Source organism: Cherax quadricarinatus, chromosome 72, assembly GCF_038502225.1.
Source record: "Cherax quadricarinatus isolate ZL_2023a chromosome 72, ASM3850222v1, whole genome shotgun sequence".
Lineage (NCBI taxonomy): Eukaryota > Metazoa > Arthropoda > Malacostraca > Decapoda > Parastacidae > Cherax > Cherax quadricarinatus.
This window is the reverse complement of record NC_091363.1, coordinates 11525544-11597632: the sequence shown is the minus strand read 5'-3', so window position 1 is coordinate 11597632 and position 72089 is coordinate 11525544. Positions and strand designations below refer to the sequence as shown.

Below are 72089 nucleotides of genomic sequence, written 5' to 3'. Positions count from 1 at the left end.
AATAACACCTGATCAAGTCTAAATAACACTTGACCAAGTCACAATAACACCTGATCGTCTAAATAACAATTAAGTCTAAATAACACTTGACCAAGTCACAATAACACCTGATTAAGTCTAAATAAGACCTGACTTAAGTCTAAAACTTCATAAACCCATTTTATCGCAATGTAAAAAAAAAGCCGCTTTGGGAGGTCACAGCACCTGGGAATAGGTAATCAGGTTTGATCCGAGGAACGGAGCGGAAGAGTAGCTCCATTTCCTCGGATCAAGAGCAGTTTGAGAGCTAGACTCTCCACAAGTGTCAACATCAGTCGCTCCTACTACGCACAAACCAATAAACATATTGACAGCTATTTAAATCATATTGCAGAGCTTTCTAGGCACGTACACATGTCTAGGAACCTCTGACGTACCTGCTGGAGGCATTGTTGCAGGTCAGGTGTGGAGGTCTAGTTTCTAGGGTGATTTAGGGAGGTAAATTAGCTAGAAGCATACATGGAGGTAGAGGAGCGGCTGATGCGCACCCTCCCTCACACACGTTCACAACAGCACTGGCCTTGTTGCTCTTGTCTCTGCACTCCACCACCTGATGCACTGCAAGGGACTCTGCACTCGGGGAATTTTGAGCTTTTGATTCAAGGAATTTGAGCTGTCCTTTTCTTCCCTCGGATCGACCTTTATTATCTCTCGCTTCCTGGCGCTGCATGACACCTATGAGAAATAAGACTGACTCTTCGCCTGATTTTGGGGGGATTTGGGTAATTTACACGTATGTTAAACTATGTATGATAAATGTACTTATGTGTATTTGTACCTAAATAAACTTACTATGCTTCCCAATACTAGTTAGTAATAACTAGACGTACTTCAGTCACTGCGCGATCCCAGAAGCCAAAAAAGTATCCAAAACGGTTGGGGGTTGGGATCCTCTCCAAGATACGATACTACGTGCCCCAAAATGCCCTTCTCACACTATACCACTCATTTATCCATACCTCACCTATGCTATTTGTGCTTGGGGATCAACTGCAGCAACACACCTAAAGCCAATAATAACCCAACAAAAAGCTGCAGTAAGAATAATCACTAAATCCCATCCTTGGCAACACCCTCCCCCCCACTCTTCATAGATCTAAACTTACTCCCAGTTCAGTACATCCACACTTACTACTGTGCAATCTACATCTACAGGGCCTTAAACTCTAATATCAACCTTGACCTAAAACGCTTTCTTGATAGTTGTGACAGAACCCACAGGCATAACACCAGACACAAACATCTCTACGACATTCCCCGTGTCCGACTAAACCTTTACAAAAATTCAATGTATGTCAAAGGCCCTAAAATCTGGAATACCCTACCTGAGAACTCTAGAACTGCAGACACATTCATCACCTTCAAAACTACCATTAGAAAACATCTTATCTCCCTGATACACCCCGTCAACTAACTACACGAATACCACCTGGTGGTTCACACTTACACTCACTCACTCATTTGACCATAAACAGAAATATTAATCTCAGTCTTAAAATAATGAATCCTGTGATACTCCAATACTGAAACTATGTACTGTGCCAAAACAAAAGCATTCATATTGCTAAACTCACAAACTAGTATTTAGTCACTTAGCCATAATACCAACTTACCTCATAATTTGTAATATTTTACAATTAAGAATAAAACTAAGTATGCCCGAAATGCCTAGCCATGCTAAGCGTTCTAGTGGTACACTCTGTAATCACAATTTTACTACATGTAAACCAAACAATAACCAAATTTCTGTAAACTCAGCATTGTAATCCTTATAGAGAATAAACTTTGAATTTGAATTTGAATTTGAATCCTAAGTCCCCTTTTCTTCAATGATCCGAGGAAGGACGTGGGAGATAATGTCAGGGAATCTCACTTTCCAAGACCACAACAATGTTTCTATCACGTCTAGTAATATGATAGGATGGATAATGAGAGCCTTCAAAACTAGGCATGCCAACCCAGTGATGATACTCTTCATATCCTTTGTTCTCTCTAGGCGGCTGGAGTACTACTGTACACTTACTGTCCCCTTCAACACAAGCGAAATTGCTGACCTGGAGAGTGTACAAAGAAATTTCACGGCACACATAAGTACGATAAAGCATATAAACTACTGGGAACGGTTGAAGTCCCTTGATTTGTATTCCCTGGAACGCAGGCGAGAGAGATACAAGATAATATTCTATAGGAAAATCCTAGAGGGATTAATACCATACTTGCACACGAAAATCACTCCCTATAAAAGCAAAAGACTCTGCAGGAGATGCAACATTCCCCCATTGAAAAGTAGGGGCTCCACGAGTACACTGAGATAACACATTAAGTGTCAGGGGCCCAAGACTGTTCAACTCCCTCCTAGCATACATAAGGAGGGTTACCAATAGATCCCTGGCTGTCTTCAAGAGGGAGCTGGACAGCCACCTAAAGTCAGTATCTGATCAGCAGGACTGTGGTTCTTACGCTGGTATGCAAACCCTGATCCACCGGGAGGCCTGGTCACAGACTGTGCCGCGGGGGCGTTGACCTCCGCAACACCCTCCAGGTATATATACTCCAGGATCCCAGTGCCCTGTTCTTCAGTAATCCGAGGAAGGTGCAGCACAACGTTACTTATCTGATTTAACTTTTTTGGTTTAAATATATTATTATAGTAAAAAGGAAGCGCTAAACCTGAATATTACAACATATTTCAAGGACCTCAACGGAAATAAGTCACTTTGTCTGACTTTCTTGGGTTATCCTGGGTAATCTACACATATACTGCTATGTATGATAATTTATGTAACTGTATTTATGTGTACCTGTACGGTGTGCCGTGGCCTGGTAGGCAAAGTTCTCGCTTCACACGCTGGGTGTCCATGGATCGATTCCCAGCAAGGGTGAAAACAGTTGACGTATTTCCATACACATGTTGTCCCTTTCACCTAGCAAGCAAGTAGGCACCTCGGTGTTAGTCGACTGGTGTGGGTGGCATCCTGGGGGACAAGATTGAGGACCCCAGTGGAAATCAGACAGACAGTCCTCGATGACGAGGACTGTGGCTAACTCTCCGGGGTTAAAAATCCTAACGAAATTTTATTATTCCACGATCTCGGTCCTCTGCTCCTCAATGCGTGTGACTGGAATGATTCAGGGTTCTGCATAAGTTGATAGTGCATGAGAAAATTACCATCGAAGATTTGAAGGGACTCAGAAGAGGCATTCACAAATCATTATACAGAAACTAATCTCCAATTTTCATCAAATTCACTCATCTGATCAGCTTCAATTTTTCACCACTGGTGTAGTTTCTTGAATACAAGGCTCACAATGTTACTGAATACCACAGTTCTAATCTGACAATGTTATTGAAGAATTATTAATTTCTAGCAAGTGCTACTTCTGATTGGCTTCAAAATATTGTACACGATGCATTCTATAATAAGAATGATAACCCATAAGTTTAGTCTGAATAGGTACATAATTTATTTTTATTGAGAGTTAAAGAACTTAGAGTCTTTGGATTCAGATATTATTATTATTATTATTATTATTATTATTATTATTATTATTATTATTATTATTATAATCAAAAAGAAGCGCTAAGCCACAAGGGCTATACAGCTGGATTCTGATAAATTGCTGCAGAATGCCTTCCCTGATTGGCTTCAACCTTTCATCAATGGTGGGTTCCATTTAATTACAGTTTTAATTGCACTTTGAGATGCATAAATTTCACTTTTAAAATTTTATTAGCTAATTGTTTCCCATGTAATAACTAGTGAGTGCCTCTTCTGATCATCCTCAAACCCTGGATGTTAGTGTCTTAAGTAGTTTTGTACTAAACCCAAAAGGGTCATACAGCACTGAATTTTCAGCAGTGGGGTTCCTTCCTTAATTTGTCAGTTTTATAAAATTATTTTCATAAAAAAAATACAAATATTTGTTCTTAAAAGATCGTAGAGAATTTTGAAATTAATGCAACAGCAAATAAAAAAAATGAAAGATATGGTTTGGTAAGGTTTGTCAGGAAACAGGACAGGATGGATAATGAGAACCTTCAAAACTAGGGAGGCCAAGCCCATGATGACACTCTTCAGGTCACTTGTTCTATCTAGGCTGGAATATTGCTGCACTCTAACAGCACCTTTCAAGGCAGGTGAAATTGCCGACCTAGAAAATGTACAGAGAACTTTCACGGCGCGCATAACGGAGATAAAACACCTCAATTATTGGGAGCGCTTGAGGTTCCTAAACCTGTATTCCCTGGAACGCAGGAGGGAGAGATATATGATTATATACACCTGGAAAATCCTAGAGGGACTAGTACCGAACTTGCACACGAAAATCACTCACTACGAAAGCAAAAGACTTGGCAGACGATGCACCATCCCCCCAATGAAAAGCAGGGGTGTCACTAGCACGTTAAGAGACCATACAATAAGTGTCAGGGGCCCGAGACTGTTCAACTGCCTCCCAGCACACATAAGGGGGATTACCAACAGACCCCTGGCAGTCTTCAAGCTGGCACTGGACAAGCACCTAAAGTCAGTTCCTGATCAGCCGGGCTGTGGCTCGTACGTTGGTTTGCGTGCAGCCAGCAGCAACAGCCTGGTTGATCAGGCGCTGATCCACCAGGAGGCCTGGTCACAGACCGGGCCGCGGGGGCGTTGACCCCCGAAACTCTCTCCAGGTAAACTCCAGGTAAACAGATCTTAGTCATATGATGACCCGCAGCTGGAGCTTTTGGTCACCTTACACCGGCTTACCCCTCCATCCTTTAAAAAATTGGGGTTATTATTATAACCATGAAGTTCTCATTAGTTCCTAAACATTGCTCAACTTTTTCTTTTCCTTAAAGAGCATAAATTTGAATTTTAAATTACAGAAGAATCACGTTCACCATAGAATTTGAAATAGTATACTATTATGGAAAATATATTCAAAAAGGTGTGGGAATCTGCGAGCAAGCTTAACCTGAGTTGCGACAAACCGAGAAGTCTGCAGTAGTTAGCAGTAGCAGAGGCTGCTACTGCTAAGTACAAAGCATGGCGAAAGTATAAGAGACATCCTACCACCTATAACAGGAACTTGCACAGGCAAGCCTGTAGGCATATGGGTGACGTTCAAAAGTGGGCCATTGCTAAATGGGAGGTGGACACAAAAAGAAAGCTAGCATCAGGTAAGGTAGGCTCCAAAACCTGGTGGTCCCTGGTCAAGGGCAGACAAGGTTATCTGCCTGATGAACTCATTCCACCTCTAAATCGACAGGATAGGACCACCTCTACTAGTAGTCAAGAGAAGGCAGACCTCTTTGCTGAACACTTTGCTACCAAAATGCAGGTTCTTGATCCAGCAAGGGACCCTCCTTGGCTAGCTGCAAGAACTGTGTCAAAACTGTCAGTGGTGACAATAAGGCAGGAGGAGGTGCATTTCCTTCTTAAATCGCTTGACCAAGAAAAGGCTGTGGGCCCAGACAAGTTGAGCCCAAGATTGCTGAGATGTGCAGACCAGCTAGCAGCACCTCTAGCTCGCATCTTTCAGCACTGCCTAGTACAGTGTAAATGGCCCTCTCTGTGGAAAGAGGCAAATGTAGTCCCTGTTCACAAAAAGAAGAGCAGAGCAGAAATCAGCAACTACAGACCAGTGTCACTCCTGTCAATCACTGGTAAGATCCTTGAGACAATAATCTCAAGACAAATGACAGAGTTTTTTGACTACCACTCACTACTTTGTGATCGTCAATATGGCTTCAGGAAAGGCTACTCTGCTGCTGATCTGTTGTTAAACCTCTCCACTAAGTGGCACCAGTCACTGGATGAATCCAAAGTCAGCTGTGTGGTAGCACTGGACATTGCTGGTGCTTTCGACCGGGTGTGGCACCAGGGCCTCTTAGCAAAACTTCAAGCACTGGGAATTGCAGGCTCAATGCTATGTCTCCTCAGTGATTACCTTCATGGTGGATCTCTAAGTGTAGTTCTCAATGGAACGGAATCAGCAAGACATCCTATTGGGGCAAGTGTTCCACTAGGAAGTGTGCTGGGACCATTGTTATGGAATGTCTACTTCAACGACCTTCTTCATCTCATCCCAGAATCACATGCGTATGCAGATGACTGTACACTGACATTCACTTATCCAAGAGAAGAAATGCCAGCTGCTCTAAGCTATATCAATCACCAGCTAAGAGCTGTATCAGCTTGGGGAAATAGATGGCAAGTAACATTTGCACCTGAGAAAACGCAAATGATGATCGTCTCTAGGCACCATGATGGTAATGCTGGTGTAGTAGTAAGGATGAATGGGGGGGTGTTGGCACCTGGAGAAGAAGTTGATATCCTTGGGGGTGAAATTTGACTCCAAACTAACCATGAAGAACCATGTAAATCTTGCAAACAAGGCAGCCAGGAAGCTTACAGCACTTCGCCGTATCTCACATCTGCTTGGCAGTAGGGGTTGCAAGATTCTGTACGAGGCACAAGTATGCTCACACCTCGAGTATGCTCCACTTTCTTGGTTTGCCTGCCCCCCTCCTCTCATCTGCGACTGCTTGACAGAGTGGAGAACAGAACAAGACGTCTCATCTCTCGCCTGGACCCATCCTGGATAGATCTGTCATTTCAGCAGAGCCTTCAACACAGGAGGGATGTGGGTGGCCTTACTGTTATGTTCTCAAACTAACCAGAACCAGGCTCGTTCTTCCAATTCGGGGGAATCCGAGCGCCCCAGTCTACTCGTCCAGTCGTGACAGTAGGTGATAACGAGTACACCATCCCAGTTCAAAGTTCCTATGAAGCCTTAGCCAGCCTTGAGAATGACAACCTCGCTGTTGATGCTGCTTCACACGTCTCTGACGTAGAGGAATTTGGGGATGAAGTAGAAAATGCCTTCTCCGATGACAACCCACCCTTCTGTTTGCACATAACTCCTAATGAAACAATAGGTCCTTTAGTACAAGCTTCTGTCCACAATGCGCCCGTTCATGTGTTCATGGACTCTGGTGCGCAAGTTAATATCATCAGGTCTAGCTTGTTTAAAGAGAAGCAGTTATGCCGTGTCCTCCTCGTTGAACCAACTACTGTAACCTCCCTTAGTGGAGTAGCTGGTTCCCTCCTGCGTGTCCGAGGTCAGACTTCGATCACCTTTACTATCCAAGGTAGAGACTTTACTGCTGCTTTTCTTGTTGTCGACCAGATTACTTTCCCTGGTGACCTTCTACTGGGATTTGCTTCCATGCGAGACTTACGCATTGTGCTCGACCCTTACCGATGGCATGCCCAAATTGACGACTTGATCGTTCCATTTTGGGGGTTACCAGCTTGGATCAGAAATCTGCCATACTGCCGCAGAGTATGATGTACGGATTAAGTCCTTACAAGCCAATGGATTCTCCAGTAGCGTACCCAAGCGGTCAGGCACTAGTAACTCTGTCACTCCCATCTGTGTTCCACCTACACCTTCAGATATGCAAGATAGTGTATTGCCTCAAGTGTCCGAGGACACTCAGACTGCCTTGAGTGCTCAGCCTATCTCTGTAATGCCTGCTAGTCCAAGTAGTAGTTTCTCCACAGGGAATGCCTTGTCGGAAAACGATTACTTGAAACTAGTAATGCCATCTCTTGTTGATATCACATGCCGTATGCAGAAAGACGTCTCTGTTGCGGCTAGTGCTCTCACTAGAGTGTCTGTTGTTGTTCCTTGTGTTCCAGATGGTGATCCCATCCTAGTTGACAGTAATTCGTGCAATGTAAGAAGTTATTTCTCGAGTACTTTCACATGTTGTTAACGTTTGTAAGTGAAGTTTCTTTGTAGCTGATACCTCGTGTCACTGTGTGCGACTCAGTTGAATATCAGCATTGTTCACCGTGTTCATTTCTTTCCCCTGTGCTTGTAGTGAGAGATAGCAGATTCGTTCTCCCTTGCTCATATTGCGTGTCATAGCGTTAATTTTTTCAACCGGGGAGAGTCATCCACTCCATCGAGTTTGTTTATTCCTCCAGTAAGAAAGAACCGATCCCTTGTGTTCTGGTGATTCGATTCCTGCTCCAGGAAGATCTTATTCTGACTGTGAAGCCACCAGCACCCATTAGTGACTTTGTAATGAGCCAAGAATCACTGTATCGAACAGCCGAGTTGGGTACTCCAAGTAGAAGAGTATACCAGTTAGTAATTCCACAGTCACTAGTGAATGTAGCTCTACAGCTAGTTCATGATGCACCAAGTGTTGCACACCCTGGTATGGATCGTTCTGTGAAACAAGCCAGAATGAAGTACTTTTGGCCACGTATGGCAACTGACATTTCAGAGTATGTTAAGAAATGTAGTGTTTGTATGCAACATAAAGGAAATGTCAATGGTCCTAATCCAATCCAGGTGTACCCAACCACTAGCGAACCGTGGGAAAGAGTTGTCCTTGATTTGTTAACCAATTTTAAATGTTCCCTCCAAGGCAACAAACATCTGTGTGTTATGGTAGACCATTTCACCAGATATTGTTAGTTCCTATTGCAGATAAGACTGCTGAGACAGTAGCTAAAGCATTTAAAGAACGCATTATCTGCAGGCATACCACCCCTAAGTCTTTAGTAACAGATAATGGAGGTGAATTCTGTAATGAGATTCTTGAAAATTTGTGTACTTTGTACAAAATCTCTAAATCCACCATTGTTCCTCATCATCCTGCCAGCAATGGGTTAGCTGAACGAACCAATAAGAAAGTACTTGATGTCTTGAGAGCCACTATCAACCCCAATAGTGAAACTTGGGATGAAGTTATACCAGATGTTCGATGTGGCATAAATTCTGCTTACAATGCTTCCATAGGTGATACTCCACATTATGCATTGTACGGTGTAGACAAGCGTTTACCCTATGAGTTGTTATATTCCACTCCGAAACCCAATTACAACCCTGATGATTTCATAGCGACTCGTACCAGCATAGCTCAGAGTGTTTTTAGAAGAATCCATGAAACACTTCATAAATCAACAGCAGAATTTACTAGAGTTACTAATAGCCGTGCTAAACCATCAAAAGTTAAAGTAGGTTCAAGAGTAATGGTGACAAATTTCAATAAAACGTCAGCAATGCCTAAGCTCGATCAAAAGTTTGTCGGCCCTTATCGAGTTGTAGAACATATCTCTGGCAATAAGTATAAGGTTAGAGAAATTAGTACTGGTAAGTACAAAGAATCGCATTTAGATCATATGAAGTTAGTATGCGATGTTGATGATATTGCTACCCAGACTGATGTGACAGATGCTGAAAATCCTCTTGACTCTGTACCCTCTACCTCAAATACTCAGTCAGATATTCAACCTGAATGTCGTTACTCCTTGCGTACTCGACAAGTAATGAGAAACCCACAAGTATCTTTTGTAGATACTCGTTCAGATCTCCCTCAGTCAAGGCATGTGTTAGCCATTGCAGAGGAATTCGACCCTCCCAGAGATAACCATTCTGCATATGTAAACCTCACCCTCGCAGAATTGGGTTTAAATGTACATAGTCTGTATAACTAGATGTCCGAGATGAAGGAAATTGTCAACTGTTTGTTGTTAACTGATCAGTTTTTAAAAAAAAAAAATTTTTTCGTGTTCACGCTCCCTCCGTATTCTGAGAATTTGACAGTAATGATATGAGTGCGCACCAAATGCCTTTGCTGTTAATTTCACCTTGTATATATATATTTATTCTTCCTCAGAATCCGTACAGTGCATGAATACAGATCGATCGATCAATTCCATCCATAATGTACAATGATTTGTTCTTGTAAGTCGTAATGCATTACGTTAAAACTTATTACGTTAACACCCATTACAATGAAACTCATTACGTTAAAAGTGATTATGTTAACACCCATTACGTAAAACTCATAATGTTAACATCCAGTATGATACCATCCATTAGTTCTAAGTTATATATGAATTTGTTATTGTATAGAATCAGCCCAGAACCACCTGCCTGTTCAGCCTATAGCATAGTAGTGTATGTCGAGACGACATACGTAACATGACCAAGCTGTCAGCATAGTTGCTGATTCCCTTATATGTGTTGTATAGCGTATTATAGTACCATCCATGTGCTTTATATAGAAGATCCCTAGGCCAAGTGACTGTATGACGTCACGGGATACAGCATGAGTCAGTGAGACGAGCTGCCTCCTTCTCACTCGATGGATAGACATAGACAGGTGAGCAGGCAGGCCTGGGCTCCCATCTCCCATTACCACAGTCTGACAATATAGCATTACCATCAGGGCCGGATTACCGCATAGGCAAACTAGGCATTTGCCTAGGGCCCCGCACATTTGGGGGCCCCGCAGTCCAAGGGGTTCAGGGGCTCATCCAAGACTGTGCACATGGTGCAAGTGCAAAGGGGTCCCTACCTAAAAAGTTCAAGTGTTTGGAGAGTAAAATTGATTTTTAAAAATTTATCAAAACAAAAATAAATAATGAAATAAAATAAAATAAAAATAAATAAACCTAACCATAGATGGCAACACTCAACACGCCTTTGTTTACATCAGAACAGCTGTGTTTTCCCGCTAATGGGTGAGTATGGGAGATTCCTCTCCAATTTTCTGTAGTAATTACACGTTATCTAGACTTGTACAGTGACAAATTAACTGAAGTGTTGTTGATAGACATTGATGTGTATGGATAAATGTTTGTTTTCGCCTCTAAATGTTAAGGGAGGTACCTGATAGGGTTACTTGACCAGTAAAGACGCATGGACCAGTAAAGACGCATTTTTGGTGAAAATACTATAAAGAAAAACCTAAAAGCGCAAACTGACTTCCGTTTGTAGGTTTTAAAAGCACTTTGTCCTGTCTTTAAGTCTTTATCATTTCAATAACAGATCTCAATTGATTGATGTTCTACATCACTTCCGTCGCAAATGCTTAGTTTTCAAGTTGCGATGGAAGTGATGTAGAACATCAATTAATTTACTACATATTTCCCCAGAAACACATAAGCCACATCAGAAAATCGTTGGTTGGGTGAAACTGAAAATTGTCCCTGCATTCTTTAATTCTCATGTCCTTATCTATGGTGGTAGGCCATATATCATGCAAAACATAAAGATTAGTTTAGTTATGAAAATGGTAGTATAAATACCGTTGTGCATTGTTCTTGGACTCAGTATGATTTCTGTTTAAGTAAATTGGAGATCAAGGAGGATGAATTAGTAAAATATTCGTAGCCCAAATCACTAACCTAATCTATGGTAAAAGTTCTGTATATGACTCCTTTCTGGTAACGTTTTGAATTTTTAGATGCGCAGCCAGAGGAAAGGGGGCTACAAGGGCCATATCCCCCAAATTGACAGAAAAAAAAATTTAATAATTAAAAAATTAATAATAATTGATAATGAAAAATTTGTATTTGCATGATTACAGACAGTGATACATCCTCATTATGGCATCTCGTGAATGTGATGCTGGACGTTCTTATGCAAGTGGGTCACAGAAAAGAAAGAAGAAAATTCAAGAAGAACAGAAAAAGAAAGATGTAGGAAGCTGCAGAAAGATCACAGACATGCTCACGAAAACAGTTTCTGATGTTACCAGTACAGTTGAATCTGCAGATATGTCAGATCATACAGGAAGCCCTCCCTCCATTATTTCTCAGCCAGCATCTACTTCTTTTGTGTCTCCTCTCAATGTCTCAACGGACATTTCATCCACAGGATTTGTCTTAAAAGATCCTGCCTCATGGCCAAACGTAATCCCAGATTCTCTAGGTAATGCTTTCATTGCAGAAAACTTCAAACTCTGAACATTGACTTTAGGAAATCAGCAAGGATTTCTGATGATGGAAGTCGTCGTTGTTTAAAGTCATCTATGTTTTATAGGAAGCTTGCAAATTCAGAAACTGTGAAAAGATCATGGATGGTATACTCTGAAAGCTCAGGAAAAGTGTACTGTTCAGTATGCAAGCTATTTTCTACCAAAGAAAATACCTTCACACAGGGGTTCAATGACTGGAAAAATTCCAAGCGTTTCGAGGAACATGAAAACAGCACCACTCACAGGAGCTGCATTTTAGCCAGTGTATTTCGTGCACAGAAAAAAGGCTTATTGGATTCTCATTTGGAAAATCAAACTGAAAAAGAGCGCACTTATTGGAGAAAAGCTCTAGAAAGAGTTGTTGCTGTTGTAAAATTCTTAGCTCTAAGAGGACTTGCTTTCCATGGAGAAAATGAGGTTTTTGGTTCGGAAAACAATGGCAATTTCCTAGGGATCATACAACTGTTAGCACAATTCGATCCATTCTTAGCAAATCATGTGTCACGCCTTGGGAATGCAGGAAGAGGCACTGTATCTTACATGTCATCTACTATATGCAATGAATTTATTGAACTGATGACTAAGAAGGTCCTCAATAACATCATAGCAGCTGTGAAAACTGCAAAATACTTTGCAATAAGTGTAGATTCAACACCAGATATTTCACATACAGATCAATTGACATTCATTGTTCGCTTTGTCGACTCCAGTGGTAAGCCTGTAGAGCGCTTTATAAAATTCATTCCTCTTTCAGGCCATGATGGAGAAACAATGATGAATGAAGTACTGGATACTCTGCTTGAACATGATCTCTCTATTATGGATTGCCGTGGCCAGAGCTACGACAATGCAAGTAACATGTTGGGTAAATATAATGGATTGCAAGCCCGTATCAAGCAAATCAACCCACTTGCTGAATATGTGCCCTGCTCAGCACATTCTCTTAATCTTGTTGGGTCATGTGCTGCAGAGTGTTGTGTCACTGCAGTTTCATTTTTTGGACTTTTACAAGCACTCTTTAATTTTTTCTCTGCTTCAACGCATCGGTGGAGTATACTCAAGTCAACCATTCATGGAGATGTCATCAAATCATTATCAACAACAAGGTGGTCAGCGCAGCATGATGCAACACATGCTTGGAAAGACAGCTTTGCTGAAATACGTTCTGCTTTGATTCAAATAGCAGAGGATGAAGACCAGACAGCAACTACAAGAAGCGAAGCAGCCAGCTTAGCATCAAAATTGGAAGATTTTGAATTGGCCTTACTCTGTGTGCTTTGGGACTGCATACTGGAACGGTTAAATGCCACGAACAAGACACTTCAGAAAATTGAAATTGAAATGGCTACTTGTGCTAACCTCTATGCAGGCTTAGTGGAATTTGTAAGCTCACTTCGCAATGATGAAGCTTTTGAAATGTTTGAAGAGAAAGCTAAACTGCTGGTGAAAGACTACAGTTACCGGGCTGATCATCAGCGGTCAAGGAAGAGGAAACCAATTTTGAAGAGCCAGACAATGAAATTGTGTTGCTACCAAGGCAGAAATGTAAGACAGCTACATACTTCGTCATTCTGGATTCACTGATTACAGAATTGGTGAAAAGAAAAGAAATCTACCAGAATCTCAATGACAAGTTTGGATTTCTGTTCAAAATTACTACTATGCCAGATGCAGAATTGAGAGAAGCTGCATTAAAGTTGCAACAACACCTTTCAGCAGATGCTCAGGACACATTTGTTGAAGAAATAGTTCATTTTTCTGGGTATATGAATCAGATTTAAAGCTCCACCTGAAAAATGTGCACCCTCAGCTGCTTTGAAACATTTAAGAAATGCAGGTATCTCAGAAACCTTCCCTAATGTTGACATAGTGTATCGCCTTTACCTAACACTACCAGCTACTAACTGTGAAGGAGAATGTTCATTTTCTGTTTTGAAAAGAGTGAAAAACCAGCTCCGTTCAACAATGAGCCAAGACAAATTGTGTAACCTAGCCTTGTTGACCATTGAGTCTGATCTAACAAGAAATATTGATTTTCAGAATATAATTGATGATTTTGCCAATATGAAATCCAGAAAAAAGTTTATTTAAGAAGTGCCTGTGAATATAAACAATTCTTTACTTTCTTGAGTTTATATGATTTGATAGTCTTATGCATGATGCAATGATAACAATAGTGGTCAGTGATTTATAAAGGGAATAATAGTGCTGTAGTGGTTATGCTGAATATAATAGGTACATGATGTCACTACTTTAATAGCCTAATCTAGTAATATTATGCTGTCTTTAGTTTATTCTCTTTAAAATGCATGATTTAACAAGATAGTTATAATGGCTGTTGGTAAATGGTTTTGGTTGTCTTGATGTACTTTCCCTATTAAATTTAATCTAAATAGCCAGAATGTATTTAATTAGACCTTAAACAGGCTCACACCGACCCCCCCCCACCCCCAAGCTGGAAGGGGTCGCTTCGGTTACCCGTAACTCAAAGGGGCCCCGCCAATCTGAATAGCCTAGGGCCCGGAGACTTCTTAATCCGGCCCTGGTTACCATCTAACAAGTGTGTCTACATTCAACCCTAAAATCTCCTACCGAACCCCACACAACAGATGTGGGTGGCCTTACTGTTGTGTGTAAGGCCAATATTGTCAAAGTACCACACTTGGATCCACTTCGAGGACAGCGTGAAACAAGCTTTTATGCCACAAGATGGGCAGAAAGCAGCAACTTCACTCTGGCTGTACCCTTCTCCCCCCTCAAGGAAGGTTCCTTGATGTTGGTGAGGGGCTCTTGATTTAGGGAATTGGATCTGTGCTCCAGTTCCCCAAATTAAGCCTGAATGCCTTCCACATACCCCCCAGGCGCTGTATAATCCTCCGGGTTTAGCGCTTCCCCCTTGATTGTAATAATAATAATGTACCCTTCTCCGAACATCACTCCATCTGAGATCATATACACCCAGGATGACTCGAGTATGGAACACATTCGTACAGCATAATGATGTCAACGAGTTAACGTCAGTTGATCAAATGAAAATGCTGGCCCACAGATGGCTTCAACTTCATCCTGTTCCCTACTTGTATGTCTCATAACAATAAAAATGCTTTCAAATGAGCTGATGTAGGTAACAGCTCTTAGCTTGTCAATAAAGTTAGGAATCCTTAACCTGTAAATAGTTTGTCAATAAAACTAGGGATCCTTAACCTTGTCAAACCCTGTGTATAAAAAAAAAAGTCTAACAGCTGATGGTCAAGAAACATGGTTGCAAGTAAAACTGGTCAGATTATAAGAATGACTCAAAATTGCAACAACACAATTGTAAACAAACCACAGAACAGGTGGGGGGTTTGAATCCATGGCAAATGAATCTTAATTAAAACTCCTCGCCATGGGTTCCAGCCCCACCTGTTCCATGGTTAAGAATTAAGAAAAATGTATCAAAATTAAACGGTAATTTCACTGAATTATTCACCAAGAGTTCATCACAGTTTGAAAATATTAAGCATGAATTTTATCAGGCATCATCAAGGGTTTCAGCACTAAGTGGTGATAATATCAGGCATAATGACCTAAAACCCACAATTTGAAAACATTTTGTCTGAGATAGATGTAGACTATGGGGTGTGTTTTACCATGCTTAAGTCAGTTAAGCAGAGTTAAGGTCCTCAACCATTGTTTTGCTTTCTGTTATGTAACTGACCTCTTTCTTACTGACAAAGATAAAGGTCATGAAGTTCTTTCTTACCTCCAATAGATTTAATATTTGACTTTCTGGAGTGATGTAAAAGAACTGAGTAATTCGATTCTGCAGTTGCAGGGTGAAGGGAAACTGGTGTCTTACATGCATACTGAGGTGAAGCAGGTCAATAAGGGGCAATTTTTCACACTATTATAAAGACCTCTCATCTAACACAGGAAGAAGTCACAGATCCCTATGGAAAGATAGTGAAATACTGAAGCCTCTGCAGTGTGACTTTAAGAAGAGAGTGGCCCAAAAAGAAAAAACAAGTTTCTCTTTTTAACATTACTAATGTATACAGAAGGGGTTACTAGCCCCTTGCTCCCGGCATTTTAGTCGCCTTTCACGACACGCATGGCTTACGGAGGAAGAATTCTGTTCCACTTCCCCATGGAGATAAGAGGAAATAAAGAAGAACACAAACTAGTAAGAAAATAGAAGAAAACACAGAGGGGTGTGTATATACATGTTTGTGCCTGCGTGTGTAGTGTGACCTAAGTGTAAGTAGAAGTAGCAGAATATACTTGAAATCTTGCATGTACTATATGAGACAGAAAATAAACACCAGCAGTCATACCATCATGTAAAACAATTACAGGTTTTCGTTTTACACTCACTTGGCAAGACGGTAGTACCTCCCTGGGCGGTAGCTGTCTACCAACCTACTACCTAGGTAATCAACAATTATATTTCATAATCCATTCGAAAGTTCATCAGATCATCACTGAATTCTTTCTCAAATATTTCAGAAGGAACTCAATGATGTGCAAGCCAACATGAGACAAAATATACAAGGAAAACAATCTGCTGAAATTATACGTAGGCATACCCAACACATTTGCAAATACACACCAAGAAACACTTCACAGTTGTAGAGGACATTGACAAATAACGTTTATAATCATTTGATATTTATTTTGTGCTCATAAAAACGAACAGCTATGTACATTTAACAATATGAAACTGCTCTGTAAAGTCCTAATACTGACTTGTTTCCTTAATTAAAAAATTTAATTGTAAAAAAAATCCACACTTATATGCTGTTTCAGCATCAATTTACCAGTGCTGTACCTTAAATAAGGTTTCACTCCTATCAATGCACAACAGTGTAGCTCCTTGCCATGGGTTTCATATAAAATCATGCAGTGGTAATTGCTTATTCAATAAATGAAAATATTAATGATGATGAGCCATGTATAACTCATTTTATCACTGAATATCATCGTGAAATCAGTAATATAATTTATGACTAAGAGGATCTGATACAAGATGACTGCCAAGTAAAGGGCCCCTTTTAGATTAGTTGATATTCTGTTACACGTGCTATAAATTAGTAATGAACGAGTGCAACCATTCAGTGGAGTAAATGAAATTTGAAACTGTGGTTTGGGACTGCCAGCCTGTTGCCTAGGTCAACTATGGTGCAGTGTACTATGGCAACAAGTTGATAATCCCATATCATATGGCAAAATCTCAGTCATTCCACTGACTGTTACACATGCTTAATATCCACCAAGTATGCTCCCTACTACAGAAAAGAATTTTGCTTTTTTATTACAAGGCAGAAAACTTTTGTAAAAATTCCAATTTACAAGGAAGTAATGCTATAATGCACCTATTATAAAAACATATTGTTTTAAATAATACAATAAGAAAGACATTTACTCTATAGAACTTTCACAAATTCAGATCAACAAAAACTGTGTTTGGCCAAAAAAGATTCTCTTCCTGTAAGTGCCATAGTAGTAAATGGCACACATCTATTTTACAATACTGTATATAGACAGCACAGATCGCATTATATATACATTTGCTATAATCCACAATTAATTTATTCTGTGAACAAATCTGTTGAAAGGCACTAATTCTGACATGAATGGTAAATTCAATCATGAAAGATAATTGTTTACTGAAGGTGACTCAAAATGCATCCCTTGAAACTTTATGAGCAGTCTTTCCAATAATATCTCTATGTAATAAATACCCTATGGCTCTTTTCTAATACCTGGTTCTTACCTTGCACAATTTTAACGAGTCTCTTTGATATCCTCTAAATTTATCTGTTAAATGTCTAGCACAAACTTAAATCCACAATTTGATGACATATGCCATCATAATTCAAGTATCTGGTATTTTTTCTAAAATACAAAAATACTGTACATAAGATGTGAAAAATGATTTCAATCTTACAGAGCAAGAAAAAATTACATTAGCAGACATACTGCAAAAAAATTCCACTGACCAGTATGACATACTGTGGATTCAATATTTTACTTGTATACAAAAACATATTTATCAGATTCAATTATTATATAAAAATTAAAGGTTGCAAATAAGTTAGTGTAATCCATGTAATGGATTCTTGAAATTATGAATTGGAAAGTTAAAAAATTCAGAAAGAAAAAGCTATTTTCTATTTTTAGTGCATTTTAGCCCTTCATTTACCTTCAGAAATATCATACCTGCAAAATAAGAAAGTAGCTACTCTTAGTTTGTTATAGTTTTTATACAAGTTTAAGAGCAAAACAAACTTCACAAAGTCAGGTTAAACAGGTCAGTAAATTTAGCCTACATAAACACAGCAACAGTCACTGGTCTGTCCTACATAATTTTTTGATCTTTTAACCTTTTCACTGTCTCCCACGTAAATTTACACCGATATCCGCGACCTCAATTATGCAGTGGTCAGTAAATTTTGGCTCGGTCATGAGAGAATGAGTCTGTGGAGCAAGTGTGCACAGCATAAAAAGCAATCTGGCCCCATGCAGTGCATGATGCGACCAGCTTCTGTTTAAGATAGCAACTGAGACGTGTACAATGGTTTTAATAGAATGGAAGACATATTAGTGAAATGGAAACGATTTTGGTTGGTTTCACACAAGCAGTGGCTGGAATAGTCCTCAAAGTGGCAGAAGTATTCAATTTTTGGCAATTTCCCTGGGGAAGGGGAGGGGCCCCTGCTACCTCTCCTTCCCTCAGTCTGTTTTATGGGTTTTTACTAGGTCTGCTTCAATTATTGAAGATGACCTAAACCATGGATTCAAAATGGAGGCCTGGGGACATGACTAATGAAGAGAGGAAAGGTTACTTTAGTAGCTGGAATGCCTACAGTATTGATTTTGGAATCTGCTTTTAAAAATGAAATTTGCTGAATTTAAATGAGTAAATTACCGAGTTTTATGCACTTTATAAGGTAATTCTAATAGTTGAATGGGCAGCTTCTTGCACTCAATAAAATGGAAGGCATACTAGTGAAATAGCTAAAAATTAAATTGGTTTGAGCCATGTAATTGACCTAAAATAGGCCCCAAAGTGGGCTTAAATTACACTTAGACCATTAACTTTACACCTTCATAATTCCACAAGTTTCAATCAAATTTCACATTTTTGGTCAAAAAAAAAAAAAAAAATTTTAAACCATGACAGTGAAAAGGTTAATGTGACTAGTAATGTAATGTAATAGAACCAATTTGAAAAGCTAGCAATTTACACTATGGTGAGCTACAATAATAAACAAATTAAGTTAACAGTATTATGTATAGTATGTACTTGTAAAGCTTAAATAAATCCATTGTGTAAAAAAAAAATGAAATCATTATGGAATTTCATAAACCTACAACAAAAAAATCAAGATAATAATATAGAAAAGCCACAATGACATCAGCTGCACTAAACACGCTGTTAATTAGTTTTCAAGAAAGTATAGTACTTTTATATTTGTTGAAACAATGGCAACTTTAGTGACATTCCATACTGTTGCTTATTAAATATATAGCACTTACAATTTCCTGCAATGCTGTAAGTGGGATCACTAGATCAGGAGCTAAGATAGTCTCTAAAAGTATCATAAGTTCTCAGAGCAAAGACAATGTATTACTAACTCCAAAGTTGTAGATATACAGACACATGCACTTGTCTGCATGAGAGCAAGGGGCAAGAGATTAAATGTAACACTATATTAATGGTATACAGTACTGAAAAGTTGATGAATTAGACTCAAATGCAACATCTGGGTATCTAATTTGATGGGTCCCACCTACTAGTGATAAAGCCTTCAACTGCTGCACCTCATCTGACTAGTATAAAAGCATCCATCTTCCTGCCTGTGCTTCAGATTTGTTAAGACTACTGTGTTCAACACTTGCTCCTAGGCTGAGGGACTGTTTACCTCTTCTCTACAGTCTTCCTTTTGTCACTTACGGTACTGATAAAGCCACTGGCTGGTGAAACACCCACAAAATAAAGGTACTCATATTATGCACATGTCTAATTCACCAAAAGATGAGACTAAAAGAATGAGGGTAAAGAGACAGAGTAGATGCAGATGAGAGAGAGATAACACATGAAACAATTACCTATCAGAGTTTGTGGAATGGACTTCAGGAAGAGAAATCTTGAAACTGCATGTATTGTCAAGAAGTTTGTGGAGGGTGAGCACCAGCACTTGAGTATGCAGCTGTAAGTATACATGCATGTGCACTTGCTGTGCTGTGCCTGCAGAAAGCAAGCTCCAGCTCCCAATCCTGACTGGTGCAGATTGTTTCTGGTCTTTTTGCTGTTAAATCCATGTAAAGTCTGCCTTTACTATTTCTAAACCTGACTTATTCTGCTTGTCCACCAATTTTACAATGATGGCCAGTAGTATAAAACCTTAGTGTAATGGATCCCTATGCAACAGGATTCAGACAAAAAAAAATAATTTCACTGGACAGTGCCTACAAGTCCATTGTATATGAGTACATATACAATAGTCATCGATGTGGCAGGCTCGTCTTGCTGTATCAAGCATTTTTCTGTATTGAGGTCTGAAAGTGTCACCGATGCAGTGGACTGTTACTGTCTATGCTCGCTCACACATGCTATCATCAGTAGGTCTTCAATTTTCCCAAGGTTTGCAACTTTGTGTTGCCACCTTATTAACATTTTGCCTAGTGTTATTAACAATAGCCTCAAGAAGAAATGTGAGAATCTGAGTGTTCAGCAGAAACTTGAACTAATAAGGGAGGTGGAGCCTAGCATGTGGGCGATTGTGTGAGGAGTACAGTGTAGGTCTCCAACTACAACTCCACCCATCTACTGCTACTGAACATCTACTACTAAATCATCTACATCTACTAAACCACCTATGTCTACTCTACTATCTACATCTCCCATACCATCAGTAATGTTGCTTCTAAAGCTTTGCAATTTCTCCAACTCAGAATAAGTCATTTTGAGTTGCCACTAGACACGAAATTATTGTTGTTCAAGCTCATTTATCCACCAAAAGAGGCAAGAAAAATTACTGTACTATACTGTACTTTTAACTCTTATTTCCATGTATATATTGTACTGTATTATGGTTCATTCTACGTATGTCCAGTAATGCCAATGATGCAGGGGATCTAGTCTGCTGAACTGGGCACTTTAGTGCAACAGATCTTTTATTAAGTAGACATCCCCTTCTCCCTAGTAGTCCATTACACTGAGGTATCACTGATTTTAAACTTTCATATGAGCAGTGCAAGAGTGGCAAACAAGAGGAATGAGTTGACCAATGACACAGTGAAAGCAATCTTTAAATGTCAAAGCAATCTTTAAACAAAGTTTGAAAAATGTATATAAATAGGGCTCAATCATGCTAATTTGGTAGAAGGTGGCAGGACCAAGAGATGGAGTATGTAAGGGAGCAAACTCAAATAGGTAAATACATAGGTAATTATATATGTGAAATTACGGAGTTTGGCAGGGAAGTGGTGAGTGCATCTGCACATGCACATGCTTTTGTTAATCACTAAATAAAAAAAAAATGATTGAAGTATCAATAAAAGTTTACTACAGTCTAATCTCATTAACCCAAACTTCTTTGGGCTGAGGGCAGTCTGCCATTGCCAAATATTTGGCTTAAACGCTAAGCAAAACTCACCCCAATACACAAATTACTTTCATTAGTTTTTCTCAGCTATTTTTTATTAAATGCATTCATATATTCTGCATGTGTGGAGAGTTTATGTTAGTTTGACAAATAGTGGGAGAGTACTGTAACTTATAGTAATAACAATTGTGCTAAAGCCATAATGTATAATTATTGTAATATGCAGTGCAAGGAGTGATTCAGTACACACTAAAACCTAGGTTAAGTTATCAACTGCTCAGATACAGATCATGTATTTAATTTAAATATGATACATTACATGGACTAGATCATAAAAATCAGCCTTAAAGCATGGGGAGATATTTTTTGAGGCATCCACTGCAGTTATTGGGAGTAGTCATCTACAGTTGGCTAACAATACATAATACTATTTCCTTTTCCAGCTATTTTGATACAGGTCATTTTTTAATTTATATATGGTAAGGGATACAAAAAGTAATGAAAACAAATTTATTATAAAATTAAACTTTAAAGCAGGTGGAATTTGTATTTATAATTTATCTGATGTGATCATCAGCAAGCATTGTCTGAAGTTTATTAAAACAAGTTTTGCACCAGAAATCAGTATAGCTCAGCAAGTGTATGCAGTTTAAATAATGTGCGATGATGTAAAGAAAAGCAATGACTGGGTATCTGCGAGTTCCTGGATATTTTATCCAAATAAAATAAGGTGTCCTGGATTCAGTTTGCAGAAAAAATCATTTTTACTTTTGTTTTGTATGGGTTTGGCTAAAAGGGAAAATTACGGCTTACCCATTCTGAAGCATTTAGCGCAAGTTATCAAATATTTGGCTTAACTGTGTTTGGGTTAAGAGGATTAGACTGTATAACACCTTTGATGAGTATACTACATGAATTCAAGAGGTGACACACCTACAATCATAAGCAACTTTCCAACAACATTTTCATGACAAGTAGGCAAGGAACACATTGAATACTCTAGTGGGGAAAAATATCACCTGAAGCATCTTCAGGCTAAAATGTCAAAAGTTGCACCATAAAAGTCACACCATATACAAAACACACTTTGGGGATAAGAACAACTTCTTAACCAAATATAACATAAATGTATACAAAATATAATTAAACATTCACTCGGTAGTAAAATTTAAATACAGTACAACAGCTATAATAAATAAACTAATAAATTCCTAATAATGCCACCTCTGACGGTAAAGACTTACACAGCACAAGTGGAATGTGTAAAAAAAAAAAAAAAACATACTGTAGATACAAAATTAAAGCTGCTGTGTATTGATTCAATCAAATAAGAGAGAAAAAAAAAATAACATCTTGTAGATCAATTCAACACACTGCAGGCAAACACACTAGTATATCTGTATCCTGGTAAATATTCCCGATATTAGGAATCATAAGAAAGAAACTGATAGCACTTTAAAAAAAAGAAAATAGTGATTAAAGTAGAAAAAGCAAATGAAGTAGCCATTAGTAAAAAGTGGGCAGACACCTTGGTGCAGGAGAGAGGAACTAAATACGGTCAACCCTCAGTTTTTGTATGCCCTAGTCTGTATGTAAAACTATAGTTGTTCTTCTTTCAACACACCGGCAGTAAATCCAATTAATCTGTTCCAGACACCTAAAAATATTAAAAAATATATTTTATAGAGAAGAACTATAGTTTTACATACAAACTATGGAATACGAAAACTGAGGTTTGACTGTATCTGACATTCACACACTCTGAAAAACAAAGATATATATAAATATCAAAATATGTTGAATATAATGCTACTGAACATATTAATATGTTTACTCACCAGAAAAAATAATCTTCATAAAAGGGCCAATCTACAAATATATTACAACTGGAAAAACATTCTCATATATAGATTAAAATATATTCACACACACAAAAAAACTATTTAGGAATTATTGAAAAACTTAAATTACATATTTACTGTCAATTGTTTGCCAATTAAAGTTGTATTGGAATTGCAAGTATATAAAGAGATGCAACATAGGATTCTGTTTTTACATTAACCATCCCTTTCCATCACTATCAATTCTTTTATGTATTAAAATGCTTTTAATTTTCTCCCAATCCAAATTAGCTGCAAAATACTGATCCTGCACGAGAGTCAATACAGTATCAAGATTACAAGGGCTAATAACCAATGTACAAGACAAATAGGTCAAGATAGAATTACACTGTATCCAAATTGCATTTTAGTGCAATTTTGAGTACGTTATCCATATTCTGGTGTAATTTTAAAATGTTCACCGCACTTTTTCATTTACTAATTAAAAACGATGTTAGAAAGGAATCACACTGCAGATTTTCTAGTAAAGTAGAAATGCTTTTGACATTTTATAGCAAGTTTAAAAAAAAAGTGAGGCTAATACAGTGGACCCCTGCTTTACGATCACCTCCCAATGCGACCAATTATGTAAGTGTATTTATGTAAATGAGTTTGCACGTGTATGTTTGGGGGTCTGAAATGGACTAATCTAATTCACAATATTCCTTATGGGAACAAATTCGTTCATTACTGGCACCAGAACATACTTCTGGAATGAAATAATATCGTAAACCAGGGGTCCACTGTAAAGCTTAATATAACAAAAAAGGCACAAGAGAAAGAGAAGCAGCTTTGAGCCACCTTTGCAATTTACATAGTACATATATAAAGAAAATTATATTTATATACATTGTCTAGTTTAAGAAAATGCCTTTCAGGGTTTTCCCTAATTAATGTCTATATTACATTTTTCACTGCAGTGAAAAATTAAGATAATTTTTATTCGTCAAAAATGCTGCTAGAAGATTTTAGCAAACAAAAAAAAAAAAATGAAGTTGGTAACCAAAGAATAACCAATACAAATTCGAAACACACACAAATGCAATAATATAATACAGGAATATAAAATAATAAGACTCATAACTGTGTGATAAGGTGTCATTTTAGACTTCAAAGAAGGAAAGTACAGTGTATTTCTATCGACATTTTTAACTGCACGTCTCAAAGCCCATAATGATAACTCACTACACTGATCCAGAGTCTGTGAAAAGCATTTAGTGCTACACTGCTGCTGTAGTGCCATTGGCTGTTAATGTGGGAGCAGAAATATTCTTGATGTCGGGAGTTGTTGGTGGAAGGTCAGATGCCTGGCGTGAGTGTGTGGACCCAGGAACTAGCGCTGAGGTAGTGGAGGATGAGCGAGAGTGAGAGGGAGAGGAGGCTGAAGGACTCACAGGTGTCTGTACTGAAGGAGCTGGGGGAAGCTTGGTTTCACTACGAGTTGGGGCAGACCCATGCCGGATCTGTAAAGAAGAAATTTATCTTGATTAGCAAAATCTGAGTTCAAAAAGAGGATGGGGAAAACTAAGCAGCAGATTGTTATTATTAAATTTATGAGGAAGTACTAAACTCAAATGGATTATACAGCACTTGAGGAATGGGAGGCAATCAGGTTTGATCCAAGGAAGGGGAGGACAGGTCCTATTCCTTCGATTATTATAATTAAAACTCAGCACTAAACATACACGTCTAACACCATCATATCTTATGCTGTTACGGTGATATGCATTCATTGCCATACCTCAGCCACATGCCTCCACCCACACCATCCCAACCAACAATCTGCACATACATTTTCCTCCATGCACACACGTTCACACCTATACCATTCCCCCACACAACCACCGTTCCCTCACAGCCACATTCCTCACCTGCACACCTTACATGACCTTTCACCCTAGCATGCTGTCCACATACCTAATCACTTACTTACCGACCATGCTCATTGCACCAACTGAACAACTGCCCACCCAATCAACCATCATCCAATCATCACCCACACCAGGCCACTGACAAGCACACATTTCACCCAAACCACTCCTCCACAGCTTCAAGCCCACATGGCCCCATATCTTACTCATGCTTTCACTCACTACTCCCCTACAGCTGCTAGCCCTCACAGCCCTACTCCCACACCTTACCCATGTTTTTACAGCCCAGATACCCTAACATGCCATCTACACTCCTTGTCATGTAGCCACCAACCACCCTAATTACTGCACATCTGCTCAGTCACCCATCATCCACACTACCACCCACATGATCACCATCACACCACCTCACTCCTTCCAGCCTCCATCCCTACACCCATCCAACACCTAACATCATAGGCATGTATGTAAACGAAAAATGACATATAGGGCGTTTCCTACTATCTGCAGTTTTGGCATCCATGGTAGGGTCTTGGATGTGTCCCCTATGGATAAAGAGAGACTACTGTATATGCAAAAATTAAAACTCATTGAAAAAAAAAAGGCCTTAATACGTTGGATTTGTATTTCATAAGAACCTGATGTTAATCCAGTATGGATGTCTAAAACCAGGGAATATAAAAACAACAGCAGTAGAAAGCAAAAAATTATTTGTAATTTAGTCAAAAAGACTAAAGCTAACAGTTCATGGGGTACATGCTACAACCGGGATATACACAGGTTATTTAAGAGTAAGGAAAGAATTAGCATCAGAACTAATACAGAGTTTGCTGAGAAAAGATAATGGTTTAAAGAACAAGTCTATACTATGTTTAAAAGAGTTCATTACCCACAAAATATGACTAAAATCAGGATGATGTTTCAGCTTGACTGAAACTATCAAAGTTATGAATGAGAGAGAAAAAAAAAAAAAGAGGACAAGTCAAATTAAGAGAAAGCTCATGTCAAGTCATGTCACCCATGTTCTGAAGACTGGAGTATTTGACAATATAATGAAAGAGGAGAGCATCTACAAAAACAAAGCCAAGAGTCATACAAAAACAGCAGGTGGCTCAAAGTGCTACATTTATAAATTCAGTTTTTTAAACATGACAACACAAACCTGCATATGATAGCGGTATATGTTTTCGGTACTCTCTAGAACACCTGCTGTAAGGTCCAGTGTGCGCCCCTTGATGCCTGGAGGTGGTGCAGGAGAAAACCAGTTATAGACAGATCCTACTATTGGCACATGACGCAGGATGCCTTCTTGCCACAGTCTTTCCTCATTCTCACGCTTCAGGTCCTCTGTTGCTGCTTCAATACCTGCAATGAATTCGTGAATTTTATTGCTTGTATTGAAACTGACACCAAGCTACAGTGAAACTTTGCTATTCAGAAGAATTAAATTTCTGGAAGCACCACAAACACAAAATCCATGAAGACACTAGTGACAATTTATAAATCATTATTCTGTAACACAAACAGTATTGGTCAGAATCCTACATGTCATGACTTATGAAAATATGATGGAGATGCAGCATACAGCATGGTGGTACATGGCTTTTGATGGCACGGATATGAAGTTTAACTTAACTCTAAAACTATGAGAGAGAAAAAGAAAACCCACTGTCATCTACATTGGACATCTGTAGTCCACAGCGCTGTATAGCCCTTGTGGCTTAGCGCTTCGTTTTGATTATAATAATAATAACTGTAGTCCACAGGCACTTTCATCAAATATTTCAAGTAAAATACAATGCTGCACTTACTAATTTGTGGCTCTGTTGTAGTCAAGAGAGAAAACTATCATGCAATACTAAACAGATTTATACGCCAGAATGATACACACCTTTTCGGACAATGTCAGTCATTTGGTCAAGGAATCTAGATGATGTTTCAATTTCTCTTCCTGTAGTAATGACTAAGGAGAGGAGCTCTGACAGATCAGTATCAGCTGTCACCATCCCAAACCTGACACAGTTCAGTCCATCACTCCCTTCACCTGTCAAAAGTAGAGAGATAATATCTGATATTACTTTTACATTGCATCGTGCAATGGAAAATTCACAAGCAATATATACGAGTGAATGTAAGAATTATAAAGAAATAAGTATATTAACCCTTTAACTGCCCAGACCCCTAATCTAAAGTGTCTACAGGGTCCAAGAACTTAAATTTTTTTTTTCTTATAGAGTAAGAGTATAATATTTTGTAGGTAATGAAACAAAACAAAATTTCCAGGTGTGAAGTTGACAGTCAATAACTGGCTGACGGCAAAATCGACGACTGCTGTGCAATCTGTATTGTTTTTTGGTTATTTGATACATTTTCCTTTTCTAATTTTTTCTGTCAAGTAGCTTTTGTGGCCTGTGAGACCAATATAATGCATAATGTATATATATACATTTGTTGTATGCAACAAAATAACTGTACTAATTTTTTTTTTTAAATTGGTCGTCTCCCACCGAGGCAGGGTGACCCAAAAAAGAAAGAAAATCCCCATAAAGAAAATAGTTTCATCATTCAACACTTTCACCTCACTCACACATAATCAATGTTTTTGCAGAGGTGCCCAGAATACAACAGTTTAGAAGTTTTTTTTTTTTTTTTTTTCAACAAGTCGGCCGTCTCCCACCGAGGCAGGGTGACCCAAAAAAAAAGAAAGAAAATCCCCAAAAAGAAAATACTTTCATCATCATTCAACACTTTCACCACACTCGCACATTATCACTGTTTTTGCAGAGGTGCTCAGAATACAACAGTCTAGAAGCATACACATATAAAGATACACAACATATCCCTCCAAACTGCCAATATCCCAAACCCCTCCTTTAAAGTGCAGGCATTGTACTTCCCATTTCCAGGACTCAAGTCCGACTATATAAAATAACCCCCTGAATCCCTTCGACTAAATTTACCCTGCTCACACTCCAACAGATCGTCAGGTCCCAAGTACCATTCGTCTCCATTCACTCCTATCTAACACGCTCACGCACGCTTGCTGGAAGTCCAAGCCCCTTGCCCACAAAACCTCCTTTACCCCCTCTCTCCAACCCTTTCGAGGACGACCCCTACCCCGCCTTCCTTCCCCTATAGATTTATATGCTTTCCATGTCATTCTACTTTGATCCATTCTCTCTAAATGACCAAACCACCTCAACAACCCCTCTTCTGCCCTCTGACTAATACTTTTATTAACTCCACACCTTCTCCTAATTTCCACACTCCGAATTTTCTACATAATATTTACACCACACATTGCCCTTAAACAGGACATCCACTGCCTCCAACCATCTCCTCGCTGCTGCATTTACCACCCAAGCTTCACACCCATATAAGAGTGTTGGTACTACTATACTTTCATACATTCCCTTCTTTGCCTCCATAGATAACGTTTTTTGACTCCACATATACCTCAACGCACCACTCACCTTTTTTCCCTCATCAATTCTATGATTAACCTCATCCTTCATCAAATCCATCCGCCGACACGTCAACTCCAAAAGTATCTGAAAAAACATTCACTTCTTCCATACTCCTCCTCCCCAATTTGATATCCAATTTTTCTTTATCTAAATCATTTGACACCCTCATCACCTTACTCTTTTCTATGTTCACTTTCAACTTTCTACCTTTACACACATTCCCAAACTCATCCACTAACCTTTGCAATTTTTCTTTAGAATCTCCCATAAGCACAGTATCATCAGCAAAAAGTAACTGTGTCAATTCCCATTTTGAATTTGATTCCCCAAAATTTTATCCCACCCCTCTCCCAAACACCCTAGCATTTACTTCCTTTACAACCCCATCTATAAATATATTAAACAACCATGGTGACATTACACATCCCTGTCTAAGACCTACTTTTACCGGGAAGTAGTCTGCCTCTCTTCTACACACCCTAACCTGAGCCTCACTATCCTCATAAAAACTCTTTACAGCATTTAATAACTTACCACCTATTCCATATACTTGCAACATCTGCCACATTGCTCCTCTATCCACTCTATCATATGCCTTTTCTAAATCCATAAATGCAATAAAAACTTCCCTACCTTTATCTAAATACTGTTCACATATATGCTTCAATGTAAACACTTGATCTACACATCCCCTACCCACTCTGAAACCTCCTTGCTCATCCGCAATCCTACATTCTGTCTTACCTCTAATTCTTTCAATTATAACCCTACCGTACACTTTTCCTGGTATACTCAGTAAGCTTATTCCTCTATAATTTTTACAGTCTCTTTTGTCCCCTTTCCCTTTATATAAAGGGACTATACATGCTCTCCGCCAATCCCTAGGTACCTTCCCCTCTTTCATACATTTATTAAACAAAAGTACCAACCACTCCAACACTATATCCCCCCCTGCTTTTAACATTTCTGTCATGATCCCATCAGTTCCAGCTGCTTTACCCCCTTTCATTTTACGTAATGCCTCACGTACCTCCCCCACACTTACATTCTGCTCTTCTTCACTCCTAAAAGATGGTATACCTCTAACTTTACTACATGAAATATTAAGTTCAATGCAATAGAATAATTACAATAACAATAAAATAATTGACACTTACCTTTAATGAAGATCTGGTGATGATTGATGGGATGGAAGGAGGGGAGAGGTGTTAGTGTTTAGAAGGGGAATCCCCTTCCATTAGGACTTGAGGTAGCAAGTCCTTTTCCGGGGTTACTTCCCTTCTTCTTTTAATGCCACTAGGACCAGCTTGAGTCACTGGACTTCTGTCACACAACATAACTGGCAGCCTCACCATGCCTAATCATACTATGTATGCCACTACGATTCTTAAATCTTTCAAACCAACCTTTGCTGGCCTTAAATTCACTCACATCACCACTAGTTGCAGGCAATTTCTTAACCAAATCGTCATGCAACTGCCTAGCCTTTTCACAAATGATCGCTTGAGAGATGCTATCTCCTGCTATCTGTTTTTCATTTATCCACACCAGTAACAATCTCTCAACTTTTCTAACACTTGTGGTCGCTGTTTCGTAATCACAGTTGCACCTTTTGCAAGAACAGCTTCCTTGATTGCCGTTTTCCTGGTCACTATAGTAGAGATGGTTGATTGGGGTTTATTATACAACCTGACCAGCTCCGACACACGCACTCCACTTTCGTACTTTGCAATTATCTCTTTCTCCATTTCATAAGTCATTAGCAACTTTTTTCTCGAAGGGTTGGCACTAGAAGCTTTCTTGGGGCCCATGGTGACTTATTTTGCAGAAACAAGCACCAAACATAGTGATAATATGGAATGTACCGAATGTATCCTTAGATGCGCGCACACTGGCTGGCTTGTAAACACTAGCACACACGGAGCAGTTCAGGCCACACGTGGACAGGTCTCATACGAATCGTATCGAATATCGGGTTTTCAATCGAATACCGAGGAAAATTTTTTGCGTTAAAATGCATCGAAAACCGGATTTATCGAATACCGATGTCATCGAATACCGGGGATCCGCTGTATAAAAATAACCGGTTTCCCTGAATCCCTTCACTAAATATTACCCTGCTCACACTCCAACAGCTCATCAGGTCCCAAATACCATTCGTCTCCATTCACTCTTATCTAACAAGTCGGCCATCTCCCACTGAGGCAGGGTGACCCAAAAAGAAAGAAAATCCCCAAAAAAGAAAATACTTTCATCATCATTCAACACTTTCACCTCACTCACACATCATCACTGTTTTTGCAGCTTATGCTTACGGTGTTGTAAAACTGACTTGAACTAGACGGACCAACCCCAGAGGTAGATGGTTGAAGGTCGTTGGGGTTTTCAACACTACATATTTCCATCATTTTGAGTGTTGCTTTTAGTCACTAACTGTTCAAAACCATAGAATTCATCTTCAATCCCACTTTTGTCACTATTAGAACTGTCACTTGGGAAGAGAAAATTCCCAATTTGCCTGGGAGTGAGGTTTTTGCTACCATGAGGCATGGTTAACAATGGGTACCGAGACGGCATTCCCACAGTGCAATGCAAGTGCCCAAATATTTTAATGTGCACACTGACCACGAAGACCCATTCTCTTAGATGTAGGCTTACCAACTTTCCCACACTAATTTGAAGCCACTAGAATTTTGGCATAGTACTTTGGTACGGACACTTACTTCACCAGAGGCAGAGACGGTGAAGTGGTTAAGGATACTGGGTAAAATGTATGACAGAATTATTATGGAAAGGGTTGAGGGTAAGATAAAGCAGGCTTCCAGAGGAACAGGAAGGATTGGCAATACTTATCTAAGGGTAAAAAGCAGTTTGTTCATACCCATATTTATGAAGTCCTTAACTACAATAAAAATTCAAGTAAAACTGTCAGGGTAAACCTCCAGACAGCACTGCTTCCAGCAAAGCCACCTAGAGGTAGGTGTCTGCAAAGTTACCACCAGCAGGTGGGAGTACAACTATAATACACTATACTGAGAGTAACCCAACACTAAAGTGCATCAGCAATCAAAACTTTGCCTTACTAATAGTGCAAATGATGTTAAGCTTTGTACATGATATTGAGCTTAGATGAAGCAGAGATCAACCTCAATGGTCAAGATACTGCCATGGTGCAAAGCAGTGGCAGCACCAGTAACCCATTTCTGGCAAGACATTGATTGAATGCATAATGGTAAATTTCTTCTTCTTTGGTTCACCGTGCCTTGGCAGATGAAGACTATCAAAATAAAAAAACAAAACCTGTGTGCACACATGCATGCACAAATAGGCAAGTACACACAGTGCAATTGCCAGCCTGTTGCCTCAGTTCCTTGCATCACAGAGTGAAGAAGAAGAAGAAGAAGAAGAAAAAAAAAAAAAAAAAAAAAGAGGCTGGTAGTTCCAGATCACAGGTTGAAAATCCTAATCACTCCTTTAAATTGTTTACATTTATTCATTAAATTTTTTTAGTGCATACAGTACTGTTTAATATTTTGATCAATATACCTAAGGAGTTACTAAAGATATGTGAACAAACACAAAGGACATTTTATAATGAAAAATATTTGGCCCTGGAACCTTGGTCACAAGGTCCCAGGACCAAACTTTTCCATAAAAAAATATCTAGTTTTTGCTCATGTGTATTTGACCACAACATATCAGTATCACACAACAGGTTTTCACCTTACCTAAGGAGAAAGCAGAGTCAGTAGCCTTGAGCTGGGACACTAAATGAACATTAAGAGCATTAATATCATCTTTAGTAGTCTCTAACACTGGGTTTTGATCAAGCCACAAGTCAGCAATGTAACGGACTCCTCCAAGGCCAGCCCAACCAGGTATTTCAACTAACTGAAGGTTATTTGCAGATGATACTAATTCAGTGAAAGTTTTCCGCTGCTCTACCGTTGCATTCAAGATATCCTGTAATAAGAAGAAATTACAGTATATTAACTTCTTATTGTAATTATGAGGATATATTGTACCTGAAATCATTACTTCCCTTCACCCTACAGAAAAAAAAAATACATACTATATTTTTTTTTTTAACAAGTCGGTCGTCTCCCACCGAGGCAGGGTGACCCAAAAAAAAAAAAAGAAAGAAAATCCCCAAAAAGAAAATACTTTCATCATCATTCAACACTTTCACCACACTCGCACATTATCACTGCTTTTGCAGAGGTGCTCAGAATACAACAGTTTAGAAGCATATACGTATAGAGATACACAACATATCCCTCCAAACTGCCAATATCCCAAACCCCTCCTTTAAAGTGCAGGCATTGTACTTCCCATTTCCAGGACTCAAGTCCGACTATATGAAAATAACCGGTTTCCCTGAATCCCTTCACTAAATATTACCCTGCTCACACTCCAACAGATCGTCAGGTCCCAAGTATCATTCGTCTCCATTCACTCCTATCTAACATGCTCATGCACGCTTGCTGGAAGTCCAAGCCCCTCACCCACAAAACCTCCTTTACCCCCTCTTTCCAACCCTTTCGAGGACGACCCCTACCCCTCTTTCCTTCCCCTATAGATTTATATGCTTTCCATGTCATTCTACTTTGATCCATTCTCTCTAAATGACCAAACCACCTCAACAACCCCTCTTCTGCCCTCTGACTAATGCTTTTATTAACTCCACACCTTCTCCTAATTTCCACACTCCGAATTTTCTGCATAATATTTACACCACACATTGCCCTTAGACAGGACATCTCCACTGCCTCCAACCGTCTCCTCGCTGCTGCATTTACCACCCAAGCTTCACATCCATATAAGAGTGTTGGTACTACTATACTTTCATACATTCCCTTCTTTGCCTCCATAGATAACGTTTTTTGACTCCACATATACCTCAACGCACCACTCACCTTTTTTCCCTCATCAATTCTATGATTAACCTCATCCTTCATAAATCCATCCGCCGACACGTCAACTCCTAAGTATCTGAAAACATTCACTTCTTCCATACTCCTCCTCCCCAATTTGATATCCAATTTTTCTTTATCTAAATCATTTGATACCCTCATCACCTTACTCTTTTCTATGTTCACTTTCAACTTTCTACCTTTACACACATTCTCAAACTCATCCACTAACCTTTGCAATTTTTCTTTAGAATCTCCCATAAGCACAGTATCATCAGCAAAAAGTAACTGTGTCAATTCCCATTTTGAATTTGATTCCCCATAATTTAATCCCACCCCTCTCCCGAACACCCTAGCATTTACTTCTTTTACAACCCCATCTATAAATATATTAAACAACCATGGTGACATTACACATCCCTGTCTAAGACCTACTTTTACCGGGAAGTATTCTCCCTCTCTTCTACACACCCTAACCTGAGCCTCACTATCCTCATAAAAGCTCTTTACAGCATTTAGTAACTTACCACCTATTCCATATACTTGCAACATTTGCCACATTGCTCCTCTATCCACTATCATATGCCTTTTCTAAATCCAAAAATGCAATAAAAACTTCCCTACCTTTATCTAAATACTGTTCACATATATGCTTCAATGTAAACACTTGATCTACACATCCCCTACCCACTCTGAAGCCTCCTTGCTTGTCCACAATTCTACATTCTGTCTTACCTCTAATTCTTTCAATTATAACCCTACCGTATACTTTTCCTGGTATACTCAGTAAACTTATTCCTCTATAATTTTTACAATCTCTTTTGTCCCCTTTCCCTTTATATAAAGGGACTATACATGCTCTCCGCCAATCCCTAGGTACCTTCCCCTCTTTCATACATTTATTAAACAAAAGTACCAACCACTCCAACACTATATCCCCCCCTGCTTTTAACATTTCTGTCATGATCCCATCAGTTCCAGCTGCTTTACCCCCTTTCATTCTACGTAATGCCTCACGTACCTCCACCACACTTACATTCTGCTCTTCTTCACTCCTAAAAGATGGTATACCTCCCTGGCCAGTGCATGAAATTACCGCCTCCCTTTCTTCCTTAAAATTTAAAAGTTCCTCAAAATATTCTCGCCATCTACCTAATACCTCCCTCTCCCCATCTACTAACTCCCCTACTCTGTTTTTAACTGACAAATCCATACTTTCCCTAGGCTTTCTTAACTTGTTTAACTCACTCCAAAATTTTTTCTTATTTTCATTAAAATTTCTTGACAGTGCCTCTCCCACTCTTTCATCTGCTCTCCTTTTGCACTCTCTCACCACTCTCTTCACCTTTCTTTTACTCTCCATATACTCTGCTCTTCTTATAACACTTCTGCTTTGTAAAAACCTCTCGTAAGCTACCTTTTTCTCTTTTATCACACCCTTTACTTCATCATTCCACCAATCACTCCTCTTTCCTCCTGCCCCCACCCTCCTATAACCACAAACTTCTGCCCCACATTCCAATACTGCATTTTTAAAACTATTCCAACCCTCTTCAACCCCCCCCACTACTCATCTTTGCACTAGCCCACCTTTCTGCCAATAGTCGCTTATATCTCGCCCGAACTTCCTCCTCCCTTAGTTTATACACTTTCACCTCCCTCTTACTTGTTGTTGCCACCTTCCTCTTTTCCCATCTACCTCTTACTCTAACTGTAGCTACAACTAAATAATGATCCGATATATCAGTTGCCCCTCTATAAACATGTACATCCTGGAGCCTACCCATCAACCTTTTATCCACCAATACATAATCTAACAAACTACTTTCATTACGTGCTACATCATACCTTGTATATTTATTTATCCTCTTTTTCATAAAATATGTGTTACTTATTACCAAATTTCTTTCTACACATAGCTCAATTAAAGGCTCCCCATTTACATTTACCCCTGGCACCCCAAATTTACCTACTACTCCCTCCATAACATTTTTACCCACTTTAGCATTGAAATCCCCAACCACCATTACTCTCACACTTGATTCAAAACTCCCCACGCATTCACTCAACATTTCCCAGAATCTCTCTCTCTCCTCTACACTTCTCTCTTCTCCAGGTGCATACACGCTTACTATAACCCACTTTTCACATCCAATCTTTATTTTACTCCACATAATCCTTGAATTTATACATTTGTAGTCCCTCTTTTCCTGCCATAGCTTATCCTTCAACATTATTGCTACTCCTTCTTTAGCTCTAACTCTATTTGAAACCCCTGACCTAATCCCATTTATTCCTCTCCATTGAAACTCTCCCACCCCCTTCAGCTTTGTTTCACTTAAAGCCAGGACATCCAGTTTCTTCTCATTCATAACATCCACAATCATCTCTTTCTTATCATTTGCACAACATCCACGCACATTCAGACTACCCACTTTGACAATTTTCTTCTTCTTATTCTTTTTAGTAATCTTTACAGGAAAAGGGGTTACTAGCCCATTGTTCCGGCATTTTAGTTGACTTTTACAACACGCATAGCTTACGGAGGAAAGATTCTTATTCCACTTCCCCATGGATATAAAAGGAAAAGTAATAAGACCAAGAACTATTAAGATAAAATCAAAGAAAACTCAGATGAGTGTGTATAAATAAACGTGTACATGTATGTGTAGTGTGACCTAAGTGTAAGTAGAAGTAGCAAGACGTACCTGTAATCTTGCATATTTATGAGACAGACAAAAGACACCAGCAATCCTACCATCATGTAAAACAATTACAGGCTTTCGTTTTACACTCACTTGGCAGGACGGTAGTACCTCCCTGGGTGGTTGCTGTCTACCAGCCTACTACCTAAACATACTATATATCCAGTATATAATAAGTGTTATTAGCTAAAGCAGGTGAAAGAGTAAGGATGAATCAACAAATATATATTTTTTTAACATACTGGCCATCTCCCATCAAGGTAGGGGTGACTCAAAAATAGAGGAAACATATTTACCATCATCCACTCAATCACTCTTTCCAGACAAGTGCTGATAGCACAACTGCAACATCCCCACCCTGCCTTTAGAGTGCAGGCACTTTATTTTCCCACCTCCAGAACTCAAGTCCAGCTAACAGGTTTCCCCTCAATCTCTTCAAATATTTTACCCTGCTCATAGTCCAACAGCATGTCAAGTCATAAAAACTACATTCCTCCACTCAGTCCGATATAACACGTTCACACAAACTTTTTGGACATTCAAGTCCCTAGCACTCAAAACCTCCTTTACCCTCCCTCCAACCCTTCAAAAGAACAAAGAGGCACAGCACCCTGACTGGAGAAAGAAATTTACGGCGATGTTTCAGTCCAACTTGGACCATTAACTAGACACATACTGACTAGTTAATGGTACAAGTCAGACCGAAATATCATAAGTTCCTTCCTCTTATGTGCAGGTTATTTGTGTATTACTCTAACCCTTCCTTAATTACCCATACCCCTCCTTCCCTCTATGCAGGTTATTTGTGTTATGATTAACCCATCCTTAACTACCCGCAACCCTCCTACCATTGCTCCAGATTTACATATCCTCCTCGTCAAATATCTTCCCATAAAATTTTCTATAAACATACCAATTGGTGATGTAGGGAGTGGATGAGATGGTCGACATCAGCCAATGTTATGTGATGTGTGTCAGGTCCTTCCATGGGACTCCAACGTAGCACCAGTCCTGCTGTCTCGAGCTGTACCAGTTCTAGAGGTATGGTGCCAACGTCTCGCCGTACCACCTGACCCAACTGTGAGAGCAAGACAAGAGAAAATGTTATTCTATAAATGTTGTACATGCAATTTATACAAAATGTTTCATTTGTTACAGTGAAATGTAGCTGAGCAGATCTTGTTCTTTAAGGGTAAATTTTTATATTTTCTGAAAGAATTAAGTAATCTAAAAAAATGTGATTAGCATTTGCCTTAGGCATTGGTCTTAACACTCTTAGATGTTTATCTTTGTCTTAGTGTTTATCTTCACCTATATCTTAGGCTTCCATCTTAGGCATCCTTTTACTACTTCCATACAACCATACCAAGACCATGGCATGAGTGCCTTTTTTTAAAAGACAGTATATAACCCACCCCCTACTGCCATATTCTGGTAGGATTATTCTTATAATAAAGTTGGTAGAATTACCGACAATATGTAAAGTAAAAGGACACAAGTGCAACTAATGTGACATTTTATTGTGGCAACGTTTCGCTCTCCAGGAGCTTTATCAAGCCATTACAAACAATACATGGACACAAGAGAGTATATAAAGGCTCAGAGTGAGGTGCAATACTAGTGAGGTACCATTTCTAATGTTCACTAGTGGTAGTAGTGACAAAAGTAATACAATATGGTAGAGCAATTAATTCGTACATGAGTAAAAGGATATAAAAGCTATTACTTGGGTAACATAAAAATAGGTTGGACAAATATAGACTGAAAAGAGGCAGCCTGTTTCAGTGTTCACTCTCTGTAATGTGCTTTGTGTAGTCTTAGCAAGAATCCTCCTGAAAACAGTAAACCCTGCCATCACATAGTCTCTCCTGTTATACTACACAAAGCACATTACAGAGTGAACACTGAAACAGGCTGCCTCTTTCCAGTCTATATTTGTCCAACCTATTTTTATGTTACACAAGTAATAGCTTTTATATCCTTTTACTCATGTACGAATTAATTGCTCTACCATATTGTATTACTTTTGTCACTACTACTACTACTACTACCACTAGTGAACATAGAAATGGTACCTCACTAGTATTGCACCTCACTCTGAGCCTTTATATACTCTCTTGTGTCCATGTATTGTTTGTAATGGCTTGATAAAGCTCCTGGAGAGCGAAACGTTGCCATAAATAAAATGTCACATTAGTTGCACTTGTGTCCTTTTACTTTACAGGATTATTCTTATTAATATAATCAAAGCCAAGTGTTAAACCCACTAGTCATACACTGCTGCAGGGAAGGGAATGTTGCTGTAGCAGAGAGGAGCCAGGGTGGGGAGGATTACATAGGTAGAGTTAGAAAGGGCTGTGAGGAGTGCTAAAATAAGTACGATCAAAACGTGTAATAAATCAGTTGCTGTCGAAACGTCGAAGACGGAGTACGAGTCAAAGGTGGGGCCATCAGCTAGGAGGTAAGACAAAGTAAGGGTGTTAGAATGGTGATGTTGGAGGTAAATTCTATGTGCTCAATGAAAGACAGGACAGTCCAACAGTCCACTGGAATCTGAGAATTCTCAGAGTGGAACAGGGCACCTCTCCATGAGATACCCATGAGTAAGACAGGCGAGCCCAACGTGAAGAAGGATGAGCATGGTCTCCTAACCTTGGCGTCAATGATAAGGCGGCGGCTTCATGGAATACAAGTTGCTGAGTCATATCAGACCAACAGTGTTGCCAACAGTTGCAAAAGTGGTTAGAGATTACAGCAATAGTCTGAAAATGTAAAACCTCTATATGAAAGAAAAACTGGATATCAAATTGGGGAGGAGTAGTATGGAAGAAGTGAATGTTTTCAGATATTTGGGAGTTGACATGTCAGCGGATAGATTTATGAAGGATGAGGATAATCATAGAATTGATAAAGGAAAAAAGGTGAGTGGTGCATTGAGGTATATGTGGAGACAAAAAATGTTATCTATGGAGGCAAAGAAGGAAATGTATAAAAGTATAGTAGTATCAACACTCTTATATGGGTGTGAAGCTTGGGTTGTGAATCCTGCAGCGAGGAGGTGGTTGTAGGCAGTGGAGATGTCCTGTCTAAGGGCAATGTGTGGTGTAAATATTATGCAGAAAATTCGGAGTGTGGAAATTAGGAGGTGTGGAGTTAATAAAAGTATTAGTCAGAGGGGTGAAGAGGGTTTGTTGAGGTGGTTTGGTCATTTAAAGAGAATGGATCAAAGTAGAATGACATGGAGAGCGTATAAATCTGTAGGGGAAGGAAGGCGGGGTAGGGGTCGTCCTCGAAAAGGTTGGAGGGAGGGGGTAAAGGAGATGTTGTGGGCGAGGGGCTTGGACTTCCAGCAAGCGTGCATGAGTGTGTTAGATAGGAGTGAATGGAGACAAATGGTATTTGGGACCTGACGAGCTGCTGGAGTGTGAGCAGGGTAATATATAGTGAAGGGATTCAGGGAAACCGGTTATTTTATATAACCGGTCTTGAGTCCTGGAAATAGGAAGTACAATGGCCTGCACTCTAAAGGAGGGGTTTGGGATATTGGCAGTTTGGAGGGATATGTTGTGTATTTTTATACGTATATACTTCTAAACTGTTGTATTCTGGGCACCTCTGCAAAAGCAGTGATAATGTGTGAGTGAGGTGAAAGTGTTGAATGATGATAAAAGTATTTTCTTTTTCGGGATTCTCTTTCTTTTTGGGTCACCCTGCCTCAGTGGGAGATGGCCGACTTGTTAAAAGAAAAAAAAAAAATGAAACTGGGAGGTCATATACCGCTGACCGCACAGCAGAGTCTGCTTGCTCATTGCCCTGAACATCAACATGACCAGGAACCTAGCAAAAAACCATTTCTTTGTTTTTATAACAACCAAAATTGTATACAAAGAACTAGGGGGTTAGGCGAATCAAATTTTTTAATAACTTGCAAAGCACTAAAGGATTCTGTGACAACAAATGTCTTGAGGTAGAAATAGATGAAATACAGATAACTGCAATGAGAACTGAATACAGTTCAGCTGTAAAAATGATAGAGGAGTCTAATAAATGCCCATGCACAATGTTATCCAGGAACACTGCTGCAATCCTAATACTGTCAGAGGATTTAGAGCCATCAGTGTACACTGCAATGGCATGAGAATGAGACCAGAAGTGGTTGAGAAGATCAGAGCGAGAAGAAACTGTAGGTATTTGAGCTTTTGTGCACAGCAGTGGGGAAGACAGAGTAAAGATAATGAGAAACGGGATAGAGTAAATGGGCAGTCAACAAATAATGGGCCTCTATTAACGTCCATTACTATCCTGTACATAGAAGGATCGTGAAGGTCATGAGAGTAGCCAAAATAATGGAGGCCAAGGGCATCATGGTGATCGATCAAGGATAGAATACCCGCCTCTGCATACAGACACTCAACAGGAGAGGAGCAAAAAGCACCTAGACATGTCTGATGATGGATGGCATCAAGTTTAGAAAGAGTTGCAGGACAGGTGGGATTGGGACAGCCCCTGATGATCCTGATTTCACAGCAAACTACACCACCACGAAGGACTTCAATGAAATAGGATGGACAATGATACCAGTCCTCCAACCTAGGAGCTAGAATTCCTGAGGGGAGGACCCCAAAAAGCCTAAAGTAGAAAAGGGAGGACTGGCAGGTAATTACGTTCGGTCTGAGAAAGAAGACTTGGCAGGTAGGAATGTAATATCAGTGTATGAAAAATATTACAATTTACAAGGTCATGGAGTCTACAATAAATTTTCAATTAGTAATTCAAATAGACTAGTTTCCTCTCCAAATTGCAGGATAATAGTAAATAAATTCTTGTTGGAAAATTTGGAAAAATAGTAGTCAACAACAGTTCCCAAATTTTGATGATAAAATTGGATTGTGAAAATAGCACTTCAGATAAGTGGAAGGGCATTCACAATGTGCAGCAACAAGATTTGAAGAATATGCTCGCATCATAGACCATTTTAGATATGCCCTTATACTGTACTAAAATGGGCCCCTGATTTTGGTATACTTTCACAGATTTGCTTCTGATCACAAAGAGCTTGGCAGCAGATTTGTTGCAAATGATAGGCTTTACTGTACTATGATGTATACTGACTCAAACTATCTTGAAAAATGCTCAGACTTGCACCATTCTCAACCCAGAAGCAGACTATATATGTATAAGGAGCTGGAAATACATTTGCCCATCTTTACACTTACCCAGGAATTTAGATTGTCGTAATATTCGGTATTTTTCCCACCATTGTTAGCTTCATCTACATACTGGAACACCACTGAACCACTTACAGTCTCCAGCAATTGCTGCAGATGAAAAAAAAAATGGACAATCATATTTCTATAAACAGATTCACAAAGCTTTACCAAGTAATTTCATAATAATACAAGACTATACTCACTACAGTAACCTACACTTCAACTATTAACTTTATTAGTTACTGTAAAGTGTATGAAAAGGTTTTATATTAATCTATCTTTTAAATATTAATCCTGCCACAAAGAAAATATAATCTCCTGAAGATATATTTCTGATTCACACAAACAATTTAAAATACACAAATAATGCAATTATTAGAGCCACAGAATAACAAAAGTTCTTACTGATGTACTGATAGGCTTAGTAACTAGATCCTGGATAGTGACAAAATTGCTTCCATCAGGTGGTGCTGGACTCTGTAAAAAAAAAAAGTTTATTATTTGGAATTTTAGGCTCTACAATATACAGTTTTAATACAGATGTTTCCTCTTGCATGTATTTATCAGTTTTAAAAATAAAACAAATATTAGTAATTAACTTTTAAATTTTCAATCTAATTTTTGCAGAGATGTCCTTGAATAAAACAAGAGAGAAACAACTGTGGAAATTCCCTCACCAAGAGACGTATCCTGGAGAGTGTTGCCAGATGCTGCTGAAGATGCTGACCAAGTTCAAAGGCATGTTGAAACCGCGAGACCACGCCACTCTGACCTAGTGTCTGGGTAGTGTAAATTTCTCAGTAAAAACAATCACAGTACATATTTTACCTCTAGTTAAACAGTTTAACATGACATTTTCTACTTCATATGCACACTGTATTAACATAATAATTATGGACATTCCAGAACACAGACCACATACATGATACAATACAGTACCACTGGCAAGTCAAACATGATGAATTTACTATAAATACCAGAATAAAAATTTTTATGTAACATTTATTATTGGCAACCATAGTGATCAGTTAGCTTTAATTATTACTGTAGCTTTAAGTGACGCACCTGAAGTGTGGTCCACAAAGGAAGACAAGACAGCCGCACATGGAGGCTAAGTGCAGTAAGACCCACAGCATGGACTGCTGCAGCTTCATATGCCCTATACAAAGTCTTAATAACAAATGCTAAGGAACCTAAAGTGCTATAATGTAACTTGCAGAACAGTCATATATCTTTGCTTCAACCCTCAAAAAGAAAAAAAAAATGATGACACAATAAATACATTAAAATATTAAATTTGTAGGATCATAATGGAGCCTAAGGAATGACTGGTAATAAATTTGGATTCAAGCAAGGGAAGAGCAGTTCTAATTCCTTGAATCAAGAAGCCTTCATTATCATCAACACCCTAGAAGGATATTACTAAAAGGGGTTTGTCGTACATTTCTTTCTTCTTTCAACAAACCGGCCGTATCCCACCGAGGCAGGGTGGCCCAAAAAGAAAAACAAAAGTTTCTCTTTTTTAAGTTTAGTAATTTATACAAGAGAAGGGGTTACTAGCCCCTTGCTCCTGGCATTTTAGTCGCCTCGTACAACACGCATGGCTTACGGAGGAAGAATTCTGTTCCACTTCCCCATGGAGGTAAGAGGAAATAAGCAAGAACAAGAACTAGAAAGAAAATAGCAGAAAACCCAGAGGTGTGTGTGTGTGTATATATATGCTTGTACATGTATGTGTAGTGTGACCTAAGTGTAAGTAGAAGTAGCAAGACGTACCTGAAATCTTGCATGTTTATGAGACAGAAAAAAGGACACCAGCAATCCTACCATCGTGTAAAACAATTACAGGCTTTCGTTTTACACTCACTTGGCAGGACGGTAGTACCTCCCTGGGCGGTTGCTGTCTACCAACCTACTACCTAGATTTGTCGTACATAGATTCGCTAATTATTCTAGTGTCCAATCAAGAGTGTAATTCCACACAGGCCCCAAGAGACATTTAAGGACTGACAAGTACAGGCAGTTATAGTTTCTAGAAATAACATGGCTCAGTTAAGTGAAACTATTACATTGAAGAGAGACTATTCTCAAGGCTGAATTTACAAGGTTAAGAAATGATAAGGTATTCATCACATAAAAAAAATTACATTCATGGAGAAGCACTAAAGCCATAAAGGTCATACAGTGCATAAGGAAATGGATGGTAATGAGGCTCAATAGAAAACAAAGAAAGGTTCAATATCTTGGATCAAGAGCCTCTCACTGGCATCAAAAAACCTTCTTTTGAAAGGTCATCGCATCAAAGCATCTACAAACCACAATGCTGCTGAATAATTTGTGGAGGAATTCTCCCATTTTATCACTATTCGTGTATTGCTCCAATCACAGTACTGTGCCTTATTATTTATGCAACTGTATGAACAATGCAGAGTGCATTCTGGAGATTTTTGTCACAACATTCATTTATACAGGCATGGAAATCAATTGTCACTGGAAAAGTGCTTGGCCATGTGTGTTTAATAATAATAATAATGTTGAGTACCTGAAACTAGGACCCATGACAGAAAAGTCAGTCTCTCAGGACATTCAAAATGAATGGTAAAATATACTATTCATTATTATCATTACATTTGTGGGGGAGTGCTAAACCAATAAGGGTTATATAAGCAATCCCTGGGGGTATGGGAGGCATTCAGGTTGAATCAACTGAAGGGAAGCAGAGGTCCAATTTCTCAGATCAATAACCCCTCATTGACATCAGGGAACTTCTCATAAAGGGGATAATATTCATTAAGTGTTGAAATGTAGAGATGAGAGAATAATTCTTATGTGGGGGCATAGCTAAAGTCAAGAATGGTGTAGAAGATTAACACCAATACTCTCCTACTTTGCATAACCTTTCTTGTTCTAAGAGTTAAATGAACCGTTGATAAACAAGCCAAATTTAAACACCATCATGCATCTACAAAATAGATTAAGCTATATTTGCCCCTCGAAGGGTTACCCTTAAGAACACGAATGAGAATTCCAAAAGGATACAATGTAAGGCAGTGAGGGTACGCCCAGCCACAATGATAACGGTAGTGTCATGCTGTCTCCTACTTTGGCAGACTGTAAATAAAAGTTTCAGTTAGTATTGGATAATGAATGCTAAGTATTTTTCAACAGCTGGTGCAGATATTTTTTTATCAAATATTTTTAATGAAAATGCCAACTTAATATTTGATATGACAAACTCATGAAAATATCTTCAATTTGTACCTGAAACTAAGACACCCTGTCTACTGAATGAGCTTCCAGTATCATACTCTAAATTCTTTTTATGGCTCTTACTATACTTTATTTCTACAGATTGTAAAAAAATTTTTTTTTAGTAACTCAGCCATCTCCCACCGAGGCAGGGTGACCCATAAAGAAAATCCCCAAAAAGAAAATACTTTCATCATCATTCAATACTTTCACCTCACTCGTACATAATCACTGTCTTTGCAGAGGTGCCCAGATTGCAAACATACAAAAAAATATATTACAATTAGAATAGAACCACTTCAATCTTCCATTATTTCCTTCATGAGATAATAAAAACTTGTAAACTTGTTAAAACAATTAATTTTTTTTTTTTTCAACAAGTCGGCTATCTCCCACCGAGGCAGGGTGACCCAAAAAAGAAAGAAAATCCCCAAAAAGAAAATACTTTCATCATCATTCAACACTTTCACCACACTCACACATTATCACTGTTTTTGCAGAGGTGCTCAGAATACAACAGTTTAGAAGCATATACGTATAAAGATACACAACATATCCCTCCCAACTGCCAATATCCCAAACCCCTCCTTTAAAGTGCAGGCATTGTACTTCCCATTTCCAGGACTCAAGTCCGACTATATGAAAATAACCGGTTTCCCTGAATCCCTTCACTAAATATTACCCTGCTCACACTCCAACAGATCGTCAGGTCCCAAGTATCATTCGTCTCCATTCACTCCTATCTAACACGCTCATGCACGCTTGCTGGAAGTCCAAGCCCCTCGCCCACAAAACCTCCTTTACTCCCTCTTTCCAACCCTTTCGAGGACGACCCCTACCCCTCCTTCCTTCCCCTATAGATTTATATGCTTTCCATGTCATTCTACTTTGACCCATTCTCTCTAAATGACCAAACCACCTCAACAACCCCTCTTCTGCCCTCTGACTAATGCTTTTATTAACTCCACACCTTCTCCTAATTTCCACACTCCGAATTTTCTGCATAACATTTACACCACACATTGCCATTAGACAGGACATCTCCACTGCCTCCAACCGTCTCCTCGCTGCTGCATTTACCACCCAAGCTTCACATCCATACAAGAGTGTTGGTACTACTATACTTTCATACATTCCCTTCTTTGCCTCCATAGATAATGTTTTTTGACTCCACATATACCTCAACACACCACTCACTTTTTTTCCCTCATCAATTCTATGATTAACCTCATCCTTCATAAATCCATCCACTGACACGTCAACTCCCAAGTATCTGAAAACATTCACTTCTTCCATACTCCTCCTCCCCAATTTGATATCCAATTTTTCTTTATCTAAATCATTTGACGCCCTCATCACCTTACTCTTTTCTATGTTCACTTTCAACTTTCTACCTTTACACACATTCTCAAACTCATCCACTAACCTTTGCAATTTTTCTTTAGAATCTCCCATAAGCACAGTATCATCAGCAAAAAGTAACTGTGTCAATTCCCATTTTGAATTTGATTCCCCATAATTTAATCCCACCCCTCTCCCGAACACCCTAGCATTTACTTCTTTTACAACCCCGTCTATAAATATATTAAACAACCATGGTGACATTACACATCCCTGTCTAAGACCTACTTTTACCGGGAAGTATTCTCCCTCTCTTCTACACACCCTAACCTGAGCCTCACTATCCTCATAAAAACTCTTAACAGCATTTAGAATTTCAACCAAAAAAAAAAAAATGTACATTCAAAATTACTGTACCAAGTTGGGAGCGTTGGGCAGAGTAAGAGCTGCGAGTGCATGACCCTCAACATGCAGCCAGGCTTCATAGTTATTACACAGCTCTTGAATCCTCCCCACATTGTCCACACCCCCTACAGCTCCTCCACCTGTAATGCACCATTCAATTCATTAGTTATTATGACAGAAGTGCTAAACCCATAAGGGTCATACAGCACCTGGGAAATGGAAGAAACTCAGGACTAAGCCGAGGCAGGGAAGGACAGATCCAATTCTCAGAATCAGGAGTCCTTCACAAGCATCAAAGCAGCCCTTAGAAGAAAATTCCTAACATTTAACTCTTATTCTCTTACAGTAAAAAGAGTAACTTATAAAAGTGATTACAAGTAGAGGAGGTGTGGAGTTTCTAAAAGTATTATTAATTGGTTTGGTCATTTGGAGAAGACAGAGCAAAATAAGTTGACCTAGAGGGTGTAGTGGAGGGGAGGAGGGGTAGGGGTTATCCTAGGAATGGATGGAGGGAGGGAGTAAAAGAAATTGTGTGCAAGGGGTCTGGGCATGCAGCAGGCATATGTGAGCATGTTAGATAGGAGTGAATGGAGACAAATGGTTTTTGGGACCTGAAGAGCTGTTGGAATATGAGCAGGTAATATTTTGTGAAAGGATTCAGGGAAACCAGTTAGCCAGATTGAGTCCTGGAGCTGGGAAGTACAATGCCTACACTTTAAAGGAGGGGTTTGGCATATTAGCTGTTTGGAGTGACACCTAAACTGTCATATCAGGGAACCTCTGCAAAGACAGTGATTTTGTGTGAATGATGGGGAAAGTGTTGAATGATGATGAAAGTGTTTCTTTTTTGGGTCACCCTGCCTTGGTGGGAGACGACCGACGTGTTAAAAGAAATAATTAATATGGAAGACTTCCTAACTAGCACAAGACCAAAACTATTGAAATCAAAGAGGAGTTTATTTTTGGCTATTAGAAAGTTTTTCTTTAAAAAACACTGGTATAGAAATTGAATGATTTTAACAAAAGAGGTAGTAAATTTTAAAAACACCACAAACTTTTAGAACTTTAGAATAAAACCTGAAGGAGGGACACCAGAAGCTTAGCTCTGCTACTGTAGCTAAAAATAAATAATCACAGGTACATAACCACTACATCCAGCATATAACCTACCCATCATACAAATGTTGAAGATACTCATGGATATGGACAAATAAAAAAAATTTTTTTTTTTTTACATATAAGGTCATCTCCCACTGAGGCAGGGTGACCCGAAAAAGAAGTTTTTCTTTTTACATTTAGTAGTTTATACAGGAGAAGGGGTTACTGGTGCCTTGCTCCCAGCATTTTAGTCACCTCCTATGACACGCATGACTAACAGAGGAAGGATTTTTCTCCATTACTCTATGGAGACAATCCATAATATACAGTAATGGATTAAAAATGAAAGCATAAAGTTATAAACTAAATACCATGCTTATCTAGGTTTTGTGATATCTGTCACTTCATACCAGGTTTTCACCTTAGCTATAAACTGCCAATAATAACATAGTAACAATGGTTATAAATGACCATAATTTTTAAAGGGGTGGACCGGTAAGCCAGCGGAAGGCCTCGGTCAGATGACCAAAAGCTCCAAAGGCGGGTCATCATCTGACTAAGACCCGCGTCAGGAAACATTTGTCCTGTTTCCTGACGAACCTTACCTAACCTAACCTATAAAATGCCAAACTCTGAATCTGCTATATGTATTACACCAGGTTCACTTGGAGTTTTGAATGCTTGAGAAGTTTAGACAAACTGTTCACAGTGGTTGAAATGTTAGGACATACTAAGTACAACAATGTTTATACATACACACTACAAAATATTATGCTTAACTCAGGTTGGAACCTTGAGATTGATGCCAGGAGCCTAATCTGTCTATAATACAGTAGGCTCCCAAGTTCCAAACATCCAAAGAACAATGGTCCACTATTATGAACAGAGAACCTTAAATCCAATAAATTTCTTAAGAATGCTGATCACCAGTTGCAAACACTGTAAACTCACAACAATGAGAACCTTCTCAGCTGTGGGATACTTGCGTGCTTTCATGCTGTTAATATTTACCTCTAGTGTAATATCAGCAAAGGTTTCTTTTGGTTACAGAAATCAAAACACTGTAGCCTTTGAACTTTTAATTCTTATGGCATGCTCTGTTAAACTTACATGAAGTATTATTATTCCACGATAATACAAACTGGAGGTCGTGTCCTGCCATGCCTAGGAGACAATTCTCTCATTTCTGTTCCTTGCAGCTGAAGAGGCCACATGATATGGCAAACAAATACTTGATCCAAAGCTTTGTTGATACTGTTTTTTTTTTTATCAAAAATTTTTACATTTCTGGTACGAAATTATCAAGAGTGTCAGTCAGTCTCAATCTTTCTCTCCATAAATTTTTTTTAGTATTAAATGTGTGGCACAGAAAATTTATTATAGGCATCATTCAGTTGCACAAACTGAATTGCACATCTCTATAAGCAATGATCATGTGGATATTATATTTTTGAAAGTACAGTGGACCCCCGGTTAACAATATTTTTTCACTCCAGAAGTATGTTCAGGTGCCAGTACTGACCGAATTTGTTCCCATAAGGAATATTGTGAAGCAGATTAGTCCATTTCAGACCCCCAAACATACACGTACAAACGCACTTACATAAATACACTTACATAATTGGTCGCATTCGGAGGTGATCGTTATGCGGGGGTCCACTGTATTGTGAAAACAAATCATATCTAATGGAAGATCAACATATTTCTAAAAATCATTGTTCAGAATGGAACAAAAGTTGGCATGCACTATTCAAGTATACATTATACCATGCTATATAGCAACAATGGGCAAACTGCAGATCACAAGCCATATGCAAAATGCAGATCACAAGCCCGAGACAATATTGGGTTTCATTGCCATTTCTCCTAAAATTTTATATTAATAATCTATAGTAGTAGTATAGTATGTATGAACATTAGAATATTATACAGCCTATCCTCACTAAATGATGGAGTTCTGTTCTTAAGACTACATCAGTAAATGAATTTGTCACTAAGCAAGGAGCATACTATAATGGTAGTGAGTTCGTGTCAACCATCTTTGATATTGTTTTAATGTCATCTCTGCACCATTTATAAAATTTTTAGTATATTTTTAAATGTTTATACAGTAGTGTACTGTATACTGTAATAAACAGAATAGAGGAAATCAGCTCTAATATACATTATTGAGGTATGCATACTGGTCAGAGAGCCCATCGTAAGTTCGAGTCATCGGTAAATGAGTACATCATGAAGTGAAGAGAGGCTGTATATATATATATATTTTTTTTAACACGTCTGCCGTCTGCCATCTCCCACCAAGGCAGGGCGACACCAAAAGAGAAAACACTTTCACCGTCATTCACACACATATGGTAATTCACATTATCTCTTTCAAGTATCCATATGCACTGTGTGTCCAAACTGCTGTTTTAAGTCACTGAACATAATTAAAACATGTTTTAAACAAGTGTGGATGATGCAACTAGACTCTGTGCAATCACTTTTCATTCAGTATACACGTTACATGTTTGTGGCGGTAGCAGAACATAACTAGTGCAGTGTAGATAAGTACTTTTCTGATTAATAAATAAGACTGATTTTAGTTAGTTATAAAACCCTTGTTTAAAATGACTGAACAAGAGAAGAGTACAAAGAGAAAATATGAACAAGAAAAGAGAATGTTTAACCAACAATGGAAGGACCATTTTGCTTTTACTGTTAAGAGTGAAAAAGCTGTGCCTTATCTGTCAGGCACTTTAAAGCCAGCAATTTTTCAGTGTTCCCATGAATGTAACCAAAAAAAAAATCTGCATCATTTCAACTATCTTGAGTGTTTCTTTATCCATTGTATCATCCACCTTGAGCATTTAGTAAACAAATACTGCAAGTTCAGCAAGGTTATAAATTGTGTTTTAGAAACTGAATTTCATTCAGACAAGTGCAAAAACACATCATGAATTTATAAATTTTATTAAGGAGCTGGACCTTGAAGAATCGAAGAAAAGCCAAGTGATCTTTCATTCTACTACTGCTTTGTAAGATGACTATCAACTACCAATCTTTTGAATAAGTTTGTTGCTTTTAAAACCATTGCTTTCATGATGAAAAGAAACAAATACCCACAACTAGAAGATAATGAATGGGTACAAGATTTGATGTTCTTTACATATGTAATGCAACACCAATATTTAAATCTGGCACATCAAGGAAAGAATAAAGTTATTACAAAACTTGCCCAATCAGTTTTCAGAATAAAATAAAGCTTTTTCAGAGAGATCTGGCAACAAAGAAATCCAACCACTTTCCCAACCTTATATTAGGAATAACTCCTTTTCCTGATGCTGAAATTAAAGACAATTGACACAATACAAAGGAAACTTACAAACACTTTATAATGAGTCTGATAACAGGTTTGAGAAACTAAAAAAAGGCGACTTTTAAATTTCTTGTGAATCCTTTAGTGACTTATGTCATCAACAATATATATCTTGTTGTTGCACCTTTTGCCTAGATGTTGCATCAATAGAAACAGGGCTTGAGCTGCATGAAGATGTGGGTCTGAAGCTAGTACATAAAAGCTCATCTCTGACTGACTTTTGGAAACAAATCCCAGAAGCAAAGTATCACAATCTTCAGAAAACTGGCTATTGACTACTCTATGTTTTTGAGACAACTTAGTGCAGTGAATTTCTCTTCTGTAATGAAATTTATCACTATCCTCACTAACAGCCACCTCACCAAGCTTCTCAGAACAGCTTTGATATCCTACTAGCCAAATTTTACACAATTAACTGCAAAAATGAAGACTCAAAGTCTTCAATGAGCTGAGATTAAACCTATTCTGCTTTGGTGAGTAGGACTACAATATTGTTGGATTTTTTATTATTTATAAATACAATTTTAAAGTAATATTTTCTGTGGCTCTTGAACATTCAAAAATGTATGAAAATTATTATGTGGCTCTTCTTATTGAAGAATTTGCCTATCCCTGCTATATAGTATGTTAGTAATGTATCAGCAAAATTGGCTAGTGAACATTAAACTTCATACACACCCTTCAACTAACCTGCATTAGCAATGACAAGGAAAGGTTTCTTTTGTGCAGCCAAATCTTCAGCCATCATACGATCTAGTGCAGCAGTGTCCATAGCTACTGGTGAGCCCACTATAGTGTTGCAGGGAACTACACGCACACAGCCGCATCCAATACCAAGCTGTTAAGAGAGCACCTCGTTATAAGACATTCGCTTCTTACTGGTATTGTACATCAAAACATTACTTTATTTGTCTTTCTTCCTTTTAAATATCAACAGAACTGTAACAGGCAAAATTTACTGACAAAAATCACCTACCTGATCATTCATAAAAATCAACAATATAAGCAGCTAGTGAAATTTCTGCCTTAAACATAAAATACAATATAAAATCTAGAATCTTACCATAGTGGCAATGTGCTGTGGCAGCCCTGGCCTGACTGTGCTGCTAGTGTATATGACAGGAGGTCTAGCATACAGAGCCTGATAGCCATCGGTTGTGTATTTGGGGTAACGAGTGTGAAGAAGCATTCGGCACACTCTCACTACTCCCTCGCGAACATCCTCATGGATGTAGGCAGTTGATTCAAAGTACCTGGGATGAAAGCATACTACTGTAGTCTACCTGCAAAGCTGCTGCTATATGAAGAGAATTTCATTACTTTGTGAAAAGAAATCATGAAGTAAGTGCCAGGGAATAAACTGGCACACCTATGACATGCCTGGGACTCACTGCAGAGTTTTTTATACCCTCGCAACCTGGTCTGAAACCAGGCTTTCTTGTTAATTACCTGTTCCATCAGACTGCCATTGTTAGCTCACTAACTCCACATTTACAAATCCATAATTTTAATGACTAAGGCAGTATCTGAGAGATCTTTACCTGTGACTTTTTTGCAAGCTCTTTCATCAACCACAACCTAGCCTAGGGTCAGGTTGTGGTTGATGGAAAAGCCAGCCAATGGGGGAGTCTAGCCTAAGGCCAAGCTTCCCTGTTGGCCAGCTGGTTAATCATACTAGGCTAGCACCCTACAGGTCTACTTAGCCAATACATCTCTTCTGCTCTGAAACTCGTAGACGCTGTCCAGCTTGTTTCTTGAAAATTATCTTCATTTGAGCAATACATATTTCTAATACAGTATTTGCTGGAAGTATGTTGAAAAATCTTGGATCATGTATGTTACAGTGTTTTCTACTGTACCCAGATATCAGAAATATTTCTGGAACAAGTTAGAGGTTTTCAAGAAGAAACTGAATCACTATTTCTGCCAAGTAACAGATTAACCATGCTGTGATGGCTATGTGAGCCAGCAAGCCACCAACAGCAATAGCCTCTGTGAAAAGACAATACAAAAGAATGGCCCAGACTGGCTACTATGGTAGAAAAGCTATCGAAATCAGTACTAAGTGTAACACAGATACTTATTTGTAGCTACAAGAGCAAAGCTATTCCCATGATGTATCCTTCCTATATACACTATGTTTATTATATATTTTTATAATTTCTAATAGTTGTAGTATGTACTACCTCCACTTTCAATTTATTCCCTTTTTCTACCAATATCTGAAAAGAAAAATTTCCCAGTATCTATTTGACTGCACTTTTTTCTTAATTTTTATCTGTGGCCTCCTCATTAGCCCACTGAAGACAGGTGCTGGCAAATATTATGCACACTATACTGAAATCAGCCGAGATTTTTCATAATTTTACTACTGAGGCATAAGACTATTCCACTAAGGAAAAAAAAAAATTTGAAATACTGTAAAACTTAAATTTGTCATAACTCACCTAAAGAGCCGGGAAACCCAAACACAAGAGTCTGACATGATTCGCGTTGCCAGCCTACGCAAGTGTTGAGGGTCGAGTGTAGTGACCAAAGCTGCAAGCAAGTGGGAAACTACTGCTAGCCGCCCATGAGAATCCATTGGACCAAGACCATAAGTTACATCTGGCTCTTCTTCATCGTATGTCATAAGATCCTACATGAGAAAAACTTCAAATTAAAATATTAAATTATTTAGAACTAATGAATTATTACAGCATTACCCTCACTGAGGAGTGCCAAACCCACAAGGATTTTACAGTACCTATGAAATTGCAGGCAATCGGGTTCAATCAATTAGGAAGGCAGGTCCAAGGCCTTTGATCAAAAGCCCCTCACCAGCATCAAGGTACTTCCCTTGAGGGGTTAAAAGGCAGTAAAGACAGACTGTGGATTTCTCTCTTCTTTCTACATCTTGGATTTTTTTTTCTATCAAGTCCTAGGTGAACAGTTATATGTAGTAAATACACAATTTAAAGGTTCACAAATTCATGTGTAACTAACCTGAAAATAGCATAACAGTGAAAGTATAATAAGGAGTGAGACCTTATGACTAGGATTATTACAGCCATGGGAAAAGTTAAACCTGTACAGGTCATACAGTGCCTATGGAATAGGAGGTAATCAAGTATGATCCAAGGAAGAGGAAGATAGCTCCAATTCCTTCAACTAAGAGCCCTTCAAGCACCAAGACTTTCCCCTTGAAAGAATGATCATGATTAAAGATGATCGACAAAGATAAGAGGTACAGGAATTCATCAGTTTCTAGGCAGTTGCACCGCAATGATTGTTTTCACTGCCGGTAAACAGCATTAATATACAATATTGTTTTCTTCTAAAGTATCCATAATGGCTTAACTAGTGTACAATCGACAGTTTTGGCAACTAACTATGAATTAGGAAGAGTTTACTGTAACAAGAATGATGCTTCCATATAGGTAGCATGGTAGTAAGACTTGCTTTATATCTGTAATGATACTCCTCTTGTCCATCATCTCTTTCAATTCTTGCACCTGTTATGCTCTTTGCAAACACTATCTTTATCAATCTCCCACTGCCCACTTCCTCTACAAACAGTATCCAAAAGCATCAAAGATGAATTGATGTTTAACATTTATAATGCAATTTTTGGCTTCCTATGAATTTTGATGCAAATACAATACAGTACATACAGTTGAACCCCAGTTTTTGTCCTCAATCCATTCCAGAAGGTTGGTCAAAATCCCAAATGGACGAAAACCAAAGCAATATTTACCATAAAAAATAATGTAAATCCAATTAATCCGTTCTAGACACCCAAAAATATTAACAAAAAATACATTTTATAGAGACTAACTATAGTTTTGCATACAGAAAACAATGATAAATAAATATAAAGCACTAATTTTTATGGATAAATGAACATTTAAATCACTTTTACTTTACTGAAGACTCTTGTTGGCATATTCTTTACGAGATCTGCATGCAACTGCCTTGCCTTTTCACAAATTATCGCCTCCACAACACTATCTCCCGCTAACTGTTTTTCGTTGATCCACACCAACAACAACTTTTCAACATCTTCGACTGTTTGCCATCACTACCACCCTCTACCCCTATCACAGCCACAACCACCCTCTACCACCATCACTACCACCCTCTACCACCATCACAACCACTACCACCCTCTACCACCATCACAACCACTACCACCCTCTACCCTCACCGAACAAGTGACAGAGGCAGACTGAGTCACATACGCGAGTGGCCGCATTCCTGGTGGGCGGACGATTTCAGAGCAGAGGTATGAAACCCGGGGTAAAATTTTGCCCAAAAACGTGGTTGAAATCTGAATTGCATGATATCCGCACCAGATGAAATCCGGGGTTCCACTGTATATGGATAACACACACATACACAAATGCCAATACAGTACAGTAATTCTATTTCTGAGCACATAACTTTAAATACAAAGTGGTCATATCCTTCCTATCTCTTAACCAGGACTCACCTGCAGAAGCCTCATTGTATTTGCTGGATCTACACCATTTGCTGCAAGTGGGCGTGGGTTCCTTTCTTCCCGCTGGAGAGGTTCAGCTGGAGAGCTTAATGTTGCAAACACTTCAGAGGTGAAGACAGACAATGCTCCAAACACATCATCTTCCTCCTCTTCTTCCTCCTCTTCCTCTTCTACTCCCTGTTGCTCCTGTTCCTTACTCTTCTCTAACTGTGCCATATCTTTAACTTCATTTACTGTTTGCTCCTTTGCTGATTCTTGTACTTGCTCCTTTTGAACTTCATTTTGTTGTATGTCACCATTCTTAGAGTGTAGTTTTTGTACCTTGTCTTCAGTTTTCTGCTTCCTATCATTCACAATTTCAGTTTCTTCCATGCGAGTTCTGTTAAAAGAGTTTGTAGCAAAATTTAATACAGTATATATTATTTTTTATTAACACATCGGCCGTTCCCACCAAGGCAGGGTGGCCTGAAAAAGAAAAACTCTCATCATCATTCACTCCATCACTGTCTTGCCAGAGGCATGTTTCTACTACAGTTACATAACTCTAATATTAACATCCCTCCTTCAGAGTGCTGGCACTGTACTTCCCATCTCCAGGAATCAAGCCCGGCCTGCCAGTTTCCCTGAATCCCTTCATAAATGTTACCTTGCTTACACTCCAACAGCACGTCAAGTCAAGTCCTAAAAACCATTTGTCTCTATTCACTCCTGCCTAACATGCTCATGCACGCTTGCTGAAAATCCAAGCCCCTCACACACAAAACCTTTACCTTCTCCCTCCAACCTTTCCTAGGCTGACCCCTACCCTGCCTTCCCTCCACTACAGATTTATACATTGTCAAAGTCATTCTATTTCATTCCATCCTCTCTACATGTCCAAACCATCTCAACCTCTCCTCAGCCCTCTGGATAATAGTTTTGGTAATCCCACACCTCCTCCTAATCTCCAAACTACAGATTTTCCCCACTATATTCACACCATATATTGCCCTCAGACTGACATTTCCACTGTCTCCAGCCTTCTCCTTGTTGCAACATTCACTACCCATGCCTCGCACCCATACAAGAGCGTTGGTATAACTATACTCTTATACATCCCCTCTTTGCTTTCATGGATAAAGTTCTTGGTCTCCACAAACTCTTTTTCCCTTTGTCAATTCTATGATTCACCTCATCCTTCATAGATCCATCTGCTAACATGTCCACTTCCAAATATCTGAACACATTCACCTCCTCCATACTCTCTCCCTCCAATCTGATATCTAATCTTCCATTACCTAACTTGTTTGTTATTCTCATCACCTTACTCTTTCCTATATTAAATTTTAATTTCCTTCTTTTATATACCCTACCATACCCTATGTTCCAAAATTTCAAAACTATAATGCATCAAAACTGAAATTGTCTACAGTAACTGTTACCATTAAATCTATTATAGCTTAGATAGTCTTAAGTTTATTTTAAGCCTGCCCATAATGCTCTGCATACAAGGGGCTTTCGACATGTACACCCAACTACTATAATACCTTGTACAACTGTGTCATGTCCTAATAAAATATTATTATTAACCAACCTCTGCAATTCCCTTCAGAATCTCCCAAAAGCACACTGTCACCAGCAAAGAGCAACTGTGACAACTCCTACTTTATGTTAGATTCTTTATCATTTAATCCCACACCCCTTGCCAACACCTGAGCATTCACTTCTCTTACAACTCCATCTATAAATATACTGAACAACCATGGTGACATCATACACCCGTCTAAGGCCTACTTTTACTGGGAAATAATCTCCCTCTTGCCTACATACTCTAACCTGAGCCTCACTATCCTCATAAAAACTTTTCACCGCTTTCAATAAACTACCTTCTATTCCATACATTTGCAACATCTGCCACATTGCCCCCCTCCTATCACCCTATCATATGCCTTTTCCAAATCCATAAATGTCACAGAAACCTCTTTACCCTTATTTAAATACTGTTCACCTATATGTTTCACTGCAAACACTTCGTCTACACACCCCCTACCTTTCCTAAAGCCTCCTTGTTCATCTGCTATCCTGCTCTCGATCTTACTCATAATTCTTTCAATAAAAACTACCATACACTTTAACAGTTATACTCAACAGACTTATTTCCCTATAATTTATACACTCTCTTTTGTCCCCTTTGCCTTTATACAAAGGAGCTATGCATGCTCTCTGCCAATCCCTAGGACCCCTATGGAAATAAGTCACTGTCTGACTTTTCTAGGTTATCTTAGGTTCTCTACACATACTGCTGTGTATGATAATCTATGTAACTGTATTTGTGTATACCTGAATAAACTTACTTACTTACCCTCTTCCATATATTTATTAAATAAAACACTAACCACTCCAAAACTATATCTCCACCTGCTTTTAACATTTCTATCTTTATCCCATCAGTCCCAGCTGCTTTACCCCCTTTTCATTCCACTCACTGCCTCACGCACTTCTCCCACACTCACAGCTGGTTCTTCCTTACTCCTATAAGATGTTATTCTTCGTTGCCCTATACACAAAATCACAGCTTCCCTTATCTTCATCAACACTGAACAATTCCTCATAATATTCCCTCCATCTTCCCGATACCTCTAACTCTCTGTTTAATAACACTCCTCTCCTATTTTTAACTAACAAATCCATTCTTTCCCTAGGCTTTCTCAACTTATTAATCTCACTCCAAAACTTTTTCTTATTTTTAACAAAATTTATTGGTAATATCTCATCCACTCTCTCATTTGCTCTCCTTTTACATTACTTCACCACTCTTTTAACCTCTCTTTCTCTCCATATACTCCTCCCTCCTTGCATCAATTCTACTTTGTAAAAGCTTCTCATATGCTAACTTTTTCTCTCTTACTACTCTTTACATCATCATTCCACCAATCGCTCTTCTTCCCTCCCGCACCCACTTTCCTGTAACCACAAACTTCTGCTGAACACTAACACTATATTCTTAAACTTACCCCATACATCTTTTACCCCACTGCCTATACTCTCACTAGCCCATCTGTCCTCCAACAGTTGTTTATATCTTACCCTAACTGCCTCTTCCTTTAGTTTATAAACCTTCACCTCTCTCTTACGTGCTGCTTCCATTTTCCTTGTATCCCATCTACCTTTTACTCTCATTGTAGCTACAACTAAAATGTGATCTGATATATCTGTGGCCCCTCTATAAACATGTACATGTAAAAGAATACATACATACAGTATAACCTAAACTAGAAAAGAATTGCAAACCAATACTGCAAACCTTATTTTCATAAACAGTATTATACTGGAAATAAAATGTGCTTAATATATTTCCACTTTCTATACTTAAGAAATGTTACTTGGTAACAGTGAAAAATCAATAAAGCAAAGCTCCTACTCCCAATGGTTCCAGATTCCTGTCTTCGGCTGTACTCTGGGGGTTCTCAATGTATTCTATCTATACAGTAATGCTATTTACTGCATTAAAACAGCAAATGCTGTACGTTATCTAAGGTTTGCAAATCACTTATCCACATACATTATTCCCTTCCAAAATGTTCTCTGTAATGTCAACCATACTTAAACCACTCTGGATTAATGCAATTCCTAACAGATAATTTTTCTCATGTATGTTTCTTAGACAGGAATTAGATAATTAAAATTAATTTCAAGAAAACTACAAAATAATGATGCTCACCCCTTTGTGTCTGGTGACTTTTCACTGCCTGCCATATTTCCCTGTGTTGGTGTCTCCCCCTCACTGGTGGTTTCTCTTGCTTCTACTGCTGCTTCTACACTTTTCTGTCAATAAAAAAGTTCATAATAATAAAATTCCTCATTACAGTACTGTGTTCTCAGTGAAAAACAAGAATATTGTATTTACGAATTCTCTCTGAGAGAGCAAAAATACATACTGTTTTTTATCCCATGAAAGAGCACTAAGCCCATTTGAGTCATATAACTCTGAAATCTGGAAAAATAAGGAAATAACCTCACCATTCAAATCTAAAATATACAGTACTGAGCTCTCTCTCTGGACAAAGGTGACTCAGCTTAGGAAGGTTGCAAGATCAGTAGCAAAATACATACATATCTTACAGTATTATACTTACTTTTAAAATAGTGTGCCTCAAAATTGGTTCCAATCTTTAACAGGCTTTTCCAACTACTAATCACATTAATTGGCTTGCAAATACACAAACATTCCCCACCACACCTAATCCCAATGAAAAAAAATTAGCCATTTTCAAAAGGAACAATATACTGTATTTTCTTTAGTTATCCCCAAACCAATGTAGTGGGACCTTGTACTATACTGTTAGTGTAAATGGTTGTTGAAATGATCTCATCTGAAGTTATCATCATATTTACTATATTTAGATATGAATGTTGCAGTACAAGTAAAATGAGTTGTGTGCAAGTGGTTTTTTGCAAATTATCAGTATATAATTTGAGATAGAAATTTTACTTTACAAAATTATTTATAGCCAACATTTAATACTAATAAAACAAGCATTTTATATGACAAATTTTATCAGTATACAGACATTTTAAATTAACAGTCCAATCATACTAAAGATCAAGAATGAAATTTTATAAAGTACCATAAAATGGTAAATTTTTTTGTGTTGTTTTTATCTACATATGAATGTATCCCATATACGTGTATCAAACAGGCAGTTATAGAAACTCAGAACATTTACAAGCCTTGATCTTGATATCATGATCCTGGACAAAATAAGGCATGGTCACCTTCCTCTGCATTTTGTGCAGGGCTGTGATACAAAGGAATAAAAACATAGTTGTGCAAAATAACTCTTAGTACAGTAAATTGTAAAATTCAAGAGAAGTGAAGATACCAGATATTATTAATTTTGTGATCATGTCATACACACATCATCCACATCCTCAACAGCAACTCGTGAAGTAAAATGTATAGTGTGAGACAATTCTACACACATGAGCAACCAGCACTGCAGGGCAGGGGGTGTTGCTGGATCATATAGCAGCAAGGGTAGAGAGGAGAACAGAGATAGAGACAGAAAGTGCTGTGAGGAGTACTAAGGAAGTACAGTGGACCCCCGGTTAACGATATTTTTTCATTCCAGAAGTATGTTCAGGTGCCAGTACTGACCGAATTTGTTCCCATAAGGAATATTGTGAAGTAGATTAGTCCATTTCAGACCCCCAAACATACACGTACAAATGCACTTACATAATTACACTTACATAATTGGTCGCATTGGGAGGTGATCGTTAATTGGGGGTCCACTGTATTATCAAAGTTTGTGTAATAAATCAATTGCTGTCAAAAATCAAAGAGGTAGTCTGAGTCAAAGGTGGAGCCATTTGCAAGGAGAGAAGATAAAGTAAGGGTGTTCGAGCAGTGACGATGCCAGAGGTAAATTCTGTGTGCTCCTTGAAAGACAGGACAGTCCAATAGAATTTGGCAAACCGAAATTGGAACCTGACAATTCTCTGAGAGAGAGATACCCATGAGTAAGACGGGTGTGCCTGATGCAAAGACAGGAGAGAGTAGTCTTCCAACCTTGGCATTGATGACAAGGGGGCGGCCAGAAACCTAACTTAGCTTGATGGAATATAATTTGTTATGAGTCATATTGGACCAACGTTGTTGCCAACTGTTGTGAAGGTGGTTAGAGTTTACAGCAAAGTAGTCTGAAAATGAAATACCTTTGTATGAAACTGGGAAGTCAAGCACCGCTGACCATGCAACAGTCTGCCTGCTCATCGCCCAGAACATCAACATGACCAGGGACCCAGCAAAAAATTATTTCTTTGTTTTTGCTAAAAATAAGGCACAACCAAAGTTGTATATGAACTAGGGGGTAAGGTGAATCAAATTTTTTAATAGCTTGTAAAGCACTAAAGGAGTCTGAGACTACTACAAATGTGATGTAGGCATAGATGCAATATGGATAACTGCAATGAGAACTGCATAAATGCCCTTGCACAATGCTATCCGGGAATACTGCTGCAAACCCGATACTGTCAGAGGATTTAGAACCATCTGTGTACACCACAATGCCATGAGAATAAGACTGGAAGTAGATGAGGAAAAGGGAACAAGAAGCAACTACAGCCTCTCCTCACTTAGCGACGTACTTGTTTACTGACGACTCAGACTCACAATGGGATCTCTGACCAGTATGTATACCTAAATAATGTATATTAGAGCTGATTTCCTCTATTCTGTTTATTACAATATACAGTACACTGCAGTATAAACATTTAAAAATATACCAGAAATGTTATAAATGGTGCAAAAGTGGCATTAAAACAACATCAAAGATGGTTGACACAAACCCACTATCATTATAGTATGCTCTTCACTTAGCCACAAATTTGTTTACCAACGTGGTCTTAGGAACGCAACTCCATTGTTAAGTGAGGAGAGGCTGTATGTATAGGTATTTGAGCTTTTCTGTATAGCAGTGGGGAAGAAGAGACATGAACTATCGGAACCTCTCAGGGAAGAAGACAAAAATTAGATGCTAGATGAATATATAAGGGGGCAACCAAAGAGAAATCAAGAGCGAGTGAAGACAGAGAGAAAAGGGATGGAGTAAACATGGCGGCAAGAAAATAATGGACCTCTACTAATGTTTGTTACTATCCTGTATGTAGAAGGATCGTGAAGGTCACGAGAGCAGACAAAATAACGGAGGCAATGGGCATCATGGCAATTGTTCAAGGATGGAATATTCACCTCTGCATATAGGTTCACAACAGGTGAGGAGCAAAAAGCCACTAGACAAATATAATCATTGATGATGGTGAGATCAAGTTTAGAAATAGTTGCCAGATAAGCTGCAGAATATATCTGGTCACCATAGTCTAGTTTTGATAAAATTAGGTCTGAAAAGAAGAGCGAGGGTTTTAAGGAGGTTAAGCCAGCTATGGCAAGTTGCTTGCATGGACATAATGTGAGGCTTCCAGGACAGATGGTAATCAATAAGAAAAGAAAACTGAGAAATCTGATTGTATCATGTTCTGGGATGCAGAAGCCATACAGGTACAATGGAGCATCAGAGACAATACAACATCTTGTAAAAGTAATTTGGTGTGTTTTAGCACCAGAAAATTTAAACCCATGAGTGGTGGCCCAATGGGAAATACAGGTGACAGCATTCTGGAGTAAGGCTGCTACTAGGCGGCAGTCAGCACATACACACGCTGTAGCAAAGTCATTAACAAAGTGATAACCAAATATTAGATGAGGGAACTGAAGCCAGATCATTTATAGCTAGTAGAAAAAGAATGATGCTAAGCACACATCCCTGAGGGGCACCTTCAGCTTGGACAAAGCGAATTATTAACCCAAACACAGAAATATCTCTCAGATAAGAAGTTTTTAAGGAAAAGTGGCAGATTGCCTCAGAGGCCTAAGGAATGAGCCTAGGCCAAGATGTTATGTCTCCAAGTAGTGTCATATGCCTTTACAAGATCAAAAAAGACTGCAATAACCAAGTGGTTACTAGCAAAGGCATTACAAACACAGGTATCTAAGCAGAGTAAGGGGTTCACAGTTGAGCAGCTCTTATAAAAACCAGATTGACTAGTGGAGAAATTATTCTCTCTAAATACCACAACAAACATCTTTCTACTAGACGTTCCATCAACTTGCAAGCTGCACTGGTAAGAGCAATGGGACAGTAGTGTGAGGCATCACGAATCGAAGTACAGTATGTACGTGGTTTATGAAAAGGTAAAACAACAGCAGTTTTCCACAGCTGGGGAAGAACCCCTTGTGACCAAATAAAATTAAAGAGATGTAAAAGGACTGCAAAGGCTGAGGGATGTAAATGCTGAAGCATACGAATGCGAAAGCTATCCGGCCCAGCTGCCAACAATCGGCAAGCGGAAAGTGTTAACTCCAGTTCTAGAAGTGTAAAAGGCACTATGGTCCTACTGTAATGATATCAGCTCCATGCAGTACATTTCAAACATACTGCATGAGCACAAGTAGGAAACCACCTAGGCATGCATTTCTGTGTGTGTCTAATCTAGGTATGAAGGACTGAATGTGAAGCCATGGTAAAAACCGAGGTTAAAAATAGTTGTAACAGTTCATCAGTAGAGGACGAAGAAGGTTCCTCACTAAAAACAGTCTGACGCGAGTACAGGTCCCAATTCACAAATTCAAACTGCCAATGTGGGCTTCGAAGAGGGCGAGAATACGAATGGGAAGTAAGGATAGGAAAATGATGGCCGTCACTTAAATATGGAAGCATAGACCAGGTAAAGTTGAGTGCAATTGATGAGCAAACAGAGATCAATGCGAGAGAGATCGAGTGCGAGGGTCAAAATGGATGGGAGTACCCGTATATAAAACACAAGAGGGGAAGAGAAGCGAGAAGAGCCTCTAAATGATCACCACAAGTCACAGTGAGATTCTCCCAGGGGAAATGACGAGCATTAAAATCGCCTAATAACAGAAGAGGTAGGGTCTTGAGAGGGTGCCACAGCAGAAAGGGATCTTGGAGGAGAAGTTTCATGGATTTAGGACTCCATGGTTAGGTTACTATTTTCTTTCACAAGAATAAAAAGGAAAAAAAGAAAAAAAGGGGGTAATGTGGAGGGGTAGCTCCTAGGAGGAATGAAAAGGTTGTAAATCCCCCTCCGCACCCAAGAGGATCTCAGTGCGGCCAGTAGTGCAAATGCGGCATGGAATCTAAGCCATACCCTACTCTTCATGCCAGTAAACCGGTAATCCAGGACAGCAACTTCACATCCACTGAGCCACCTCGGTGGACAAAGGAGAGGGCGGTTGGATACTCGCCACAAAGCATACTTCCTTTGGCCACCACTTCCCAGAATCCAACTGGCAGCCTCGAGAGAATCATCTGTCACCCGAAAGGCATTGTAAGCCACCCCCTGGGAGACCGAAGAGGGATCAGAACATCCCCAGATGATCCCAATTCCACGGCAAACTACACCACCACCACCAAGGACCTCAATGGAATGGGATGGACATCAATACCTGTCCCCAACCTAGAAACTAGAATGCCTGAGGGGAGGACCCCAAAGGCTGAAAGCAGGAAAGAGAGAGGGGAGGGAGGAGTGGAGGGTATTTAGGTTCAGTCTGATGAAGAAGACGGAAAGGTTCAATTCCTCCGACCAATAGCCTCCTCGCCTCGTCAAGGAGTCCCCCTTGAAGAGCTTCCTCTAATAAAAACTTACAGTACGTGGATAATACCTCCCAAAATAAAAATTTGGGCAAGAAATAAGTATAGTGCCTGGGTTTGGACACCTTCCTTGTATAAGAAGTAAATATCAGAGTTCCACCGAGGAGGTAAACTCAACATGCCGTTTAACCCAGAATTTGACCCTGGGCACTGCTAGTTGAGCCAGACATGTTAACAATGAGATATGAGTTAACTATATCCCAAGATATAACATTTACAACACTAGGCTAACAGTGTACTATAAATTTCTTACACGGAAAAGCCCATAGTTATATATATCTTTTACAAGTGTGCTTAATTAAACAACTGTAGACACATATATATTACTGTAAAACTTTTTATATTTAACCTAAACAAAGCTAATCATAACAAAATTATAACCTGTCAACAAAGGCTACAGTTATGAGGCTGATAACTGCTAGTGACACATCTGAAACGTACAGCCTCTAGGGGACCACGAACTAGAGCTCGACAACGGCGTAGTCTCTACAAGACAGATACATTATAAAGAGAAGGTATCCTTGAAGCTGCCACCGGTGCAAACAACTTTTCCCTTACAGTGTTTAGCTGCAGACAATTTGACAGCTCACTGGTGTACACGTAAACAAGCCTACGTCACCACAACCACATCTTACCACACTTATTTCCACCACCTCGGCCTATGTGCGCCTCAAATTGCATTACCAGTGCCTTGGTGTCCTCCTTAGCGGCTTCCATCCGGCTCCTGGTTAATCAAAAGTGGGTAATTGAGCAGTTTTGTGGCTTTTAGAGGGAATCATCTGCACCTGACCTCCGACCGGCCGATCTTGCGTGGCAATACTGACCAGGAAACAACACTCTTATTCTCTTAACAAATATAATACGCTCGTACTTATTAATTTTTTTTATCTTGGGGCTTATTTACGATGTAAATGAAAGAAATTGTGCCTTATCGGATTATTATACCGGTTCCTATTTTTTAGATAAGCCGTTAAGGTTTATCTCTATCAGTTCCTCTGTTGCTGCTAAAATTTGTACGTCATCACCCGCGGTATTTAAATAATATTATTGTTATTAATCTTTATTTATACATGTACAAGTTATACAGACCATAGCTGATATTAGTTACACTATATAGAAAGCCCCCTGGTTATGACAGCATTTCGGGAAAATTATGTTAATTTTGTCCCAGGATGCGACCCACACCAGTCGACTAACACCCAGGTACCTACTTGCTGCTAGGTAAACAAGAACACCAGGTGTAAGGTGACTAACACCTGGTTATCTAAGTAAGTTTATTCAGGTACAGGTGCGCATAAATACAGTTACATAAGTTATCATACATGGCAACATGTGTACATGACCCAGGATAAACCAAAAAAATTCAGACTTATTTCCATTGGTGTCCTTGTACTGCTACTGCTAGGTGAACAGGGACAGTAGGTGTCGTAAGGAAGATAAGATTTCGTTCGGATTTTTAACCCCGGAGGATTAGCCACCCAGGATAACCCAAGAAAGTCAGTGCGTCATCGAGGACTGTCTAACTTATTTCCATTGGGGTCCTTAATCTTGTCCCCCAGGATGCGACCCACACCAGTCGACTAACACCCAGGTACCTATTTGCTGCTAGGTGAACAGGACAACAGGTGTAAGGAAACGTGTCGAAATGTTTCCACCCGCCGGGAATCGAACCCAGGCCCTCCGTGTGTGAAGCGGGAGCTTTAGCCACCAGGCCACCGGGCCACCTTAGGAAACGCCCGGTATTTCCACATATACCATGTAATTTGTGTGTAAGATAATTTTTATTCGAAATCGTGTAGGTTTGTATCTTTAATGTGACTTTTCAAGGAGTTGATTAAGTAAGAAGTGTGAATTGCTCATTACTCTTATTTGTTCATGATTGTAGCCAAAGTATAAACGTAAGTAACCATTCTACAGAATTCATTACCTTTGTAACTTGTGAGCTCATTACCTTTGTACCTAGTTCAGCTATCAAAACTTTGGGGGCCCAGTCCCTGGACCCATTACGTACCTCTGTAATCTGTAAATACCTTTGTAACTTGTCATGATTGTGACCAGACTCCTGGAGTTCATTACCTTTGTAAATTGTGAGTTCATTACCTTTGTAAATTGTGAGTTCATTACCTTTGTAAATTGTGAGTTCATTACCTCTGTAACTTGCTCAGCTGTCAAAACTTTGGAGTCCAGTCCCTGGACCAATTATGTACCTCTGTAATCTTTTGACTACCGCCCACAGGATGGGTATGGGGTGCATAATAAACATATTAAACTAACTGTTGGAAGAAATTAATATTTCAATAATGGAAATGTATTACACACCTGGAAATGTTATTGAAATAATGATATGTATTTCAAGCCGGAATATGGCGCAGTGTGTATATTGTGTTAATGGTCTTATCTACCAACCTGTCGGTATTGTATACCATTTGATAATCACTCTGTCAGACACTGCAACACAATGGCATCTTGGTACAGAAGAGAAAACACCTTGGACAACTTTTTCAAGTGAGAATTGTTTGATCTGAGAGGGACATGACCTCCCAATGGCTACATTCTCACTACTTGTACTACTCTGCACCTCTCCTTCCGACAGTATTTAAGTCTCAACACTGTCACTTGATCTTCAGTTAGTTCCAGACTTTGGAACAACTTCTCCAGGCTGAGGGACTGACAACCTCTACGACTTCAAGGGTGATGGACTGATTACATCGTCTTCACATCTCTACTGTTCCTGCCTACTTTCTGTACTCGACTGAAGAAGCCTACTGTGTAGGCGAAACGTTTCGAAATAATGTTGCCTATGTGTCTTATCTACCATATTAATTAATCGTGGGTCATCCGGGCCAATGGAAATATTATCGCCAAAAATCTACCATGACAGGAAGAACTAATGTGTAGTGTACCTGGAAAGGTCCAGATCTGTAAAATAACTGTCAGATTAATGCTGATATTAATAGAAAATGAGATGCCCTGTTAATGGGGATGAAGAACTGATCACTGGTGGATTGTAATAGTGTATACTCACCTCCCAGTGTGTTTTATTTCTCACACACAGTTATTGACCAATATTAGGGTATCTACATATAGGGAAGCATTAGAATATATGAAGACCATAATTTGGCAAGATATTTCTTTTTGCATAATGTATAAAAAATTTTATAGAAAAAATCCTTATAATAATAATAAAATATCTTTATTTATTACAGGTACATATACAAGGTATACAGACCATAGCTGACATCAATGACATACTACTATACAGAAAGCCGCTTGTTATGCTGAGCATTTCGGGCAAATTAGGTCAGTTTTGTCCCAGGATGCGACCCACACCAGTCCACTAACACCCAGGTACCCATTTTGCTGATGGGTGAACATGGATAGCACCAGGTGTCTCATGGAAACACGTCCCTAATGTTGTCCAGTCGTACCGGAGGAAATTCGAACTCCGGACCTCAGTGTGTGATCGAGCTAGGGGACATCAAGCTCACAAATATATTTCATTAATCACATACAGTCCAGTTTTAATACAACCATTGCTACTGGCTTGAAATATTTTATTTAATGAAAATTCAAGAACTATAAATTCATATAAATCTAAGGTCCAGACGTGAGTTGGGGAGCAGAGATGGTGGACATGAAGGAGTTATGTGGTGACCCATTATTTCCGAAGTTCTACATGTCTCCGAGGTACATCAATATCAGTAAGTGTAATCTATTTTAGATATGCCAGAGTTCTCCCCAGTTATGTGTGTGAAATGTTAATTCAGGATTGTACCTGTCAGATTTATACACGTAATTTCTCGCAAAAGTTGTTGGTCTTTCTGAACCAGATATGACCAGTAAAGATCAAGTAATTAAACTCACACTTGTGGAAAGCCTTCAACAAGTGCGACCATGGTGTAATATGATAAAGGAATAACAGGAAAAGTTAGTAGATGGATCTATAACTTCCTAACAAAACACAAAGAGTAAAATCTGAGGTGGCTACAGTGAAAAGCTCGATTCCCCCATTCTGTTCCCCATCCCCATATTTGACATGAAGATGCAAGCCACAGCATGACAGTGTCATCTATTAATGTTGAAACTGATTAATTTTATGAGCCAAAATATTAATGAGAGTGACTGCCTCTTTACCGAGTATGAATTAGATAATGCATTAACTAAAGGTCGATCAACTGCTCCTGGAGAGGATGGTATAACCTATGATATTCTCAGAACTCTAAGGCACGTGCCTGATAACCCTTTGGAGCACTGTATAATCTCAGTTACATTGAGGGCGTTCTTCCTACTTCCTGGACCAATAGTCTCATTGTGCCTATCCCTAAGCCCCAACAGCCTGATACATTTAGACCGATCTCCTTAACTAGTTGTCTTTGTAAAGAATGATACTTAACAGACTGTACTACAGAATCAGACACCAACTTTCCCCCTACCTCTATGGGTTCATGATCTAAAATCTGCATTTGATATTGCGAACAGAACCGTTATACTACATGAACTAGCCAAAATGAATATTGATGGTAGCTTACTCTGCTGGATAATAGGATACCTGTCAAATAGAGTATCCTGTGTCCTTTATCAAGGCTTTAGAAGTGAGTCTAAAGAAATGTCTTTAGGTACACCGCAGGGAGGAGTTCTTAGTCCCATGCTATTTAATATTCTGATTAATGCTCTCCTAAATGCTCTACCTGCCTCACCTAAACATATAGCTATAAGCTATGCTGATGATATCATGATCCACACAACAGGGCATAAGAAGATGAATACCATTCTTAATGAAGTTCAAGCAATTTGTAATCGACTAGGTCTCATAATATCTTCCTCTAAAACAAAGATCTTAACAAGCAAACGACATCCCCCACCCATCTATTTGCAGGGTGAAATCATTAGCTACGTTAAAACTTACAGATATCTTGGTGTAGATGTACCCTTTAACAAATCCACTATACCACAACTAAATAAGAAATGCAAAGCTAGGCTAAATGCTCTCAAAGCTGTTGCTGGCTACAACCCCAACTATGGTGCTAATGTGAGAATCGTGAGAATGATGTACATAGCCTTTGTTAGGTCCTTAATTGATTATGCTGCTCCCATGTTGATATTAGCTAGAGAAAGTTCTCTCCGACCCGTGGAGTTAATGCAAAATCAAGCTCTCAGAATTATTCTTGGCTGTCCCAGATCTACAAAAGTTCTTAATATGAGGAAGGAGCTTGGTATTTCTAGTATCAGTGATAGGATTGTTGAGAGCAACACTGTACTCGGTATTAGAATGTTGAGAAATGAACCAGACTCTGTCACAATGAATCTTACCAAGTGTCTAGAGGTAAATACACACAGATCTAAATGGATTGTGAAAACATGCAATTGCATTAAGTTTTATAACCTGCATGAACTGTATCACTGTAGGCAACAAGAGCATTTCACCCCTCCGTGGAAGATGTGTTCATTTAATATCACATACCTGCAAGTCCCTCCGAAGAAGCTCATTGCTAGTAATCCCTTCCTTAAATCACTTGTTAGAGCAACTGCCTGGAGTTACCTGGAGAGAGTTCCGGGGGTCAACGCCCCCACGGCCCGGTCTGTGACCAGGCCTCCTGGTGGATCAGAGCCTGATCAACCAGGCTGTTACTGTTGGCTGCACGCAAACCAACGTACGAGCCACAGCCCGGCTGATCAGGAACCGACTTTAGGTGCTTGTCCAGTGCCAGCTTGAAGACTGCCAGGGGTCTGTTGGTAATCCCCCCTATGTATGCTGGGAGGCAGTTGAACAGTCTCGGGCCCCTGACACTTACTGTATGGTCTCTTAACGTGCTAGTGACACCCCTGCTTTTCATTGGGGGATGTTGCATCGTCTGCCAAGTCTTTTGCTTTCGTAGTGAGTGATTTTCGTGTGCAAGTTCGGTACTAGTCCCTCTAGGATTTTCCAGGTGTATATAATCATGTATCTCTCCCACCTGCGTTCCAGGGAATACAGGTTCAGGAACCTCAAGCGCTCCCAGTAATTGAGGTGTTTTATCTCCGTTATGCGTGCCGTGAAGGTTCTCTGTACATTTTCTAGGTCAGCAATTTCACCTGCCTCAAGAAGAAATTTCTCACCTAGCTGGTAGTAATAAGTTATCACAAGTTATATACACTGATGGATCTAAACAGGAGTCTTCTGGCAGGGCTGCATCTGCTCTTGTTGCCACCTCCCTGGTTAAGAACGATAATAATTTTGTTGAGTTAGGCATAAGAATTAACAACTGGGCGTCTACACTGCAAACTGAATTGTTTGCAATCCTAATGGCGCTAAAGCTAACCTATGACACTGAGCTTGACTCTATCATCATTACTGATTCTATGTCATCATTGAAGGCTCTTGACTCATATAATGACTCCAACAACATGGTCATTGGAGAAGCCAGGTATAGATACTCAAAAATTAGGGACAAAGGAATTAATGTACAATTGCTATGGATCCCACCACACATTGGATTACTCCTTCATGATAAAGTTGATATGTTAGCCAAGAAGAGTACCCAGAAGGAGCATGTAGAATATAACTTTGGTATAGCTGTGTCTAGCATTAGGAATAATATTAGGAGAGAAGTAAATAATTAAAATGATTGTTATAGGAATGCAGTTAGAAGCCTGAGTAGATCTATAACCCACTATGATAACATGAACGTAGATAAGTATGTTTATGGAGCAACTTGCAATGTGAACAGACTGGCTGATGTTGTAGTGGCCAGGCTTAGGCTTGGTTACAAGTACTGACTGATGTTGTAGTGGCCAGGCTTAGGCTTGGTTACAATTACTTCTGGCAGTTTGGGAGACACACAGATGATGGTCAAACTAAGTGTAAATTATGTGATCAGGCAAATGGTCAATGTCTTGAACACTATGTGCTTAATTGTCCACTTATTGAGGAATACAGAGACAGACAGTATAATAACCTATGTGGCATGTCAAGATATCTTATTAATGAAAATAAGATACCATATATACTAAGCAAATTTCCTAAATTTGCTTGTAACAGATAAGTGAACTACAGATATGTAGATATAAATCCATATGTATTCCTGTTAACCCTTTGGGGCCTAGTTCCTAGGCCTTTTGTGTATCCATATGCTCCTGCGCTACCTTCCACAGGATGGATATGGGGTGCACAATAAACTAGCCACTTCGGTGGCAAAATCTAAAATCAATAACACTGCAAGAGAACCTTCAAAACTAGGGATGTCATGCCCATGGTGATTCTATTCAAATCGCTTGTTCTCTCTAGGCTGGAATATTGCTATACAGTAATGGCCTCTTTCAAGGCAGGCGTAAATGCAGACCCAGAGCATTAATGTACAGAGAAGTTTCACGGCACGCATAAGTACAATAAAACACCTAAATTACTGGGAATGTTTGAAGTCCTTTGATTTGTATTTCATGGAATGCAGGCGAGAAAGATACATGATAATATACCCTTGGAAAATTTTAAGAGGGACTAGTCCCAAATTTGCACCCG

At 39.0% G+C, this 72089-nt stretch overlaps 2 protein-coding genes across 2 annotated transcripts in view; both read right to left on the bottom strand.

Moving 5' to 3' along the window:
* The window catches only part of LOC128701279 (CD151 antigen), a gene marked incomplete at its 3' end in the record, with an annotated part of 110141 nt that extends 109581 nt beyond the window's left edge, over positions 1-560 (bottom strand). The window contains 1 exon segment of the mRNA XM_070100425.1: positions 417-560. Within this exon segment, the coding sequence (XP_069956526.1) occupies positions 417-429 (13 nt within the window).
* Positions 561-24164: 23604 nt separating this feature from the next.
* On the bottom strand, positions 24165-65413 carry LOC128701278 (pyridoxal-dependent decarboxylase domain-containing protein 1). Its single transcript, XM_053794929.2, has 17 exons — positions 65279-65413; positions 59083-59186; positions 55374-55761; positions 53350-53540; positions 51966-52155; positions 51593-51740; positions 46456-46583; positions 44488-44559; positions 42514-42618; positions 42126-42227; positions 41854-41925; positions 41455-41556; positions 37152-37316; positions 32349-32583; positions 27045-27197; positions 26316-26518; positions 24165-24745 (listed from the first exon to the last, which is right to left on the bottom strand). The coding sequence occupies exons 1-17, from the start codon at positions 65309-65311 to the stop codon at positions 24503-24505; spliced, it is 2634 nt and encodes an 877-aa protein (XP_053650904.2). The 5' UTR covers positions 65312-65413; the 3' UTR covers positions 24165-24502.
* Between the last annotated feature and the right edge of the window lie 6676 nt (positions 65414-72089).

Bases quoted from the DNA above. Each gene is read 5' to 3' on its own strand.
- LOC128701278 (XM_053794929.2), bottom strand. From the start codon at position 65,311: ATGGAAGCCGCTAAGGAGGACACCAAGGCACTG. The intron at 52,156-53,349 runs GTGAGTTATGAC...CTTTCATCCCAG, and splicing joins TGGGTTTCCCGGCTCTTTAG to GTACTTTGAATCAACTGCCT. The intron at 24,746-26,315 runs GTTTGTGTTGTC...TCTTCTTTACAG, and splicing joins TATACCGCTATCATATGCAG to ATCCGGCATGGGTCTGCCCC.